The sequence below is a fragment of the Paramormyrops kingsleyae genome, chromosome 13 (assembly GCF_048594095.1).
Source record: "Paramormyrops kingsleyae isolate MSU_618 chromosome 13, PKINGS_0.4, whole genome shotgun sequence".
NCBI lineage: Eukaryota > Metazoa > Chordata > Actinopteri > Osteoglossiformes > Mormyridae > Paramormyrops > Paramormyrops kingsleyae.
Genome location: NC_132809.1, coordinates 10847363 through 10908403, shown reverse-complemented (window position 1 = coordinate 10908403; position 61041 = coordinate 10847363). Strand labels below are relative to the sequence as shown.

Genomic DNA, 61041 nt, shown 5'->3' with positions numbered 1-61041 from the left:
TTAATGTCGTGCTTTTTGCGCAGTTCCCATTTTACAGTCCCTTCCAGGAATTAATATGGACACACTGCAGCAGATAGAAGGATGGGTAGTAAATTCACGGCATTAGCCCATCTAGATTTACTGTTTGCACCCAGACCAGCATTTTCAGGTCCGATTCAATAAACGGCCTGCCTTAATTACAGCAGGCGTTGTGTTGTTCATCCTCAGTCTTGCTGTCCTCCAGCCCTGTCAACAGCGGGATTGGTCTAAGTCTACTATAACCCCCCCCCCCCCCCCACCCCACTGTGTGCCATCAGTCTCCTGTGGATCCCTGCCGCATCAGATCCAGCAAAGCAGGTTCCAGTGCTGCAAGCAACCCACCGTTTTGTCAACCTCCCTGTCCTTCTAGCCATAATAGCTCCAAGGTTAAGAAATATACATATCAGCATTTATACGGGAAGACTGTAGTAGCCAAGCATGTCGCATTTCCTGAAAATCCAAATTAGCCCAGGGTGGTTGAGCCAGGGTGACATCTCCCCTGCACGGCCCACTGGGAAACAAATAGGATCAGCAGCGGGCAGTGGGAGGGAGGGCTGGGATTCACGGAATACTGGGTGTCTGGCTTGGCATCATCATAGTCTGTAGACGGCAGAACATGTCGCTTCGTCTTGCCCGTCTTTCCCCCCAGCTGACGGTGATGATGGGCCACGTGCCCATCGTCCGGGGGGCTGGCCCCAGATCAAGTAGAAACTCTCCGTAGGTGTGCGACGTTCCCACAAAGATGGGTAACCCGCAAATCCCATCTAATCCTAGTGTGTGTACAGTGTGCATTTTTACTCTTTTGGTGGAAGATCTGACTTTTTGGTGCATGGAATTATAGAGCCTTGTGGCATTTTACAAAGGACTGAGACCAAGCAGGAAGCGCTTTGCTGATTTGCCAATGAACATGAATAATGTGAGCATTCCCGTAATGAACTGGAAGCCGCTGCCTCTTTAAGAACGCGTCAAGAATCAGTCGGTTTTCATAAGTCCTGTAAATAAAAATCAACTTTCTTTCAGTGGAAGCTCCTGAGTGCAGCTGAACCTTCTGATTCATTCCGGAAGTTTTAACCGAGGAACGTGCATCACTAGGTGAGCAATAAAAGTGCAGATTACAGAAGAATGACCCAAACATTTCCCGTGTTTAAACCACAGCCACACAGGAATTTTGTGTCCCAGCAATTGCCCATAAGGTCCCAGCTGCACCGCTCTGATTTAAAACTTTCTCACTTTGAAAATGCATCTGTGAGCTTCACTTGCAGGAAAAAACTGCCTGCACAGGTGTATTAGCTCACATTCAGAGTGTGCGGGTGCAATTCAAGGTCTCCCTCTTCACATGCCCTCTCTGATAGTTATTGCTCCTTCTTCTATATCTTATCGCTATCAGCAGCAACTGTGTGTGTCTCATTGCAGATGAAATGTAACTCACGGCTAAGCTGCCTGTTCCCTAGTGTACTGAATGTACTGAATTTTTTTGTGTGATTCTCTAAACATTTCCAAAACACCCTCTACAACTATAGAAATGTTTGCAGCCATGTGAACATTTCTGCATTATCTCAAAGTGAAGTGTGGTATGGAAAGTTTTCCTAAGTAGGACTGACTATACTTAAAGAAATATTTCTCAGATGATTGAGCATGAAATAAAATATATGATAATATTCATATAGGCTTGCTGGATTGCTGTAACATATAGTTATATATAACAGCAATAACCTGTGACCTTTTCTTATTTGAGTGCTTGTTTCTGTAGATATATATCTATCTTTGGATATATATATATATGCATATATTCTGCATAAAAACACATGGGGCCAGTTGGTGAGACTGATGCATGTCATGCATTTCCTGTGTCGTGCGATCGGTAGACACGGACTGCATGTCAAGATGAACTCAACATGGCACAAGCCTTTGGATGCTGAAGTCTTTGTCGTCATGGTGACAGAACCATCGCTGAGGTTCAGGTAGCTCCCATCTGAAAACCGGGGCAATAGTATGACAGGTTGCACAAATTCGCCGGGGGTTTTATTATTCATGGGTATATAAATATTTATGATGTTTAGGCAACGGTACATTTATCTTACAGTAGGGAGGACAGAATTGACTCGATCCACCATTTTTGGTGAATTGGGTCTGAGAAACAGGCAGAGTCTCTGCTTTGGTCATCCCAGCCTCTTTCTCTGCTCCCTGGCTGCCTCTCTCTCTCTCTCTTCTCTTTCTCTGTGCTAGGAGGAGCAGTGGGTGCTCGGCTGCCATTCCTCCGCACATGTTTTGAAGGCTGGGACTTATTGTCATGGACATCAGTCAGCCTAAGGGTGACCAACAGATTTTTCCATGCGTCCCTTACACTGACCGAGTTTTCCTCGGTTCATGCCGGTACCTAAGAGGCAGGGAGGATAAACATTAGGGCAAAGAAATCAACTTTAGAGGTCTGCAAGAAAAAAAACTCCCCTGAAAAAGACAGTTCCTTGTCTTTTTACTTTGACCACAAATTGCTGGACGTTTTCCTTTCTAAAAGATATGATAAAAGTACGAATAAACCAATTAATTAAGGCAGCACTAATATGGAAGAGTGTGAAAATCTTAAACTTCAAAATTTTGCTTCCAGAGGGCTTTGCACCTCCTGTTCCTGCTCTGTTTGAGTCAAATATGTAGGCTTTGTTAAAATGGAAACTTACCAGATTTGCTCTTGTCAGCGTCCTTGTTTAACTGTCTCTGTCCAAGGCCCAGGGCTTCCGGGTTCAGCTCAGACTTTTGTGGATTTTATGTGCTAGACACCCCCGGTTCACTGAAGGACAGACACTTTCTGTTTACCGTTTGTCTTTCTTGTTTCACCTCATCCTGCTGCTAACTCCTCCTTCTCCCAACACCCTTCCACTCTTTCTCGTGAACTCTTTGTCTCTCTCCTTCCCTCCTGGTTTATGTAAAGTACATTTTGTTTCATTATATTCTCAAGAGGTTCAGAAAAGAAGCTTATTCCTCGGACTTCCTGTGCTGTGCTTGGTCCGATAGGAGCCTGAATCTGGGGGAAAATCATTCCAGCTCACTTGGAACAATGGGAAAAAAGACTTACTTCATTTGCATGTTTTTCTCGCTGCCCATTCTGTTGTCCACCCACAATCTCGCTTTCCCTCATAATTACTATTTTAAATGTCTTCTGTAATCCTCAAAGGCTGTGAATTAAACCGCTAGTTGTCTGATGGCTCCAAATCTCACGTACGTGGCCTGGCATTCAAATTTCCTTTTGTTTTTTTATGTGATGGCATGCCTGTGTTTATTTCCATATAAAACGTTTTTGGCACTGATCTGTAGCTCCCATTAATGCTTCAATGAAAATCTAAACATCAGCCCCTTTTGCCGGTGGCAAGATCTTCAGATCATGTCAGCCACTTGACATAATTTTTATGAGGTTGATGGCTGAGAGAAATAATATGTTTTTAATTATTTTTAAAGCAGAAACAGCATCACTATGCAAAGAACCATGTTGTTTTTTTTTTTGGTTTGTTTTTCTTAAATTTGAATATATGACATTTGCCTTGCCGGAACTTGTTAATCTCTGTTCAAGTGGTGGGAAGAAATGTGTGGTAATTTGTTCCAGTTTTCCCAACTGCGATCTGTCATTTTAACGCCAGGAGACTGGAAGATACATTAATAATTGAACGCTTTCCCCTGCAGCTGCAGCAGCATTGTTACGAGTAATTAGCTATGTGTTTTCTTCAGGGTAAACATTTTAATAAAGCAGTAATGGGTACACACCAAGCAAGGTGTGCAGTTCATACAGATGTATGGCTCTTCTCAGTAGTAATAGGGTAGGTACACTAGGGTAGGTGCACTGGTTTTTAAAGATATTTCTCAACAGCCCTGTTCAGACATGTTCTGTCACACTGAACTTCTCTTGACATTACCCAGAGGGGCTGTATGTGTGAAGGAACAATGTTCAAAACAGTCGTACCGGACATTAAACAGACATTACTCTATTAGCTCCCTGGTACAGTCAACAGTAACGTTTGGACCATTTCCAATTGACCATCATGTGTGAATGGAGTGGGAGATTTTCCGGAAAATTTGTGAGTGGACATGTCGATGACGTTTCTATCAAGCGACTGGTGCGAAAATGGAAGAAAGCAAACACCCAAAAAATTCTGTCAGTAAGGGCCGACGCTGAAATTATCTGACAGATTCAAGGAACAGCAAGAATCTAAGCTGTTTATAATCAGATTACAAACCGGTGTAATCCAAACTGAGGGGCAGGTGAACAGCAAACACCTTCCATGTGCTGTAAACAAAACACTGCAATTTCCATGGCATGCTTTTGTGTCATGCCCTGTCTCCTGCATGCTCTACAAAGGACCACCCCTTGTCTAAACCAACTGTAGTATTTTTAGTAGGGTGTGAAAATGTCTGACCATTGTCTACTACATGTGTGAAAGGGCAACTGGAGCTGGAGTCTGGAGCTGATTCTGTTGACAATGTCTGGAGTTCATTTGACAAATGACTTATGATTACCTGCAAAAATGTATTATTTATTTAACGGAAAATCTCCTGGAATCCTAGTATAAACCTAGTCTACAATCAGGACAATGGCTGACAATTTGAACTCCTGCAAGTAACCATGGGAACTATACTTAGCAATGACTTTTTGCTTGAGAGCCCAGTGGAGGAGCTATGGAGGAGAGCAAGCCCATTGCCCTATCTTGAATGCATGTGTCACCAAAATTATGACTGACTCTAACGTAGACTATCATCATTCCAGCCCTACATTTAACAGTTGGATCCTTTAAGCTTAACAGATGTCCCACATAAACGTGTGTTAACTTGATTTTGGCAAAGAATGAAATGATAAAGCTGTAGTAGCAGAGCAGATTGAGGTTTGTGAAATATGGTCTGTTGATCTGTGTACACTGACATTGTGTGAAACACAGAAGGCCCCACAATAACTCGGACAAACATGGAGATAACTCTGGAAGAAAAGCTGGATTTCGGTTCAGATGTGCTCATGTTCTCCTGTCATTCAGTTACTACACATTTCCAGTTTATTGTATAGAGACATATAAGAAGCAGTTATTTCAAAGAGGACAACTTAGGCAAGAGTAGTTTGGCTTGGGGGGTGAGAAGGATGTATGACGTTAAACTGCATCCGGTCCGCTAACTTGCAGGGGAAAATTTGGGGGTTGGTGGTGGGATTGGCACTGCAGCTACTATAAAAACTTCACACAGCTCCGACAAAGCAGACAGGACTCCTTTTTGCTCTCCACAGCAGAGGCTCTGCTACAGCTGCCCACAGGAAGGCTGCACACAGCATGAAGGGGAAGGGGGAAAGTCCTCAGGAGCCTCATCCCTGGAAGAGTCTAAAATGTTGGCGAGCCAATGGGGTCAGACCCATTGCGGATCAGAACTGGTGTGGTGCTGAGGCGCCGCCTGCTGCACAGCAGCACTCGGGTACTAATTTGAGGCGGTCCATCCAGGTAGGCTCACGGAACGTCTTGTCTCTTTAGCATGATGACCATCTTCCTCTGCTGTCAGGGGGGCTTCGTAAACTCTATATTTCAGTGATGGCACTCATTGAGGTACACAGACCAGAGAATGGCCAGATCTCCGTAGGTTGGTACAGTACACCTAGTATTGGTCTGGTTGCCCTGATGGCCGCCATACTCAGGAAGTAGCTGTTGCTGCGGTGGATCGGCTCCTCCAGATGGTGTCCAAGGTGACTCCTTTCAACAAGTGTATTATGAGACTCAGACTAAGGCACTCTTTGGGTATTTTGTCTGTTGTCTCGGTTTATGCTCCAACCGCAGTGAGTGATGTCTCAATGAAGGAGATATTTAATTCGCAGCTTCGCTCGATGGTGTAGAGCTAAGGTGACACTCCTCTGGTGATTTCAGTGTGACCACTGGCTGGCTATGAGTACTGTGTTGGTCCCCATGGGTCTTGCATCCATGGTGAAAGTGGTTCCAAGTTCCTTGACTTTGCATAATGTCGGGGACTGCAGGTCACTGGATCCTGGTTCCAGCGCCCTGAGCCACGTTGTTGGACTTGGTACTCCAATACTGGTGGTGTAGTGAAGGAGATAAATCACTTCCTTGTGGGCAGATGCTGGAGACTCCTACAGAACTGCAGGGTCAACAGAAATGCCCAATTTTTGAATTCTGACCACAGACTACTCTGAAGATTCAGCTTAGGTACAGTATGCTAGCACCTACTAGGAGAATGAGGCTGGATCCAGCCATACTCCAAGATCAGGCTGCTAAAGAGTTTGCATGCAGACAGTGTAACGAATTTGCAGACTTTGGTGCAACTGCTGATTCTAATGTGATGTGGGAGACCTTCTGTGACAAGTCCCAGAAGGTTGCTGAGGGTTCTGTTGGTGTTGCTGATGTTCCCAGTAAGACGTGTTTCATCTCGCAGGATGCCCTGGATATTATCAAGCGGAGTCATAGTGCATGGCTTGATGGCAACTCCAGTCTGTACCAGGAACTGAGGAGGATGGCTGCGAGGACCCTGAGGGCAGATAAGGAGGTGTTTGTTAGAGGAATCAGTGCGCAAGTGACACACCATCTATGGTCTAGCAACACACATCCTGCATATAGAGGAATCAAAGCATTTCATACATCTGAATCAGTTCCTCAGAGAGTTACAGTCAGGGCATGAGACTGAATGGTCCTTATGGATGACACTGGAGTTGTGACCTGCTGGGCCAGCTACTGTACTTTGAGCAGCTGTTTGAAGGCAATCCTCCAGCTAGGACATTGGAGATCTCTGGGTCTGTGTTCTTCCCAGTTGATTCTGGGGTTCGTCAGGGGCGTGTTCTTGCTCCTACTCTGTCCAATGCTCGCATGGACTGGGTGTTAGGCAGGGTTGTAGGGTCCAGTGGCTGTGGGGCATCTCTTGGTTAAGAAAGATTCACTGATCTTTACTTTGCCAACAATGCTGTGATCTGATCAGGGCTCTCGAGAGGCAGAGCGAAGAGTCTGAGTGTCTGGACCTGCAAGTTTCCTTGATAAAAACCAAGATTCAGGTCTTTAATGACCTCTGTCTTCCTGTTTCACACAGGCTTCAGAGAAGGCTGCATAGATTTATGCTACTAGGCTCTCTGTTGGACAAATATGCCCTTTAAGGGAGTCTAGGCATGACAATCTGGAGTTTTCTTATGGAAAATTAGGTGATTTCAAGGTTATTAATGGTTACCAAAATGTCTCATATAGCCAGATGCTTCTGGAATATATAGTGAATGCAAACATGTTATCAGTTACATGGCTGAAATTGATAATTGCTGGAAACTCAATTTGCAAATGGAAATGGAATTGAAAAGAGTGTACCTAATATGTTTTCATGATATAATCAGTCTTGCTTTCTGCTGTATTCTTAAGTTATACATTGCTTGTCATCTGGTAATAGTGATAGATATAACAGACTGGTATATGTGAGAGCTGATAGCAGCTAGCTATTAAACATTTTCCATGTGCTGGCCATTTTTTTCCCAGAACGCTCCTGTTCGATTTTCATTGTTACAAGCATTTTTGCGGTAGCTATGCGGTGGTTTAACACCGTCAGTGAGAGTCAGTTCTGTCCCAAAACAGATATTATAGAGATCTGTTAATGCACAAGCCAGCAGGAACACGGATTCTAATTTGAAACATGCAATTTACTGCCTGTCAGTTTATGTGGGAACTGTAATCGCTTTCCAGTTCTGACCCTGCCATATCTTCTTCTGAAAGAAACAGACAGTTGCGACCCCCCCCCCCCCCCCCCATAATGAATAAACAGTGCTTTCATACCTGACGACTCTACACATGTGGAAGTGTCTGTTTAACACAATGCTAACGCTACTGATCAGGTTCCCCCTGGGCTTTTGGGACCATATGTGTTAAACAAACATGCCTGTTCCCGCATTCTAAACACAACTGATGACATCACACAATAATTAATCAACCCCCCCCCCACCATCAAGGGGAGCTCCGGGTACAAGAGTGCTAAGTTTAAATTGCCTTTTTACAGCTTGTACTTTGGGAGGCCCCTTGGATTTGTGTGTGACTTATATTCCGGGAATTCCCTCTCCTAAGTGCATGCTGTAACAAGAGACAAGACAGGATTAGAAACAAAAACACAGCAGAATAGAACCACAGACAGACAATGCTTTATATCATGTGCTGGAACATATAACATCTGTGAAGGGATGTTTATTATATGCAGTCAATAAATATGTTTGATGAAATTTCCAAATGACAATGCAGTATCGTTTCCCCTTCTTGCTGTTGAATGTGGCTGTTCAATAGTGCACATGGAACAGAAGATATTGAACTTTATTTAAAATAAAGGATGTCATGTGACAGTAGTGCCACTCCCCTAAGGTTGTGGTTTACTTCCTAGACTTTCTGTGTTCTCCCCATGTTTGCACGGCTTTCCTGTTTGCTGTTTCTTCCCTTGGCCCACATTCATGCAAATTGGGGTGAATGTGTGTAAAAATGTTTACTACCGTGGTCCCAGGTTGGTAACCAAAAACGCAACCATCTGTTTTGTATAATGCTAATAAATATGCATGAGTGTATGATTGTGGGAGGTTTTAATTGGCCTCTGTATAAATGTCATTCATTAATCGTACATGTTTTTATGTTTCTTTTTCTTTGGTTTGGTTTGTTGAATTGTTTGCTTGTATGAATATTTGTTTTGTAATTTTCTCTGTCCTTTTTACCCACTGAAATAAAAATGTCATTTGTTTAATCCCAGTAGGAGAAACCCTCCTTTAAGGATTGTTTGTTTTGCTTAGAGGGGATTGGACTACTATGTTTTGTAAATAAAAACTGTTGGACAAAATCTATTTCTAGCGTAATTATGTCACCAGTTTTGTTTCTTTGATCATTGGTCATTGACAGCACTGGGAAAATCACTTTCTTGTAAATATACAATTCTGTTAAGTCAGTCCCCCTGTTTTCATTTTAAGGGACACAAATACACGTTAAAGAATAGGATTTACTTTCCTTATTAGTAAAAACACACAGCTAAATCTCTTAAGTGTTAAGTTAATTTGGCAACAGTTTTAAATCAGTCAACAGCTCAATTAGCCCTTAGTGGGACAAAATCCAGCACGTTGAGTGAGTCCCCAAGGACGGGGTTCAATATGCCATCAGTATGAATTGAGAACCTTTTAAAGTCGTCATCTGTCAGGCCCTCACATGCACTAAATATCACACTGCCTCCTGTGTTGGATTTTGCTCATGCTTATTACACTGAATCATTGTGATTAAATGAAAAAATTAATCCTTTGTACACTCAGGTGGAAAATCCCAGATGAATAGACGGGGGGAAGTGTGTTTTCCAGCAATGGACAAAACAGTAATGAGAGGGTAGATAGTCATCTTTAACTGACAGCTGAGCTGAACCCTCCAATTGAGGTCTTGCCAAGCACCAGATGTAGCCGCTGGCGATGCTGTCGCTAAGGAGATGCTGGTATCTAGGCAGCAGTTGGCAAGCTTATCTCCAAATCCAATTCAAGTAGGTGAGTATACCATTGCTCATAGATTTGTCATACTGAAGAGGTGTGGGTGGGTGGGGGGTGAAGAGACATGAAGAATTGTTCAGCTGAGAAGATGTGAGGACCCCAAATCCGCTCCAGTGAAGGTTTTATAAACACCAGGTTTGGCTACCCAGGGCTGGTACCGGGGACCACCCTGACAGTTTTAGCAGGTTAGGGTTTACCTGCTAGAGGCAGGACCAAGGCCACTCGCATGCTCTGTTTCGCACAATGGCCTCATCGTCATCCCAAGGTGCAAAGCGCAAAGCTAACTGACAGATAGCACAGCTTGCCAGACTTAATGGGCCCCTGCTGGTCCTCACTGCTCAGAGAAACTCTATATTACCCCTGCAGTGTTTCATAGGTCTTAATTATAATCCTGTCCATTAAGTGACCCTCCCCTTAATCTACAGTTATAAATGTGTTGTCATTTGTTATTGAGCCAAGGGTTATTTTCATTGCCACTTGGTGGGAAATGGTTAGCTGCAGTAACATTTAATTATGATTTTTTTTTTTTGTTTGTTTGAGTTGGTGGGTTGGTATCCCACTTAGGCTACTCATCTCCTGCCATAATCCATCACAGCTCAAAAGACTGTTATATAATCCAGTAATGAACATTTAAAAGGTCCTAAAACTGTCGTTTTGAATCGTGTGGATCACGTAGAGCAGCAGGGCTGCCCAAATCTTCTCCAGGAGGGCCAGAATCCAACATAGTTTGCCGATTTCCCTGCTCAAGCACATCTTAATCAGCTAATTACCAGGTTTAATAGGTGTGTCTGAGCAAAGAAATCTGCAGACTATGTTGCAAACTGGCCCTCCAGGACCATAAGCAGGAAGCCAGGACGTGGAGTAATCAGATGATGCTGGCTCAGAGCTACCAGGATTAGCAGGGACACAAACCACCCTAACAACGACCTCCTTACTAGACTGAGGTCCTGGTGCGCTTCTCTAATCTCTCAGCGAGAGCTGAGAGGCTCAGAAGGAGCTTCTATCCTCAAGCCATCAGATTACTTACTGCTTAATCGACAGTTATAATTTAACACTCGCTCCTTACTCATGCACCACACACTTTATTTAACTATGTTGCACATCTCTTGTCTTATTGTTCAAGGTATCTTTCTGTTGCTTATTTATTACATATTTATTGTATTGTTACTTTTATCTCTTTATTGCTTTTGCGATCTTTTATTTTATAAAACTGACCACCTTGCATTTCACTGTAGGTTACAGTCTGACTGTTTATCTTGCACGTGACAAATAAAACTCTTGAGTATATGAAGCTCACACTGAAGCCAAGGTGTTATATACTGTACACTATAACCCATACAATGCATCTTCAGTGATCTTCGCTCATGGGAGTTTTACCTACACAAAAAAGTTCTGAGGGCAGAAGGAAAAATGATTGGTTCAGAGAGATAACCAAACTCATTGTAGAGGAGGTGGATCCAAGCAACCAATGGAGGCAGGGCCAGCCAATCAGATGTCTTGGTCCCACCTCCTCTTGTTGCTTGGACTCCCTCCCTCTACAATCTGATTGGTTATCTCTCTAAACCAAACTTTTTTCCTTCTGTTCTCAGAACATTTATTTGTCCAAGTAAAACTTCCATGAGCATGATCTTCAATATGTCATTTTAACTTTTCTTAATGTTTCCATAGTTTTAGTCGTTCTTTTCTTTGTTCTAGTCGTTGTGAGGCCTTCCGTGTTTCATGCGATGCCAATGTACACAGATCAATATGCCGTATTTCAGGAACACTGAAGACAAAGAAAAGACCATCTGCTTTGCTACTATGGTTTATCCATGAATCCATAGATAAATACTTCTTACATGTGCAGTGTATGACATAAGTTAAAGCACAGAGTATAAATACAAATGTAGGCAAAAATGATATATTGCACTGTCTTTAAATAAGTCTTTAGCCAGGTGGCGTGCCAAAGGGGGGAGAGGGGGTTGTGAAATAGGCATAAAGCTTATTCTGGTGTGAATAATAGAGCTGGCCAATGAGTGCGTTCCAGAATACTGCCCCCCCGAGGTCTCTCTGACAGCATATTGCCCCCCCCCCCAGCCTCTGCTCCAGACACACAGTCAAGCACCCCCCTTCCCACAGTCCCTCTGCTCCTCTAGGGGGAGTGGGTAACATAGATTGACCCATGGCCAGCTGGTGAACCGTGTGCAGTTTGATTGGTCCCTGGCTCTGTGCCAGTGGGTTGCACACTGCCATGAAACAATATATAGATGTGAGACAGCTTGCCAGTTCGTCCCTGGCATTGGGTTTGTGGGTTGTGTACGGTTGGCCAATTGCATGCTGGCTTATGATGTGAACATTGAACACTGCTGAATTATTAAATTTTATTTAATTTATTTATTTTTACTCAAGGCATGGAAATCCATTCTGTAGGATAATTTTTCTTCCAGAAGGAGATTCAGGGGGGGAAAGAATGTAGATTTCCACTCATACTGATTAGTGGTATGGTGGCTTCACCGTGGGATATCCTCTGTTCCTTTCTCTGGGTTTCTGATGCCGCTTGTTATGTTGATAGTTGTGCTCAAGCTTCCCAGAGGTACCAACGTCACTCCCAGAGGGCCTGCAAGTGCCCGAATGCCTCAGATAAATACTGCACAGGCTCCAGATGAGGCTGTAAAAGTCAAGGTGCTCCCAGAATAAACAATTTCATCCGCACTAAAAAAAAATGAAACAAACAAAGTAACTGTTTAGGGCCGCATGTGCTCTCCCTTGTCCCATCCGGCTCCCAACTTGTTGAGTGTAACAAGCGGCATAGCTGGTTGCTAGGCTGCAGTGGAAAACAAACGGTGCAGGGCGAAAGCGTGAAGCTGTTCTACGAGGGACTGCTTTTTAAAATTAATGGCCACTTAGTCTGCCAACAAAGTGTATTTATATCATTTTCTGTTTCTCAAGCAATGAGTTCTCCGATGGTGTGTGACGTGGACTGAGAGACAAAAAAGGGGGCAGAAAAGCACGCAGGGTTAACCCAGCGACACGTGAGAGTGGTAATTCATTTTTGTTCCCCAACCGATTCTGTTGAATCCGGTGTGAACTGTTAAGTTGTGCTAAGGACCCGTGTCACTCGCTGCTCATTCCTATACGCTTCCCTCCATGGGGGTGACCGACCCCCGCGCCGTGAGCAGGGCCTTATGACTGCTGACAGATTAAGGCTGCCAAGGGGAGGTGTCTCTGTAGGGTGATACGAGGCTGGGGCACAAAGGAATGTGGGGGGGGGGGGGGGGGGGGGGGCACAGTTACACTGTTACCCTGATCATGCTGTACAAGCTGTAAGGCTTAAGACCTGCAACAATAAGATGCAGCATTTGCCTTTACTTCTGCATTTATTTGGTAGAACGCTTTTATCCAGAGCAACATATGATATAGGAAGCAGGATCAGCCAGTGTCCCTGGAGCAATAAGGATTAGGAGCTTGACTTAGGGGCCCAAAAGTGAAATCACTCTGCCTGCCATGAGCACGCTAAGCGCAGAGCCTCGCACCATCCCCCCCCCCATTTAAGTGACGAGGAAGAGGAAAACAATTTTGATTTTCAGGTAAAACAGGCTAGTGGGCTTGACATTGAACTGGGTCTGAACCTCCACCACCAATTACAAATTCAGATATTTATTTCACACGTCACCATTCCACTGCGGCACAATTATTTACTGTTAATTATTCTATGTAGTTGCTTTGTTTTAGGGCATAAAGAGTCACAGTCGCAGAGCACTCAACTGGTTGGTTGAAACAAAATCTTGGTCTGAATTTGTACTCTCTGGATCTGAAATTTCCACCTCGGTTAGGAATACTCTGGTATATGCTTTCTTAGAATCAAAGTATTCATGTGCTAATCTACAGATCTCTGGAGGAACTTGGTCAGTTTAAAGGTGTAAAAAAGTTTATGGCCTTCATTGGGTTTGTATAGTTAATAGCACTTTGGGAAGCCCTTGATTCCGACAATGTCAGCAGTGACCTAATCACCATTGTTCACTTTGAAAGGGAAGTATTCTGGTTGCCCAGCTCCCCAGCCCTGACTACACAAGTCACACATAGGCTGTGTCCGAATTCAGAGGCTGTGTCCTTCAAAGAGCATGGTCTAAGAAGGCGGAGCCTTTGTGGGCATCGTTCTTCGAAGGCCAAATGGAAAGCATTGTCAAAGGGGACAGTCTGGTCACCGCAAGCTGTCCCCTTTCTTACCCTTGAGTGACAAAGTGCTACTCCTATCATCTAACCAAAACACACCCATTTTACTTCAATTAATCTTGGGATACATTGAGCTGCAAAGGATTGATCGGGTTGGATGCTTCCCGACTCCAAAAGGAGGACACTTCGAAATGGGACAGCCTTGTCTCGCCTCTGTGATCACATTCAGTCTTTCATTGCAGCTTTGGAAGGATACAGCCCTTGAATTCAGACACAGCCATATACACACAGAGAGGTAAGGGCCACCTGCTGATTATAGTGCGTTGCCACACCCACCGCACAACAAACTACCTCAGAGATGAGAACCTGAGTGCAGCCATGCAGTGGGTGATACCTCAGCACCACACTAGCCCAAATGGAATAGTGTGAGTTTTTTCAGGTGGCTGGAGTGTCAATCCTGCCACCAACCCTCAAATTTTTCTGTAAGTTAGAGGACTTCCTTATAGGGCTGGATGTAGATTAACATCATACCCACGATGAAGCGATTGCAGGTTAATTAAGGGTCTTGCTCAAGGGGCCAATAGAGTAGGATCAATCATGGCATTCACAGGATTCAAACCAGCAACCTTCTGATTGCTAACACAGCAGCCTAGCCCTCAGAGCCACTCTGCTTGTATATGCTTAGCTTGTTCTTAAATCATGGAAGCACCTGCATCTGACTGGCATGAGTGTCTTGCTTAGGGTTGCAAAAATGTTCCCATTAATTCCTATATGGAATGGAAAGTTTCTGGAAAGTTTCTGGAAAGTTTTCGGAAAGTTTGCGTCCCTAGTCTAGCTAGACTCATAAACACATTTTAACCAATCAGTTGTGCTTTGAACTACAGGTAAAACTGATGCCATTTGTTTGAAGACTGGACTATGCCTTTATTTGTACATTTACTAATTTTAGCAAGCATGCTAGTGACATGTACTAAAAATAATTCAATGGGTCCCTTAGCATGGAATAAGCTACACATAAAGTCCCAAATAAATGCCTTTGTAGAAAGATGAAGCTATCCTTAGGGAATGCCCTACAGCACCTCACCCCCTACCCGTTTTATTCAATCTGGCTCTACAGCAAATAATTAGAGATGGGCATCCTTTTTTCAAAATTCTCCTGGGAGAGATCAGTTTGTATGTCTGCGGGAATGTAAACACAGCTTAGGCAATTAATCTGAATGTCCTTTGGTGATTTCTCGGTTGGGCAAGACTGTCCAAGCAGAACAGATTCCTAGTCAATGCCAAGCTTAGGCTGTGTGTGTTTTATGCCACCAAGACTCTTTGTCGGTTTTACTACAAGAGGCAATTACTCTTTTAAGTAATTAGAGTAGCTGCCGTTACCGTACATCAGATTGCAGTGCACGCAATATTAACCACATTCCTCACTATGATTCAACTACTGTCGACAATCCGTTTGATGATGCTCTTTTTTTGGGCGGTGGGAGGAAGGAAAACTGCGTTAAGCTTAAGGTATCACGTGTCCCGGAGGACGTTCAGTGTCACGACTTCTAGAGACAGGCAGTCACCACTTCTCTTATCGGTGTCCATCTGTGGTCTGGAGGAAGCGTTGTGGAAAGAAAACACTTCAGAGCCATTGCCTGTTGCCCCCGGAGCATAGAAATCTCGCGTAAAGTGATTAAGCACGAAATTTGGCAGTTTGTGTCGACTCATTTAATACGATCAAATGATTAGGAGAGACTAAAAATGGTGTGATGTGTATACATCATCAGAGAGACGTATTAAGTAGTGATTACCCCACATGGGTAAAAGAAAGGGGTTAATAGTAGGCGGAGACGAAAGTTGAATGCCCGCCCCCAGTGGCTGAGCGCTGACTGTCCGTAGCGAGCGCGCAATGAGTTGGGATGAAAACTGTTTGCATACCGATCGCACCCAAAAGACGGCATGAGCAGGCTGGGGGGTTGGTGTTCAAGGGCTTGGGAATTTGTTAGTTGAGAGCTTGTTGTTCCCGTTGGACATTATTTTCACTCGTTCAGCTGTCTTTTTTTGCCAACCCATCTGTGTTTGTAACCGATTTAAGCACCGAAGAATCCGCGATTAAGTCACTTTGTGGAGTACATCGCTGCCCTGGGCACGATTTTCCGGGATACACTTATAGGTAAAACTTGATTACCGATTACTTTGTGCGGTGTTGTGCTTTCTTTCAACTGATTTGTTTAAAACATGTTAATATCTGCAATCCGACTTCTCTAGACTGCGACAGTGTGTTAAACAGGATCGCACAAAGGTATAATTACACCATAGATGGAGTGTTTGTTCCCCACGCCTTTTACTGAAAGCATTATATCTATACGGAGCACACTGACAGTTCATTTTCTGATGAATGACTTCGCTGTTCGCATACTTGCCATTTTAACTTTATATAGTCTAAAGAATTGGTCTTATGATTCAATTGTATATGGTGGTACATAATAACATTCAACGTTACATTTGAGCAGTATTTTAATTATAACAGTTTCCGTTCATAACATATGATTTTTGTTTTTATCATTTTAGTCATTCATACTCTGCGCTTTTAGTCCGTGCTCCTTACTTTATGACACTTTTCTTGTTTTTTAATATCTCGCATAAAAATGATCACTATTAAATATGTATTATTACCGCCCTGTCCTTTATGTATATTTTCACACAAGGACTCAAACTAGGCTGTCTGAGTTTTTCGGTAGTACTGCAGTTTTGTGGAATAATGATGAATCGATCATTTATACCTTGTAACCTGTGCAAAAAATCTGTTACAAATTCGACTCAGCCCTATGTCGTAGAAATAAATAGGCAGACTGAGCCATCCCAAATCAAGATTTTATTCCTATATTAAGAGTAATGAATGTGGTACCCATAATTGCCTGATAGGTATGACATTACAAAATAATATATAACTATATAAAACGTAATGCTTCATCTTGAACACTAAAAAAACATAATCTTAATAAACAATGATCATTAAATAAGTGATCATGATTTCTGTTTGGAAGCTAAGTGGACAATTTGTCTGTCTTTTTCTTGCCTATTTTGTCCGAGATCTTGCGTCATAACCCAGGAGTAGAAACGTAAAAGTCTTCGTTTTACTGAACTTGCTATTACGATTTTCAGCTCTTATATTAATGGTTTGTTATGGATTTTATTGAAACGCCCCGGTTATTTGATTTCGCTTCATAACCGTAGAATAATATTTCGCTTGTTTGTTTATGTCACCAGGTTCGTCTCGAAACAGCGGTGAAAAGGTGTCAGCGGCAGGACACTAGAGTGACAGATCGGATAAAAAGGTATAAAGCTCCGGGTCCTATTTAGATCTGCCAAAACTCTGGTGCTACCTGTGCGTTTTTCATCTTTATTTCCTTTTTTGGATCGTTGTCCGGAGTTGTTCTTTTGAACGACTGGGAAATGGTTTTTATCTAATCAATCTTAAAGCAAAGATGTTTGTCAATAGAACGTTTTATTATGTACTTATATGTAGTTTTGCCCATTCTTGATAAAAATCCCACCTGGCTTCTGTTTTGAATTATTGTCTGGGTAAGATTATAAACAGCGCATTCCAATGGAGGTTTCTCACTAAACAGTTTATGTAAAATTATCAGAAGTTCACGCCGAGTCGTGATCTTTGACATCAGATAAAGGCTGCAGACTCCCGCACTTGTTCGACAGGCTTGTGTTCGCAGCCAAGTCGGGTTTCAATTAACTAGCCACTTGTGCGTGAAAATACGGGCTCAGGGGGAGTCATTAAATACGAGGCAAGGTGCTATGGTCGGTGCTGCCACATGCGGAGGTGTCAGACGCCTTCACAGCCTTGCTCAGACGAACTCAGGGTTGCAACAATCAATTAGCATTTGGGGTAGGAACACTGTCTCAAGTGGCTGAATTAGCGGCCGTAATGCTTCATTTTTATGGTGGCCTGTGCAATGAGTTGAAGTTTGAAAACATGAAGCTGGCGGTACTTTTGGTTCGCGCATTTGTATACAATTGGAAGGAGTTCCAGAAACATGTTCCCTTGGTCAGCAAATGGGTTGTTTAAATGGTGTCTTCTCATTTATTTTCAGGTTGCTTGATTTTTTTATATATATTTTTGCAAACCTTTTCCCTAGGAGCTGTTTCTACGGCCGGAAAGCACACATATTAAGGAGTCTGTCTTTGTTTTGTGTTGGCGGTTAGCCTTTGCCCTGATCGTGTATTGAAAATGACGGAAGACTTGCCATCTGTGAATGGCTAAACCGGGTCAGACTTTACCTTCCTCTGTTTAGTAAATGTATTGGCTGCAGGATGGTTTGCATTGCTGTGATGGATCTGTTTGGTCTGCTTGCAAAAATAAAGCGACTTCCAGAACAGAACAGATTATTCAGATTAATCTGAGTGGAGGGGAAGGATACGGTGAAGCCAGACTCTCCGTCATCTTACAGCCTGATATTGAAACGTCTACGCTAAAAAAACTACGTTCCCAGCATGCAAAAAAGACTATTTAGAGTACATCGGCTGTTCGCCCGCTTTCGAGCTGCACTTAACCTTGCTGATACTTGACCTTGGCAAGCAAGCACTCGAATAAGGAAGGCACTCAGTTTAATTTAAATAGAGACTCAGGGTGACCCCCCCCCCGCCATGTGGTTTTCCCAGGTTTGCTAACTTGCCGCCATCAAATGAAATTTCTGAGTGCTGCCACACTTCTGGTAAGGTTCTGTCTAAAAAATGATGTCGACCTGTGCTTGGGGCTTGTGTCCTATTTGTCTTGTTGCCTCAACGGTCCTTGAGTTCTGAGGTTAAACTTTTGTCACCCCAATCACACTTTATTCAGCTCAGCACAGTGACCTACCAGTGGGGATTTCTCTCCTCTCAGGGGGGGTTATACGACCATAAAAGTACAGCGACATTGTTACTCCCTCAACATTTTTCCGGCTCTTTGTAAAAACTGAATTTTGTGTTCAAGGTTCAAGGCCAGTCACAAACCCTCAACATCACTCACACACTCCACCCCCCCCATGGCCAGGCAAGTAGAGTCACCATTATTAAAACCCTGGGGCACGTGAAATTAATTCAGAATCAGAGTCTGTCCCTGGGCTTTCAGCACTGATGCCCCCACAGAGTGACGGGCCATGTCTCCCCGTGATGCTAATATCCAATGATATGTCGACAGATGAGGTCGGTCGGTTTGGCCTTCTGTGAGTCTCCCTCCTGTGATGGTGGCCCCGGTGAGCTCAGCTGATTCGCTGTGCCTACGTCTCCATTCCCGTGGGCTGTCCCTGCACCATCAGCCGTTGATGAGTTTAACGAGATGGGAGAAAACGAGAGGGGGGGTCATCGCTCAGCCCGACGTGTTCCCTGTCCACGCCCCGGCTGCCGGCCCATAGAGATCCACAAACTAAATGGAATATCTTTTGGCTTTATGAGAAAATTGCTTTTTTCGATTTCTTGAGGATTCTCCTTTTAATGTGTATGAGTTGAGTTTGTTTTGCCAGTAATGAGCACATGTAATGAGCACATTTTCTTCTTTTGTTTCCTTGCCACCTAGTGAAAATGGAAAACGTTGGATTGGAGCAATTAAATATGGATAAAACATCTATTTCTTGCGAGCCCCTGTAATTGCAGGGATTCCTCCCGTGACCGTCTGTGTCACCGACGCTGGTATTTTTTCTGCGTGACTGATAAGTTCTCCCTCTGCTCCATATAACAAAATATTACAAAAATAAATGTTCTCATTTGTCCCGTCATACTTCCCCAGATAGTCCTGATCCAGTTCCCAATCTGGCATTCTCAGAAGAGCACAGTGCTTTGTAATCTGCATGCCTATTATCTCTCTCCGTCTTGTCTCTCAAGGCTGAAGATGATGCTGGTTTAAGAATTGCCACTTGATCAGTTGAATGACGCCTGTTTTGCTTGCTCGGTGGCTGAGATGAGCAGCTGCACCCCTGATTTGATGTGTAGGACATATCGGTAATGGCTCATAATAACACTGACCTAATAACACTACTTCAGTGTAGTCAGTGTGGCGCTGGGAAGCTCAGCAATGCACGTTGGCCAGGAAAGACTGTAGCTAGAGAATGTCTCTGTCCTTTATCACAAGGAAACAGACCTATTGTTGCATGCAGCCTAATAGTCCTTCAGCTCATTTTAGGTTTTGGCAGTGTGTCCCGGCAATATATCAGAGACCCGGCAAAGCAAAGGGTATACGTTTGCTAGGCTCGTCCATAAAGATCACATGTACCCTTTAATAATGACAGGGGGGCGGTGGGCTTTCTCTGGAGACCTGCGTCGGCTGTCTTTTGGCATTTACCGACCCCTACCTTCCCAGCTGGTTCGTATCTTGTTTGGTTATTACGACAGCTGCAAAGGAGCAGCCGACAATAAGGAAAAGCGAGCACTGGGTAAATCCCACACCTTACTGGGAATGTTTATCTAGCTCCATCCAGACCCTGAAATCTACTTGGAAGAAGCTAGCTGGTGCAGAGAGTGGCGTGATTCAGTGTGGGGGGGGGGGGTTGGGGGATCTCTGTGAGGCTTCATTACCTGTGCATATTCAGATGGGGCCTGAATCCTCACTACAAGATTAAGCAGATTACCCACGTTTACTGTGTGAGTGCGGGTGAAGACAGCCCCCCCTCCCTTGCTGATGCACAAAAGAGTTCATCCAAATCCAGACCATGGCTGGACTCCCCACACCTGGATTAACCTGTGCTCCTCAGCAGTGATCTTCAGCTCTAGACCTGGAACCTAGCTGTGCACCATGCTATTATCCTGACTGATACTTTAAGAAATATGGGCACTCAGTTCTGAAAAAAAAGTGTTTTTTTATTAAATATATTTTTTGTTGTAAAATGAAATGAAGCTATATTTGACAGTTTACCCTTTGTACAAGTGCAGGTATATTGGAATGTGGTACACACATCAAGATATATAGAGAGCATATAATCAGCCATCCATTCCACATTTTTTTGAGGGTGGGGTGTTAAATGCATTGCCCAAGGGCTCAGTGGAAATGTGGCTTCTCTGCCAGACATGGGGTTTGACCCAGCAACCTTCTGGTCGCAGGTACAGAGACCTGACGCTCTGAGCCAAACTGAAATTTGAAACTCATGTTAGTACAAATGGCCTTTATGTTTAAGACGCTTCCAAACATTCTTTGAAGTCAGAGCCTTAATCTGCTGTCCAAACCCAGTCCTGGGATAGACTCCAACAGGCTTACATATTGACCATGTACTGGATAAGCAGTTAGAGAAGATGGATGGGTGTCGGTCAGTAAGGTTTCCAAGTTGCTTCGAATGCGCCTTTGCTACTGTGGTTTTGGGAGCAGCAACATAGCTTGGTTTCCCATAATTCCTACAGTCTCCATGTCGCCGTGGAACTACGGCCGTGTGACTCACTTATTAGCATAGAGTTTAGTTAGCATTGTATTTCAGTACATAAAATACATTCAAGAGCCAAGGTGCCCTTTGGATAATGTCATTTTTTTTTACTGTGCTATTGTTTTAAAGTCTGACGTAATTCTGTAAAATGAGGTTATGATCTGGCTTGGCTCAGACACTTACACTGGACAGGAAAAAGATAAATGTGAAGCATAAATATTTTCTGTAATAGATTTAACGCTGACTTAATCTTGCTCAAAAAATTGCACTGCATCGTAACTTTTTTTTGTAATACGGCGCCGCCTTCTTATATATTCATGTTGTTATCTGTGTGCTCTGTGCAGCCAATTTAAAAGTCAATTTAAGGCTCAGTGCCCCACAGTCCTTCCTTATCTGTGTTTTTCTTGATATATATGGTTCCTTTCAGATGGAGGATTCAGACTTAACTATATAGTGGACGCTGATTTCATCAATATCATGTAATTGAATGGCGGAGTTTTGCCCATAGCTGAAACTCAAAATGGCGGCCGGGTCAGCTTTGTGATTGAAGTGAACGCCCCTTCGGCTGCGTGCAGCGGCTCCTGAAAAGATGCACTGTGTGTCTCTCGTGCGTCCCCTTAAGGGCCGACCTCGTGCTCCTCATGTGGAAGCGGCCGTATCTAGACGGCCCGCCCGGTGCCTGCCGTTTGCCGGGACGTAGCCGTGGCCAGATGGGCCCGACTGTTTCCCCCATGCCCCGTGATTTGGGACCTGCCCTTCCTGTCACACGGCGACCTTCAGACCGCGGCCCTCTGCTTGCCCGCTTCTCAGGAGCTGTTTTCTTGAAATCGGGCGCAGCTGGACTCTGGTCACCTACTTTTTTTTTTATCTCCTGAAGCTGTCTCATGCACAGCCATCCCTGGGGATCAGGTGGCTTGTCTGCAATATGCTCTTATTCGGGAGAGGAGCTGTAACGCAGACGTACTGGGAGGACCTGGCATCAGCCTTATATGGGGTGTCTTTGTTGTTGTCTGGCTGTTTCGCACCGGCCTGCTCCAGTGAGCAGGAAAAGTGCTCGATTCAGTGCCTACTGTTCATTTTAGCCTTTGTCTAGCTTACACCTCCCTCACGCTTGGCTGCAGACCTTGTCGTTGACTGATGATAGCTATCATTTGCGCCGGCTTGCCAATTTACCCTCCTTTGCATCAACTGCTACTCACAGATACGCTGGGACGACCCTGGCTTGTGTGTGTGTGATGCAATCAAGCTCGCTTGCGCACATGGAGGGGATTAAATATGTCAGAGAGCCAAACAAGCGTATGGAGAGCCGGGGACCGAATGAATCTGCCGCGTCGATGTTGCCGATCGCCCGACGTGACGCCTCTCAGTGGATGCGCCATCTTCATGGTGGACTGCTGAACTCCTTCTGATGCACCTAAGAAGAAAGCCAAGACAATTAGTCAGCCGTCAATCGAAACAATCAAAACACATGTTCAGCTTCTGATCCGGCCTGTTGCCTGGTAATCAAAGGCCGTCTTTGGTTTATCATTTTAAACTGCGGTCAGAAAATTACGGTACATTTATGCAAGTAAAATTATATTCAGGTAGGGAGGAAAATGGCGGCCTTTCTTTTTTCTTTTAAAATAGGATTTTAATTATGGAGCATCTGAAAGAAGTCACATGCGAACTAAGGATAGTTGTTTCCCATATTTAAGTATTGAATCTTGTCTCCATTTGCTACCATTCAGCCGCAAGTCAATGCAGTCTAGAAACAAAAATCCATTTTCCCCCTCAATAAACCGTGGCAGTGATTTACAGTTGCAGCTGAGCAGTTAGATATTCAGCCGTTTAACCATTTTCAGCCGCGACAATCGCAGTGCTGGCTCACAACGGGTTTCCTTGTTCCTTGCTCTGGCGGTAATAGGGAAGGATCCATAAACTGCAGCGGTAAACAGGAATTTACCGGGCTCGAGATTTTTTTTGAACAGGATGGAGTGTAGCTGCATCTCCCCAGTAGATAATGATCATTATTTTTCAGTTTGCAAACTGGAGCAAACATTTAAAATAACATGGAAATGGTACAATTAATATAATACAGGCCATGTGTTGTATCTTATAGATATATGTGTGTGTGTGTGTGTGTGTGTTTGTATTATACATAAATATTGTGAAAGCATCAAACAGCACTGTAACACTCATGGCTCCTCAGTGTTCCATTACCTTATGAAAGGCTTGTCTTTGCCCTTTAAATAATACTTAAAAATTCTCTTCAGGCCTGATTTTGGCTTCAGCCAGGCCAGCCCGGCTTCTGTGGGGCCGCCCTCGTGGTATTAATCGAGTGGCACGCTCTCCCCTGGGTGCCTCTCATCAGCCGCCCATTAGAGACGTCGGCCCCCTGCCTCGCTCTGCAGCCTCAGGCGGGGGCCAGGGGACTGATCAGCGTCTTATTAGGAATCCCCTCTCATACAGGCTTTACCTGGGGGCCAATTTAATGATCCCCCCCCCTCTTTGTAACCACTTGTGCAGTGTGGAGATGGTCCTGGCCACTTTGCTAAAGCCCCAATGCCCAGACTGGAGGATCCAGACCCCTAATGGGGATCGTAACACCCTGGAAGATGCTCTGGTTAATTAAGCCTGAGTCTGGCTGGTGTGAACACAGGACTCTGACGGGGGTGTTTGCCGGGGTGTGGGGTTGTTTAAGTGGAAGGGCGCCCCCTCATGGCAGGGGACCAGCTGGCTGCCCATCTGGTTCGTTGTCAATCACCCGACACGAGCCTGATCAGCACTCCCAGGAGCTCCGGTGACAAAACCATTCAGCCGGAACTTTCCGTTCATGGATCACTTCAGCTGTTAAACCCTTGTACCCTTCTGCTTTCTGTAAACCGTGAACCTTGGCCATCTTGTCTTGCTTAACCATATTATCAACAGTGACACATACTGCACAGTAATACATCTGACATGCTATTTACACATCACCCCTACTGTGCATCTGTCATCTAATAACCTTAAAAACCTGAGTGAATCAGAGCAGCATTAACAAACAGGTGCCTGGGCAGTTGGTATGCGATGGTTGTGATGCTGTTCTTGCATTTTGCCCTTGATTCCTTTTTTGTAAATAGGCTGCTTTCTCCATTTTACCTTTCAGGATGTCCGCAGAGGATGTGTTGTCAGACTACTATATTAACTTGGAATGTAATAGAGATTAATTCCTCTTTTCCTTTTTTTTAACTCCTTAAAAGGAGAAGCGATGGCAAGTGCACAGAGTGCCTCTTGATCTAAAACTCTTTTCTAAAACTGTACATTTTTAACCGGCTGCTGCTTTAAAAGTGGATATAGTTTGGCGGTGAGTTTGTGGATCGCTGCACTAAAGCTCCCTCACTGTCAGTGGAAGTCCCAAGCGTTTCCTCTGACTCTTCTGCTCGGCTGACCGGGAAACACGACAGAGATGGACCCGCTGAAGTTCCGGATGCAGCCAAGTGATCCCTGACACGTACGAGTGAAGGCCACCGTCTCCCTCCAGCCTCAGGTGGCCCTCAGCTAAGCCGTGACCTTTCTAAGGAACCTCCTGCCCCGTCCAGCCATACCAGCAAGGGTCAGTCACAATTAGCACGGCCATTTAGACCCGCAGAAAGCTTGGGACCAGGCTTTCCGCATAGCTGGGCATATCATACCTGCCAGTTGGGTCCCAGATGGAGCCTAGCTGTGCCGTCTGTGGTTTGGAAAACTTCATGGGTGACACACTGGAATGCAGATGATCGGATTAAAGAATGACAGCAGAAGTCCTACAGGATTTAGAGAGACGATTTATAATTAGCGGTAGAACCGCCATGTGTGCCTAATGACCCAAACTTTTGCTTGTAATAAACAATTAAAGACTGAGTTTGGGAAAAAACCAGCTTGCACTTTGACTGTCAAGCCATTGTGTCCTGTTTGATTTAATTGATGGGATCTACAAGCTAGGATCATTATTATGACAGCCTTGCCACCTGATGCCCATGGTGTGCAGAGGATGACCACGGAAAGCTGATCCAAATGAGGAAAATCAATCTTAATAGACCTCATTAATCTAGAGTGCGCCTCTCTCTTCAGGTCAAGGTGCATTGCTGTAGCATGTCGTTTTATTACTCAGTCGTTAGTAGTCGAAATGGGTCAATTTGACCATAAAATGTAATCTTGTCTTCAGAAATGCTATCATCAAATGCCATCAAATGGGTCCAGGTTGATGGTTTGCTTGAAGGCAACGTCACGCAGAAATGGAATCGGTTTCGCTTCACCTGAGGCCGTGTGTCATTTTTGTGCCACGCGCAATAGAAGCATTGTGTGTCTCAGGACTTCAAGGACAGATGCTTGAACGAACACGGTGTTTAGTGGAAGAATAACTAAATGAGATTAATGTCAGCCCCCTCCCCCTTTTTATGTGATGACGTTGAAATGGATAGCATTGGATGAGATCCCAGAGTAAGCAGAACCGCAGGTTTGGACCAATCACGTGTGTTTGTTTGTGATACAGATAGGTTTAAGCCTGAGGAGGCAACGAACAAGCCCTCCAGTGATATTCCTGGTGGAGCAGCCTCTGGATGTTGTCTTATTTAAAGCAGGAGACAGAGGAATCCCTGTTGACCCAAACTGCATGGATGAAGCACACAAGAACATTTGAATAATGCTCCTCAGTCTCCCAGTGTTTGCTTCTTACATCAAGTAGACCTTATCTGTCAACCACACATGATTTATCTTCCTGTAAGGAACTTGGTCTCTGTGGGACGACCACATTTCCCAAGCTTTTAGCTTTTCTGCTATGGGAAGTGTTCCAGGCGAATGGAGGATGGGAATGTAAACATATATAAATGCACGTGCATTAACTAGCGCATGCAAACATGCAGTGAAAGTCATTATCTTTAGAAAAGGGTTTCGGTTATCAACGGCAACAGTAATGGCTAGGGAGGGACGATCGCGGTCGTGCGAAAGATCAATGGTGTGAAAGGGATTAGGCCGTGTGGTAGCCTGGGAACTCTGATTTCAATTAAATAAAAAGCAGATGGGCTCGCTAGAAGCGATCGAGAAGCCCCCACCCCCCCCCCCCCACTGCATGCATGTACACATGCAAAAGCTGCTGTCTTCACCTCTGGTCCCGTCACCGCCCCGGTGCTTTATCAGCTCAAGCCCCCCCGCCGCACGGGCCCCGTTTTGCCACGAGGCCTTGAATAAGCACTGCGGTTTCTATGGCAGCCACGGGCCTGACCCCAGCGTGCACAATGGGGGATGCCACAAAGTGCAGCCTCGGAGATGATCCCCCAAAAAGAAACGGCAACTAAAAGGCTCAATTTGTCTGAATTCACAGACCCTTAGTTTGTTTCAAATAGCTCTTCTGCTCCTATATTCCCGGTGCTTCTTTGTCATTTGAAACCTTTGGCTGCGGCTGACTGTCCTTCACCAGTATTTTGAGGAAAATTTTTATTTTCCTGTTCTTGTTGGTTGGGTTCCTCTGAGTGAATTAGGGCCTTATAAATCCTTCCGTATTCCCGATCTCTGAATAGAGCATAGCTCTGCGTATCGCTGGAATGACACCAGATGAATTACAGTGATCCCTCCCGTTGCTTTGTGTACTTAATCAATCAGCCAAGCTTCGACTACAGCATCGTAGCAGAGCCCCTAAATCAGCTTTAACGATGATCCGCGCAAATCTCAAACACCCATGAAACCCACGTAAATCAGAACGGGGAGAAATCTGGATATTTCTGCCTCCAGAGGTCTCAGAGTTAGTTATCCGGAAATAGTGCCAGATGGTGAGAGTCGCTGCTGTGTATGAAATTAGTTACATTAGAATGAGCCCAGGGAGAGTCACGCATCCATTGTGTGGTCCTGCTTGGGCACATGAGAGCAGTAGATTGGACCACTCAATTACTCGGGTACTGATCTTCCATACCCCCTCGAAACATTAAATTCACAAGCTCTGTGCATCTGCAAAACTTGTCCATTACACCATATTTCCTCATTAAGGTGCAGTTAATTAGCAACTGTGCTTTGACTAACAAATAAGCAATTATCAGTTGAGAACATTTAATACAGCATTTTATGTTAAAATATTCCAGCATCCGAAAGGAAATTTTTGGTAATTGTGTGTTTCTTTTCTCTGCACTTAGAGGGTGTGCATGGATTTATTGAGTTAAACAAAGAGGAAACTGCCCTTAGTGTCAACTGAGGTTGTCTCAAACTAAGCAGAGCATGTTGGACCACATTGGAAAGTTCCGTCTGTATCTCTATGCTCCGGGGAGGCGTACTCATGTGGGGGGGGGGGGGGGGGTGTAAGATTTCAGCCCAAGCAGGATGGGTGGTGGTCAGAGCATTTGAGCATCTTAAACGTGCCAGGCCCATTAATGGGAGTCTCGCTTTCCTTGGGGTGATGGTCTTTGACCCCGCGCATACGAAGGTGGAATTCCAAGAGTGAAAGCCATTAACCCGTTTGTTTATCTTCGCAAGGAGCGTGAGTTAATATCTCCAGTCAGTTCCAACCACAAGCTTGTAGTGAAAACTATTGACTTGTATTTCCTCAGGGACCCCAGTCTGGATGTCTTCCAGTATGGCTCGCTTTACATCTTTCCATTCCCACTCACTTTTCCCAATAATTTACTGGGATGTAACCAGGGGAACTCTCTTTCCCACAACTTGAGGCCCTCAGTGATACACCCTCAAAGCGAAAGTACTTTAAAGTAGCCTGTTAACCCTCAGTCCTGCCGCCTCCCCCCCCTCCCCAGACCCATAATCAATCCCCGTAGACCATTCGGGGTCTGTGAAGCACTGGTCAGCGAAGGGTACTTGTTTGTTAAGTCCCTCCTTCATGTGTTGCTGTGTTCCGGTTGGAGGAATTGAGCGGTTAGGGCTGTTTATAGGTGCGTCTTGCACTTTGCCCTAAATTGAATCAGATCCCATTGAGGAAAAACTACAATGCCTTAAAAATTCAGCAGCTGAGTTATTCAGTCACACGAGGAACCCTGCCCACATCACCCCTGTACTCCAAAAAATACACTGACTTCCCGTAACTGCCTGCATTCAATATAAACTCGCATATAAAGCATTCAGTGGGCTTCCCCTTTCATACCTTTCAGAGCTTCTTCATGCTTATACTCCTGTGTGTTTACTTAGAACCTCCGCCATCAGTCTACTTTCCATTCTCCGCGCACAAATGTCTTCTGTGAGAGATAGATCATTTACTGCCAAAACCTGCACACTCCAGAACGCTCTACCTCAGCAGCTTTGTGACTGTACAAGCCAGTCTTCTTTCAAGGCCAAGTTGAAAACATGCCTCATATACATTTACTTATTTACCAAATGCCTTGAATCCAAAGCCGTGTACAGTTGAGAAAGCAGGGTCAGTCGGTCCTTTAATCAACTGCATTTAAGGATTTTGCTCAAGAGCCCATTAGTGACACCGCTGTGCCAGCTGTGTGATTTGAACCAACAACCTATCGATCATGAGTCCTGACCTGCTGAGCTACCACACATACGTAAGATTTCATCGTACATGCTTCCTTTCTCACACCTTTTATGATTCCTATGCTTTACCTGAACCTGCCTGTACAAGTATTGCCTACCTTTGTCAGGAAGCTCTTCCTGTTTTTAAGTGATTTTTAATTCCTAGGTTGTGATTTTTTTCATTCTTTGCATAATTATGTGTATTACCTGCTTATTATTCTTGAATACCTTTCACCATAAACACCCATCCTCTCTTTTCTTCCTCACACTTGGGCTTCTGACAGTTAAGGTGCCCTGTCCCCAGTGACCTGGCTTATTCTTCCACTTGACAGAGTAAGAAGTTTTGAGTAAACAAAACTAGGAAGATAGCAGAAAGGGTACAAAGGCAATGAAAGAACTGTTGTTTTATCTACCGATGTGTAAGAGCGTGGGTTAGTGTTAAAATATGTTATTCCATTTGCAAATTACACTTTTGGTGCCACACAGAAGTCCAAAGGCTGATTCTTGGTATTCTTAGCAACTAATTTTTGGCGCATTTTAGGGTATTAATGGAAATTCAGAATACAATGCAAAGATTTTACTCAAACAGGTTTCCCTTCTAAGAAGCATTGCCAAAACGAAAATGTAAGGCAAAGCAAACTGCGAGTGCATGACTGCCCTGTGGTGATTGCTGCTTTTCACCACGTTAGGGACAGGAGTGCCAGTTCAGCGTTATTTCCTAAAGCAGAGCCATACGCTCCCAAATGCTGGCCAGCGGGATCATATCACACTGGGCCAGACCCAATCCCGCGTGGTGACAAATCAAACAGAACCACAAACTGTAGTTTGCAGATGAAGATGTGGTTGGGTGAAGATGGGTGATGTGAGGTGGGGATCTGGGGGGGTGACGTTAATCCTTAGGGCAGGTATGGTGTTTTATGAGATGGTCCCTCTGCTGAAATGGTGGAAAAATAAGCCGGGCGTCTCCAGGCTCTCGTAATCCGGCGGAGGGGTTCGACCTTTGACCCTGCCGGCCACCTGACCTTCGGAATGGTGCAGCTGCCGAACGCTGTTGAGGCTTGGAAGAAGGTTGTGGCATTTTCCGTCGCTGGCTGTGTTGGTTTGGGATGGAAAACATGCATTTCATTATCATGTTCTGGCATTATCTCCCCTCCGGCCTCCTTGTGGCGTAAAGACCTTGGGCTGCCGCGTTTCCTCGGCACCCTCCGCCCTCACATTCTGGGCTACGTGGCCTGAAGTGTGTAGATAAAGTGTTTTTCTTCCCCTGTTTTTCCGCCTTTCCCCTTCACGGGGGCTTGAAAAACGCTTGTTCAGCTGAAGTCTGCTGCAGAGCGCTCGGGTGCGTGGTGGTGGTGAGTGGGAGGGGGGGTAGTGCTTTGGAGGGAGGGGTGTAGGAAGGAAGGTATGCCGGGGCAACCATGGACAATGAGAACCAGACGCCGAACCCCCCTCTGTCGGGGAGGGAGAGGGGTGAGCAAGCCAGCCCATGCTGATAAAGAGCGGCTCGCTCTCTTTTGGCTGGGAACAGCGCGTTCTTTAGACGGGGTGAGGTGTGCCTCTGTAATACCTGCACAGGGCATTTATGGTTAGAAAGAGGAGAAGAGTTGCCACCCATCCCCTATATTACAAGAAGGTCCCAAATTGGAAAATAAAACGCTGTTTTCCATTTTGAACCAATACGAGATGTGATTTCTCCCATATTTTTGTACACATTGTTTCATAGATACTGCCAAGTCAGGTGAAATGCAATTTATTTCAGACCAGTGAGTCGATCCCCCCCATCTTCCCTTGTCTCGGCAAAACAGAGCACCCCCCCCCCCCCCCCCCCCGCAGCCAAGGGCACAGTGGCTTGGTCATTTAAAGGCTCCCATTTCTTGGAAGCATTTCCTTAAAAGGGGGCCGACCCGACCGTCGGCTCCCAGCTGTCATAGCGACAGCAGAGTGCACATGGCTGCAGTGCAGTAGGGCTCCGCGGCTGCAGTGCAGTAGGGCTTCGCGGCTGCAGTGCAGTAGGGCTCCGTGGCTGCACTGCCTGCTTCGCCCTCAGGTGGTCACTGCAGCCTCTGTAGGCGTCACTGAACAGGCAGGCGGAGGGACGAGGCCTCCAAGGACGTCAGACGTGTCCACTTTCCCCCTCTCTGGCCTGATTAGAGTGAAGGAGAATCTGCCGATCTCTCTCCCTCGCTCTGCGGGAAGGAAGAGAGACAAAACAACACCGTGGTCACGCTCAATGGCATCGTGACAATGGATTTACACAGATTACCTGCCCGGGGGGGGGGCTCTGGCGCCTCCCAGTGTTGGCATAACACCACCGTAGCAGCGTTAGTATTCTCTTACCGCCCCCCCACCCCGAAATCGAGGCCAGATGTGAGCTTACCACGTACTCCAGAGGCACGTGTGACCGCGACGGCCCTGACCACCGGCACGTGATCCAGGAGGCCCCCGTTCAGGCCTGGGCAGGCTGTGGGCCACGTGCGGGACTGTGTCAAACGTGCATGGCGGCTGCAGCCAGTGAATGTTCGCAAATATGATGTAGCATCCATGGCTCAGCGGAACAATAACAAACACAAGCCCGAGCTAATGATGATCCATCCGCTTCATCTGCCAATCAGAACGCAGCGTGGTAGCCCGACTCTCGCTGTTCATTTCTGTACTTTCCAGCTTCAAAACAACAGATCTGGGTGAGAGATCTCCGGGGTAAACTGCGCCGCATCACACTTTGATCTCCATGAGCAAAGCAGGAACGCAACGGCTTTGAAACGTTTCACAAAAGAAATGAAAGCCAATTAGGCAAATAAGGGTTAAACAGATCTTCAGAATGAAAACGGGTACGTATGAACGATGTTCACAGAGCAGGAGGGCTGCAGAGGTGGAGGTAAGCTGCAGCTGTGAGATGAAAGAGGGGGATGGAAAGAAGGTGGGCCAGCCCACGCAAACACGCCCGGTTCCTCACAGGCAGATCGGACGGCCTGTCGGGGTCCTTCCACTGGGACCCATACGTCTATGGTTCACGTCCTCTCGCATACACTGGGCCCCATTTGAAGAAGTGTTGACTTGTGTGTAATGCAAGGATATTTGAACATTTCATTATTGGTGCTTCGTTGGGGGCGGATGTAGTAAATATGTAACCTCCCCAGTTGCTACCACGCATCAAAAATTAAAAACAAAATATGGGGCGTTTAATTCTGCAAACCCAAGCTGTCCAAACTGTCAACCAGTCGCTCATGACTTGTCTCCAACTTGATTGTGATATTAATCGGAAATTATACCCCCACCCCCCGGTTGGCAAACTACTACCCCTTTGCCACCCCCAGTAAACTCACAAAATACAAGGTGCTGCATTAGTAAATTAGAGTAAATATATTTTTATCCATAGTCCAGACCAGTTTTCCAGTTTATGTTATACAGGTCATCCTCCCTCCCTGTTTGGGTCCCTTGAGGTGACGGACAGCAGGGTATGTACGAGAGTCCCTGACGTGTCTCTACAGGAGACGGAAGGCTGATGAATCACTGTGCTGGAAGTAGGGCAAGAGCAGCACACAGGTGACATCAGTGTCGCGGGCTTGAGGAAGGATGCTTTTGAACTGCCTTGTTTTCCCCACTGGCATCAGCTCAGTTTTCCAAAGCCTCTTACATCAAGCCGGTCAGCCCAGGAGCAGAAAGACCCACATACCGACAAACAGGCAGCCCCTAATAAATCACATTTCCACAGGGGTATAATCTGTGTCAGCTCAAGGTGACGGACCCAGATACCTGCAAACAGTTGGGCCATTATAATCAACCCCCTACACCTGCCATCAGCCAGCCCAAATAATCAGCCTGCTTTTCCACAAATACAAACCCCGCTGTCTTTGCAGTCTGAATCCGAAGGTAGCTGGCGGATCGGAGGACATTTCAGAGCACTACCCGTCGTACTCAGAAACACCGAAAGGAAAGCGAAAGGGCGAGGATAGCAAGGGGGTCCGGGAAGCAGGATCTGCCTGGTGCGTGGCTCCCTCATCCTTCTGACAGTAGCAGGGCAGAAGCCCATTCAGCAGCGTGCCGACGTGTTTGGGGTTTAGATGAGCAGTGGAGGAGACGCATTGTGTTTGTGTGGAAGCCCAGATCACCAGGTCCGAAGGGGAGGTTTCAAAGCACTTAGCTGCAGGCTATATCTACCTGTCTCTTACCTCCCACCCATAGACCAGCACCCAAGAATAAAGCAAACCGTAGTCTTTGTTGCTATAATCCCCAATCAGTAGCATCTTACATCAGGGGCAGGCAGCCCTGATCCTGCAGTGCCGGTATCCAGCATGTTTTCTATCCTACCTGATGGGTTACCGTCTGTCTGAGATCAGATGTGGTTCCTCAGAGACCAGGTAGGATGGAAAACTTGCTGGATACCGGCACTCCAGGATCAGGGCTGCCGGCCCCTGATGTAAGATGCTACTGATTACTGGTTTGTGATTATAGCAACAAAGACTATTGTTTGATTCAGTCTCGGGTGCTGGGAGGTAAGCGTTAGGTGCAGTCTTCGCCTTCACTCTGAGCAGTGTGTGATGCATCCTAACCCTGTCAGAGGGAAACCATGCTTCTGGCCTGCTGTTGCAGTAACCCTCCTTGAACAGCCGTTAGACTAATTGTGTCCCAAGGGCCTTGGCTTTTTCTTTGCTTTCTCTGCTTGGCTTTTTCTACTGGCCTGTCTTTAATTGCCCAACTTCAAAGCCTGGTTTACATGCCTCCTGTATGCATGTGAACGTGTGAAAGTAAGTGTATATATGTGTGTGGTGGCTGGGAGAGGGCTGTTCTTGGCCTGAGGGGACCGTGGGACCTGCAAACAGGATAAAAAGGAGGAGAGGAGCTCTGAGGACTTTTTATAATCATCAAACAATTACAGGCTGATGTGGCATCTGACTGCGTGGTTCTGGTGACAGTGGATACCCCTGGACACCTGCGATGACAGCTATTCATTAGGGTCAAACTTGGATGTGGTGGGGGGGCGGGAGGGGGCTTCAGAGCTTCAGCAGATACAGGGGGACACCCCTCCAGGCTGCTTGCTCATCATTGTCAAGGCCAATGACATCACTTTGGCCAAAAAACAAAACAGTGTAGCCCTATTGTTGAAAAACAGAATAAGTGTTGACTTTTTCTTTGGCGGAGCGGTTAGAGTGTCTAAAACTAAGGGGCTCAGAACTGTATGCTGGTATGCAAAGTCTGTCCCGAGCAGCTTAGTGCACATGGTCGGGGTACAACCTGCACAGTGAAGTAGATGTTTTAAATAACGCAGATGTACAGCACTGTGCAAAAGTCTAAAGCGGAAAAAAAAGATCCTTAAATGATCTTCATGTGGTGTGAAACTTTGATATTTTCTGTCAAAGCGTGTCAGCTTTGCAATTTCAACACCCCTCCTGAAGTCCAGCATTTGTAGCAACCATCCAGAGGTGGATAGTTCAGGTCCAGAAAGTAAAAATCCAGACCGAGATTTTGTTTCAACCAACCAGAGTGACTGTGACCTGCCAATACACCCATGTATCTGTTGACCTGACCAGACCCCACTTTTTTTGGCTAATCAAAACCTCAGTGAGTTATTTAACTAATTAGGTTAATTAATTAATTGAGCTGGTGGTGAAATTAAACAAATCCTTGGCTCGAGTGCCCCTGAGGAGAGGTTTGGGAACTGAAGCAGTGTTCTACTAGCCGTCCCGTAAGATACTAGTAACTTTTTGGAGAACAGTAGTAATACTGTTAGTTTTATTGTGTTTCTTTTAATTTGCATACTGTTAATTTGCATATATTTTTCTAAGCAAATATTTACTTACTACCCAGATAAATAGCTTTAAACTTTTCCCTTAACTGCCTTAGACTTTTGCTGTAGATTTCTGTGTCCTGCTTAACTGTACCTGGCTGTACCAATCCACAGCGGGGGTGATGTAAGTGCCGTTTATGTCCTTGCAGATGGGGGACAAACGAGCTCCCGGTTAAGGTGACAGACTTGTTCTCGGCCGCAGCCACCTTCTCCTCTGGCCACTTTGGTGTCACCGGGTTCCCTAATTGTCGTTTGGAGCCGTGAGTGACGATGACGCGAGGGCCCCAGAAAGGCAGCCGCACTTTCCTTCTCCACCTTTCTCGGTGATGTCAGCGGTATTTACGGGACCTGTCCTCACTGGGGGCGAGAGGCTGAGCGAGACCAGGGTCACACAGCCTAAGTTTTATCGCTCATTCCTGATTTTACGAACTGCGCCAGAGCGGAGCAGAAACGTTGCTCGTTCCTGTCCTGCCGTGACAGAATGCAGGATTGCGTTAGTGAGTTAGGCAGGGTTGTAGCGGTTGCAGGCTATGACGGTGTGCAGGCAGACTGGGCACTATACCCGCTGTGCCGGGGGGGCCAGTATATGGTTCCTATCAGGCCTTTCATTTGACACACATGGGGGGAAAACGTAAACAGTTTGGAAAATGCTCCCCTCCCCACGTCCATGATATCCATGACGTGAACATCAGGGAACTTGGCAAATACCACTGATATCTACTGACACATAGGGCTGGTCAATCCTCAACAGCCCCATGGGAAGCTTCAGTCGCCCTGTTGCCTGAGGGTGCTGCATCTGGCAGAGAAGCTCACTGCGGTTCCATGTCATGTGACACTGATATTTTTGCCCAAAAAAGGAATTTTGGGCTGAAATCTGTTTTCCTCAGCATAGGAAGTCATAAAATGCTGGGCTTCTGAAGTTGCTGTAGTTGGTGTCTTTTCAACAAAATCCAAAATGCAGTGTAATTATTATTTTTGGCATTAGTGAAAACATTATGTACCAATAAACAGCAACATGCTAGACCTTTTTATATTACATACACCTTTTTCTCTGAATAGTCTTAAATATGCGATTTGTTTAACAAGATGAAAAGAAACCACTCATGCTGTAATTATTTTTTTTTCTTTGAAGAGACCTGACCTTCTCTAGCACAGGTTTGCTGGATGTAGAACATCCTTTTGTGTTACCTCCTTAATTTTCTGTAGAGTCCCCCGTACACTCCGCCACCACCCAAAGAGATTTTATTGCTGTTCCATTTTCCCTTGTGCCCGTCTCCATGGAAACCGAACAATGTTGTCGACCTCACCAACATGCCACACATTAACACCCCTCTCTTAACATGAGTCCTTGGAGCGCAGACCAAGTAAATCCTTGTGCAGCGAGATAAAAGGTTGCATTGAATCATAGGCTAAGTATTAGGATTCACAAATTCCTGTGTCAAAGGTCAGCCGCCTTACAACCTCCCTTATGTGGTGACAGCCAGACAGAAAAAGATGAAAGAATCCGAATGTTTTTTTGATAATTAGTAGGAATCTAAGATAAAATGCAGTTTGTATTTTTGTGTTTAAACCATTAAAGTAAACCTTGCATAGATGAAAAGAACATAAACATCAATTATGCATGTTTCTGTTACAGTCTCAGACCAAATACTCCCTTATTGGAAATAGTTATACGAACAAAGCAAATCTGCATCCCTGTTGCCCTTCAGCATGCCAGTTTTGGGTTGTGTTTATGCTTAAAAAAAATTGAGGAGGATAACAGGAAGGCGAACGACCAGAGCCAGGTTGGAGCGGCTGTTTAAGGCCACTATGAAATTCTCTAATTAAAGTCTGGCGATGGCCGTGATGGTCTCTCTCTGTGTGCCACTCGTGGTCCGACCTGGGGCCCGTGCCGACTCCGCTGATTCTGAACGGAGCTCTGTGTGATTCTGGCATCTGCATGAGGACTGAACCCTCTGGGGTGGCCTCCGAACGATTATACCAGGATTAAAACTGCCTAGAGGTCACATGGAAATATACCGCTGTAGCGCAAGTTTTCCACCGGGCCAACGGTGCCTTTGCCTTGCTTAGTATCCATGTGCATCACAGATGATCCAAAAATTGAGACTGTGAAGTACGTTTCCTCATGGGAGATTTTTTTTATTGGAAATGGTAACACATAGAAATATTTTAATTGGGCCTGTTTTCCATACCAGTATAGTTTTAGCACTTGTGAAAACAATTTACAATATGGCAACACTATCTGTAGCTTAAAAGCATTTAGGCTTGTTAGTCTTCCAAAGTTGGAGATCCACGATGGCAGTTAGTATCTGCTACAGGTAATTAGCTGGGAAAGCTGCTTCGGATGAATTATTCATGAATACCAGTGCTAATAAAGGTTAACACCACAAAGAATAACAATGGAAGTACTTGGGCATGTTGCAATAAAGGTTAATTACCTATGTGGGAAAGAAAATAGATCTTTATTTCTAGAGGCAACCATAAATATTTTACCTTCTTTTACCGTAGCTCTGGTTTTGTTTAATTAAAGTGTGGCCACTCTTATTTTGACACTGTTAATTTTTCCCTCAAGCTGTGAAGTGAAATATTCACATGGGGAAAACGCTGGTGTAATTTCAGGTTAGCTCACTGTGGGGAGGACCTTATAAATAATGAACCATAAGGCGCGTCCTGTACGTGTGCAGAGTCCATTTCCTCTGGATGGTGTGATTTTATTGGGAAATTGGTGTTTGTTTATAATGTGTTTCAATGACAATAATTAAAAAGTGACGAATGAGTAATTTGCATTCATTTATTTTTTGGTTTTGTCTACAGCTAATGAAAAGGGCTGAGAGGCAGAAGACCAGAAGAGTCTACCATCTTGGCCTCCAACCGAACGAAGAGACATTTGCAGGTATATATGGTATGGCAATTTTTCTTAATTTTAATTCATCCATCAACTGTTGACCTTCTGACTGCTTAGCATGACATCAGACATGAAGCCAGATTGCTATTGGTGTTCCTCAGCAGCTGTGATCTTAAATTGATCTTAAATTGCCGCAGTCTTCTTGAGTCATATTATCATTGATTTGCCTCCCCACCTTTCAGCCAATGATTATTGTAATTTTGCTGTTTGGTGCCCATTCGGTGATTTATAATCGCGTCTGAAGCATTTCATCAGCTGATCGATGTGTTTCAGTTTGGTGGTTGTAAAACTTAATAGGTAAAGCAGCAGAAATAAAATTCAATACGAGCAGAGGGCTCTCCACGTCCCACTGACGGGTTCTCCGCACTATCGTGCATCTCTCACCTGTAGGGATATCGATAGCCTAAGCTAGTCCTCTTTGCTTTGTTGGTATCTTTCAGTCTCACGCTGGCTTTTGTCATGTTAACATTCTACGCACACGACCGACAGACGAGCATGACATTGGTCAGGAGTGAATCTTAAACAGAGATGTCAGTCTGGCAGGAACTGAGTTCTACCTCTCGGAGGTTCCGTGGCCCACATCAACCATACAAATGAAGGAATGTGTCATTTGAGACAAGTTTTTTGAGACAAAAACTGAATTTAAAAATCAGGGGAAAATGAGAGTAACCTGCTTTTCAATCTAAAGCAGACCCTAGTCAGTGCTGGATAGTTCAGGTCTAGAAAGTAAAAGTCCAGACATATATTTTGTTTCAACCAACCAGTTGAGTTCTCTGTGACTGTGGCTCTTTATGCTCAACTGTTTGGGTGAAACAAAATCTTGGTCTGGATTTTTAGTTTCTGGATCTGGACTATCCACCTCTGCCTCTAGTCTGTCAAGTAGGTGTTGACTCCCAGTCCGCTAATTTGGACAGTCATGGTTTTGGGTTCAGTGCTGCTGCCCTTGTTTTCAGGTGAGGAAGAGCCTATTAGTTCTATCAGAGCCATATGTCTGTCTTATTCTGAGTTATTCTGAGTCTTGTTGCCATAACCCCTTTTGTCAGACACCATTGGAAGCAGACGTATCTCCACTGAATTATTGTTCATAACTCAGTAAAACCTTCCCTTAGTATTTGCCCAGTTTTTAAGGTATACATTTTCTTTTAGGGTATAACTGCAAACCCATTACAGTGTCTGGCTTTGGAATTACGTGATATATTCACTTAAGCCTTTTAACTTTGGGCCAAAACTTTATTTTTTTCCCCCTTTTAAAGAAGCCTGGAACTAGTCATTTCTGGAAGCGTCTCACAAATCAAATCCAAAAGGACGTTGACGTCTCGCTTCTGTTATGTCTCTTATCATACCAGCCACATTGTTTCTGTCCACATTTTGTTCCTCAACTCAGTCAATTCACTTTGCTAACAGCATCCATATTCCCAGTAATCATAATGAAAAGTGTTTAATGCGCGAGTTCTTTGCAAAAGTATTACAAAGCTACTGTCATGGCCTTTTGTCAGAGGGAGTAGTGAGCGATTATCGTTGGGGGTTTGAGATAAAACCAACTGGCAACATTAATATTGCTTCTTCCATCTTTATGGTTTCAATGGGTTGGAATTTGGCTTGATGTCACATTTCTAGAAGGGGGGGATGGAATGGCACGTTGGTTTAGGCCTGTGATTATGCATTAATTCCCCCTCCCCCCCCCCGCAAACAATGTCCTTCAGTGGAGTGGCAGGTGTTTTCTCCACAGAGGAGCATGCTTCTGTGATGGGCCTCCTTGGGGACCCCCCATCATCACTCCTTGGAGTCACCAGTTGGATTTCAGCTGGATCTGCACTGGTGTCGAAAGGGTCTCTCCCCAGTGCGGGTGGGGGTTGGTTTATAAAGCCTCTACACCCAATAGACACCCACGATATTGACCGTTGACCTTAGTCTATGTTTGCTGTAGGAGAGTTGCTCATGTGCACCACTCACACACACTCACACACACTCACACACACACACACACACACTCTCAGATTTGTAGTTGTATCTTTGTGAGGACTCTCCATTCATTTCTGTGGGGAAAACTGTAATCCCAACATGACAACCTTAACCCCCACCCAGCCCTAACCTTAACCATAAGTAACCAAACAAAATCTGAGACTTTTGGCATTTTTAGTTTTTTGATTGCATTCACAGATCTTTGTGGGGACCTGAAAAATGGTCCCCACAACGTCAGAAAAATTGTTTTTTATTACATCGTGGGGGACATTTGGTCCCCACAATATAATATAGACGTAATACACACACACACACTTGGGCACATATTCACCCCCTCCCAGGGTCCCTCTTTCTTTATTTCTTTTATTTCTTTCTTCTCTTTCTCCAAGTGGTCTTGGTACGCGGCAGCTGAGCGGAGGTGACGCGGCTGTGGAGGGGCAGATGGCGTACTCACACAACGTGCCGTCTGAAAGCATGTGGGCGCCCTCGCCCCTTACTGCTCCGCCCCCCTGCCATCTGGGGTCCTGTTTGGGCTGCCCGGGCTTGTCGGCCTTCACAGACAGGGTCCTTTTCGCCTGCCTCTCTATAGCGCATCACAATGGCGCGCTGACAGGCTGGGAGGACAAAGTGGAGACGGGTCGCATAATTGCGTCTCTGTACACCACCGTGAAAGAGTCTTTTACTCCTGAGAAAACAGCATAAATAGCATCTTTATTTATGCTGTCAGCTTGTTGTTTTTAGTGCAGTTTGTATTTCTGAGTGAGGTGCTGGAGGGATTTGATACATTTTGTAAGAATAAATAGAGGATCTGTCATCCTGTGATCATTTTTTCCCTCCCTTTTCTTGTATTTCCGCAAACAGAATTAATGCAAAAGTGGCTTTTGTTTTATCAGCCGTCCATTGAAGCTGTTGTCTCTGCTTTACAAGACCCACAAACGTCTATCACTTCAGTAGCGTGATCTTGTATAACACATTCATTTGTGGAATTATTCATTAAACTTAGGATTAATTGGTCTCATTTCACATTTTCACCAATTGTAGTTGCCCTTGAAGACCCTTATTTAGCTTAAAGAAATGGTAATTAAATGCCTGTCCAGGAGACATGAAAAAAATACGCGCAGGGGCTTGGTCTGTGCCATGTGTATAATGATTTGACAGCATCCCAAAGAAAACAAGTTAGTGAACCACTGCTCAGCCAGATGGGCAGTATGACATGTCCATGTGTGAATCACTGATTGATCAAAACAAATGGCCTCAGATTTCCCCCCCCATCTGTGAAGTATGCCCCCTCTGCCCCCACCACCACCCTAGACCCCTACGGATGGCGACCCGGCAGAAGAAGGCTGTTCGCATCCAATGTTGCCAAGGAAACCGCAACTTTTTGGTACACGCCAGCACAAAAATGATGGCGGCATGTTGGCACGGCGCTGTGCAATTTCCAATCCATTTCAGTCCCCCCATTTCACCGAAGCACTTCAGGATCCATGCCCTTCGTTCAGCGTGTTCTTAAGATGGAAAAGCATCGTGCCCATGTTCTGTGTTTTCTTAAAGGGAGGGGAGCAGGAGGAATGTTCCTCCCGGGCGAGCGGATAGCCCCCCGCTCTGGAAGGGCCCTGATCGTTTTAGCATTCCGGGGCGAGGCGGCGTGTCACATTAGGACTAAATGTGACGCAGCAGTGGTGGGCACATAATTTCCCATAATTTACTGGAGTATCTTTTACCAGTTGCTACAGGGCCCATCTTTAACAAACCCGGTCTGCTTCCCAGAAACCTACAGACTGGAGCAAAGCGTCCTTCTCTACTTAATGGAATCTGTATATAGGACTTTTTATTTTTAATTGTGGTGCCTTTGACTGTGCTTATCTTTCTTTTTCGCCATTTTTGGAATGCCACGGGGTAGATTTGGTGCTCAGTGTGGTGTAGAGAGAGAGAAAAAGAGAGAGAGAGGATGAGGGCCATGTCAGAGCAACTGTTCCTTTTTTACGACCAGAAATATATTTTGAGAAGTCAATTATCAAGTCGTTTGGAGTGGAATTCAGCTCTGGTGTTAAAATCTGGTGTTAAAATCTGGTGTGTGACCGGGCAAACAAATTGGTGGCAGAGTAGAACCTCCCCAAGAGCAATATGGACATTAATAAAGACATGGAGGGTCTGAAGCGGAGAAGGGAAGACCGTGGCGCATCCAAACACAACGAAGGGAGAGGGCTGGATGAAATAAAACAGCGTGAAGTATGAAGTATGTGAGACTGAAGATAGATGCCTGAATCAGTCTGCCGTGATATCACAGCTATGGGAGTGGAGTGAGAGATCTGCTAATCCCTCAGCTCCTTGAGCACTGGGCTCGTGTCAATCATTCTGCCTGGCCGTGGAGCAGGAGCAGGAGCTTAATCATACCATTTAATGGAACCAATTGCAGCGGTTGCTCTCCAGAATGTGGCCACACTTGATTAGGTGGAGGTTAACCACTTGGAGATGGTGAGGCAGGGTGGGGGGAGGTGTTGGGCACCAGTATAAGCAATTTAATGCAGGTAAGACACCCAACGTTAGCCACCGTCACCCGGTCACTCCCCAGAGAACAACAGCACTTACCTCCAAATCAGGCCCCTCGACAAATTACTACTCTTCTGCTAGTTTAGGCCTCGGGAGAGGTGTAACCCGTTTGTAAGGGTTATGGGGGGGGGGGGGGGTAATGCGCTGGAGGGAGGAAGGGGAAATGCTGTGGCCAATCAGCCGGCAATTGACCAGCAGTCCCAGCTACACATCGATCTGTTCACGCAGTGGCAGTTTGTGTCTCCGCTTGGAAGACTAAGGTGCTGACAGAATTAGCTACAGCAGAGTCCTGCTTGTACTACAATGCCAGGCCATTGTGTGTGTGTGTGTGTGTGTGGATTATGTTTATATTACATTGTGGGGACCAAATGTTCCCCACAAAGTGATAAAAACCTGTTATTTTGACTTTTTTTGACCGTGTTTTCACCATTTCTGAGGTCCCCACGGAGATCTGTGAATGCAATCAAAAAACTAAAAATGCCAAGAGTATCATATTTTGTTTGGTTACTTATGGTTAAGGTTTTCCCCATAAAAATTAATGGAGAGTCCCCACAAAGATATAATTACAAACCTGTGTGTATGTGTGTGTGTGTGTGAGTGAGCGAGCGAGCATGTGTGTCTGGCTCATGCCCAGTCTCACTGGGTAATTTGATTTAATTAAATTCATGGAATATTTATTTTGTCTTAATAGACTCTCTGAAGGTGGTGTTACTCCTAATAAATTCATAAAATGAAATGTTTCTACAGCCTTTTAATATATATTCCTTACAGACACGACAGATTAGCAATGTACACATTTTCACTGACAGCTTGGGTGTGTAGCAGGAGGCTTGGGAGAGAGTAACATATTCAGGAGATGCTGAAGCTGGATGCTGGCCAGCAGCTTTCTTCCCTGAGAAAATCTTTCAGCGGCTGCTTGACGGGACACGCACTTAAAATGGACAAGGTTCAACAAAGAAGTGGGCTCAGTATTAAAGGTACAAAGGCTGCAGCAGTCGATGATGCAGTGCTGAATTTTGATATCATGGGAAGCGCTGGGTAAATGGCTTTTCCTGTGGAGAAACCACCTGCTTGCAGATTCTCAAATGTACCTTGATTTCTGTCCAGCCAATGCGAAATCCTTTGGAGGAAGTCTTCAGTTCCTTCCTCTCGGTAATGTTTTTGGCTGCACAAAGTAAAGCCTTTCCTCTTAAGGCTTTTTTAAAAAAGATAAAATGGTAACACTGGTTGTGAGGTATGAACAAAAGAATTGAATTACAAAAGGTCTGTTTTGACATATTTCTTTTATCTCTCCTTGGTAGTGGGAGCTTCTGAAGTCATTTTGCAGCATCACATATGTCACAGAGATGAGAAACTTGTAGGTGATTTACTTTTTCCAAAAGCCACATAGCTAATTTGATGTCAATACCAGGTGTATGAATATCAGGCTGTAAAAGGGCGTTGGACGAAATCCAGAGTCGTGCACTGCAAAGTAAGCACTCATACACAGGAGAATCTGAAATTAAAACTATCGCTCAGCCTGTAACTCAAGGAAGAGAGATGAGACTTTGCAATAATGTGAGAGTCCCAAGGGTTTAAGCATCCTTATCAGTAATGGGGTACAGGTGTACCCAATCAGGAACTAGCGCAGACCATTTAGCATTCAGGGAAGGGGATTGCCAACTGTGCTACGTGGATGGAACAGAGGAGTGTGAGGGTGTGTGTGAAACACCCCTGTGTGAAAAATTGGTATATCTGATACCTTTTTTTTTTCTCTGGTGTGTCAGATCAAAGTGTTTCACAGTTAAGAAATTTATGATGAACTCTTGGTGGATGAGTGACCTGAATATCTAGATTTTTTGGGGTGTGAAATGAACTTTCTGGTGCAGCATCTATTGGATGTTTTGGTGGATGTTTCTGTTTTTGGCTGGTCCACTTTTTAGGAGAGTGGTATGTCCAGACTCTCACTTGTTGTCCAGGAAAAAAAAAAAAAAAACCTCTTGGCTGCATTCTGAGTTTGCAGGAAGAGGCCACCTCCTGTTCTTTAAGCATTTAAGGGGCTGCCAGTTATGTCTTCTGCAACTGTATCATAAAATGCAGCTGTATAAATCAGTCACAGTGAAAGAATGAAAAAGTAAAGGATGACTATTCTGCACGGGGGCCAACCAATTCAGAGAGTGACAGTGTAATTAACACCTCCTTTTGTACTTGTGTGCTTCCGTACAGTTTTATGGAGTCTCTGCAGACCCATCTGATCTGTGGCTCTGACTAATGGCAACAAAAGGCTTCTATGCCAGAGCTCTCTTAATGCACATAATGTAGTTTACGGCTGGTTACCCGCGAGTTGACTCCACAGTTTAGTAGAGGGTGGCCTGATTTAACAGCCCAGCTTCTGATATCTCCAGCCGGCGGGGAGTATGTGGCAAGTTTATCACCATAAATGAATCACATTCAGATTGTTATACTGAAGCAGTATCCCATCCTTCTGCTGGGTAATTTTCTTCTGTAAATCGGACCGTTGTTCCTATTTGCGTCAGCTGTCCTATCAGATGCCGCAGGTCATTCAGCTTTAAGGTCTAGTTAATTCCCTCCGTCCCATTTTTAATACTCTGCGTAGCCAGAGGACAGCATCTGAGCTCCAGAATGTAGCCCAGATCGACTAAATAAGACATTCGCAGCAGATGTGTGCTTTTGTTAAAGGTCAGCTCAATTAAGGTGCATGGAGGATGTTGTAATCGAATTTGTATGAACACGTGCGGCTTTCGCTTGCTTCTCAATAGACACAAGGCCCTTCCATGTGATCTTGGGGCTGGCATCAGCGTTCTGCTGCCACCCCGCCATAGAGGACGTCTTGGGTCGGGCATGATGGACACGCAGCTGATGGCCTTGCCTCTCATCCCAGGGGTCTCACTGCCGTCTCTGATGAGCTGTACAGCCCTACTGGAGGAGTCCGTATATCTGATTAGCATTCATTCCACTTCAAAGGCACTGGGTTCGCTGCCTCTGATTGGGGGGTTCATTAGTGTCTAACGTGGACCTCAGGAGGAAGCTGCTGTCCACCAGAATATTTATTCTCCCCAGGTACGCTCCACGGTTTCCGAGGGAACCGTCCGCTAACCCAGAAAAAATAGCAATAAAATAATAAAAAAAAGAATTTTAATGAAATGGCAAAATGTAAGGAAAAACAGCTCTACTCAAGACACCCGTGCACATGATTAGCGTCAGCTGGCTGCGATAATGGAAACATCAAAGGAAGAAAGTGTGGATCTGTAGCGCTCATAGGTGGGGCTCGGCCGTGCGAGGAACCGATTCGACTGTGTATACCTGCAACTGGACCACTGACAGATTGTAGCTTCTGGGTTATGGGGCTTCAGAGATCCTTTGACAAATGTTTCGGAGACGGAGTTTTATATTTCAGAATATTTCTGGGTGGTTGAAGGGTGTCGGCCCCTCAAGGGTTCTTGCGCAAGGTGAGTCTGCTGACGAACCCTGTCACTATAAGTTGGTGCAATTGGGAATGCTGGGCCTTCGCTGGGAGATATGGGAGATTTCTCATCAGCAAAAAAAAGAACAGTGCCGCCTGTCTTTCTCTGCATAATCACATCAAAGGTGATTACTTTAACCACATGAAGAGGACTTAGTTCCATGAATTGAACAATGGAAACCAAATACGGGCAGTTGCATGATGGGCAGCGATGCTAAAGTAAACAGCGTTCTTTATAAAAAATGAGTCTCGGGGCGAGAGTTACGGTAATGAGGGGTGGGGGGGTGGGTGGTGGCAGCGACGAGGGTCTCCAGGTGTCCAGCAGAGCGGGAGGGTCTCAGTCAGCCGTCTTAGTGGCTTCGTCTCAGTGTCAGTTAATTTGCAGCCATGTGACAGCTGGTGGCCCCTGTAAGCCTTCACTGGATCACTTCAGAGATATTCCAGCTGAACTGACTTGTAATGTTGTCTGTGGAGCATGTTATGCATGCTTAAGTGTAAGAATTGCCACGGACTGATGTTCTGATTGATAAAACGTGCATATATCTATATATATTGTAGAAATACACACACGCAAACACACAATGCATACACATATATAGAGTAGTGTACAATAGTATCAGGTGGTCAAAATTAAATGATATTCATGTTGGTGTAAGTATATGATATTACATCTGTAAAAGTGTGTTAGTGTAGCCATTTCAAAACCTTTCTTACACTCACCCCAGTATTTGCACCAACTGTCCAATACCCCGCTGCATTTTTCCATTTGACCACTACCCCACCGTGTTTGGCTAATCAATACCTCACTGAGTCATTTAACTAATGAAATTAATTGGGCTTGTGGTGAAATTTAACAAATACATGTAACGGCTAAGGAGAGGTTTGGGAACCAGAGCGGTGTTCATCTAGCCGTCCAACAAGATATCAGTGACTTTTTGGAGAACAGAAGAAATTAATTTTTTATTGTGTTACTATAAATGTGACTGCCTAAGACTTCACACAGTACTGTATATACTGTGCAGATAGACACTATATGTAACCATTATGTGAGAACAAAGCATGGCTTTGCATTAATGAATTGTTCTATCTTCCTTTGTGTATTTGTATTGTTTAATTAATGATAGCAAAGGTGGGTGTATTGTCCTGCCAGTGTTTATTTTAATTGTATGGGATATGTCTTTTAAGTAATAATTAACATACAGATATGCAATATATGAATTTTAAGTATTTAATTGTGCAATATTTAACTTTTTAAATTAATTTCCCTTGTATGGTATATTCGTATTTTAGTTTCTTTTTGGGATTTGCCTTTTCATTTAGGGGAAGACGAGCCCTTCGCTTTTCACAAGGGCACGCCGCTAGATGGAAAGCTGTGCCATGACTCATTCGCTTTGACTCACTCACTTTGACTCACTCGCTTTGACTCACTCACTTTGACTCACTCGCTTTGACTCACTCACTTTGACTCACTCGCTTTGACTCACTCGCCTTTGACCTTGACCAGTTCCGTAATGCTGTCCTGTTTGTTCCTCGGCCCTCACACCACACCCCAGTCGGCAAAGCGGACGCACTGGCCCCTTACCCTGCTCTTTGACGGGGATGTAGGGTGGGGCGAGTCGCTCTTCGGCTTCCCGCCTTTGTTTCTGAGTGCATGGCGTTATCATCTACCGCTTCTGTAGCTCTGGAATGTAGGTGATGGCGTGCCTCCTTGATTTACTGCGGCTGTGAAACACATCGTTTGCTCCGCTGCCTTTTATATGGCCAAAGAGAATGACTGGAAGTGCAGCTTCGGCAGTTAATGCTAGAAATGCCAGTCGATATTACGGCTGATGTTCATGGCCAGGCTATTGGTTAAATTTAACACAGCAAGGCGAGCCATTATAAACATAAGTTCTTATTTTATTGGGAAAAGCTTTTATCCAAAGCAGCTTACGTAGTGTACAATTTATTCTGCCTTTTATGGAATAATACTTTCACTGCAGTCCCGTTCAAACAGCTTGTAGGAGTTTTTCTTACACAAAAATGTTCTGAGGGCAGAACGAAAAATGATTGGTTCAGAGAGATAACCAATCAGATTGTAAAGGAGGTGGGTTCAAGCAACTAGAGGAGGCAGGACTTGGTTGGTCCTGCCACTTCAAGTTGTTTGAACCCACCTCCTCTGCAATGAAATTGGTTATCTCTCTGAACTAATATTTTTTACATTCTGCCCTCAGAACATTTTTGTGTAAGTAAAACTCCCATGAGCATTGTAACAGTTCATTGATAGAATTGCAAGACACTCACTGGTCTTGCAGGCCTATGCCTATAATTTCTATGCTGTCCAAATCGAAAACAACCTATTTGTAAATGTATCACTATTGTCATGTCTAAATAGAAGGTCATTGCATTGTCTTGTGGTTTATTGTCTATTCATCACCTCGCGCTGCATTAGTGAACAAAGATGGAAAGGTGTCGGCGGTGGTGAACGTTGCGAGTGCGTTGTACTGTCATTGTGTGCCAGTGGTACCAGGTTTGTATAGTAATGGGCTGAAATTGGCTCTAGCCAGTGTTCCCTGCTGACTTGGCAGTATTTTGCCCTCTCATCAGTGAGAGTGACAGACACGTTTCCATGACTTCACCCCTCCCCAGCAAACCAGCGGCTGCTACATTGGGGAGCTGGGTCGCTGACAAGGGACCCCTGTCACAATAATCTTTTCAGACAGCAGGAATAGAAAATCGCCGTTGTCCTGCACATAAAACAGCCTAGAGGTTATGTGGAAGGGATGCGAGATACTTGAGATGTTATACAGAAGATTGGATTTGTGGAAGCTTACTACTGGTGTGTAGAAGCCTATTAGAATACCTCATGTTTCTCGATGCAAAAAAGCCACAGGCCCGATTCCTCTGTCTGCGCTGTATGCAACAACAATCACTTCTGTTGTCATTGGGACTCCCTGCCAGCCTTTGAGTCCGTCTATATTCATTTGTATTATAGTTGTTTGTTGCCGCTGCTGCTGCATTTTCAGCGCTTGTCATGTCGTGTCGGCGTGGAGGCTCTGAACATTGAAAAGGAGAGAGAGCAACAAAGGATTGCAGGAAGACACAATGCGTGTGAACAGCCTAAGTCAGATGGCGCTTAAGGACAGCCCGAGGGAAATGTTTGCTGATGTGCGGAAGTACGTTTAGGAAGTGCGCGTTGATGATGATGGCTCGATCAACTCCCCTTCACCCATCAGTACACGGTTCGGTGCTGCTCTGCAGTGTAGGCGCCGGAGGTGACGCGTCCCCTGATGACGGCCATCGGACTCCTTTGTTCCGTGGAAGCCCTGGGAAACCCCGCTTTTATGCTCCATGCTTGTTCTTGAGCCTTGGTGGTCCCAGGACAGTTTGATTTATGGCGCCCCGGCGCAAGCAATTGGATATTTTATTGCGCGTCGGTTCCGGGCTGCACAGGCGCCTCCAGCTCGCAGGTTCTCATAACCTTAGTATGCGGCGATTACATGCTAGGAATTTTCGAACATCTTGCCCCCAAAGAACAGAAAAAAATACCGTTAATGACTTTCGAATGGAAAATTTTGATTCGAAAATAGATGTTCTTGGCTTGGGTGGGGGGCTTGGAAAGAAATTATAAATTCAAAGGTTCAGACAGGGACTTTCACAGTCCCAGAACGTCCCCCGAAGCTGAAATTGGTCTTGCTATCTGCTAAGAACAATAATTCATGTGGAGCACAAGAGATAAATAGACCCCCATTGACACCAAGTCTGTAAGTTCTAAATGTATGCTAATCTGCAAGTAAAGACGGCTAAGCACTTGTCTTTCACTGGAACATTATTAATTGAAACTTGGATAGCGCTTAGGCTGATCTCTGGTAAGTGACAAATACTTTACCGCATTATTGTGATTTTTTATGCATTTATAATTGGGGCATGAGGTTCTATCTAGGCAAAGCAATATATGATGATAGATATCAAGCACACAGCGTGTAAGAAGAGCTAATAAATGGAATTGTGCAAAGAATAACCTTAGCTGTGTTTCGGAGCCCGAGTCCCACCCATCAGGGGCTTGTGGGTTTAAAAAATGTGTTAGAATGATCTTGCTCGGCTCTGTTGCAGCCCATGATAAACCCAGTGAATGTGAGCCCAGCATGAGGGGACCTTTCCTGTGGCTGTGCCTCAGAACCCCTGAGTGACCCCCGACAGTCTTTTTTTTTTCCTCCCTCAACGGTCAAGGTTTACAGTGGATTATGGGATTACGTTCTGAGCAGGTGCTCGGGAAACTGGGAAGGCCATTCCGGTTAGTTTGATTGTGTTCAGCTGTGTGGATGTTGCCCAAAACTGGCCACAGCTGTTATGTGGTGGGGGAGGGGGGGACGGGGACAGTTTAGGTTTTACTGTGCAGGTTTTGGACAATGTGAAGTCCATGAAGTAATTGGACCCATGCGTGACTGATGACACGGCAGGGCCACGCACTCTTCAAAGCGAAATCCACTGGGAAGGACCATGTTTGCGGTGTGGTTCTAGCAGGGAGGACTCAACCCGCTGCACCAGTAACTCCCAGCGCTAACGAATGGCTGCTTCTTCATTAAACTAAATGCTCCCTAATGGGTTGCAATTACCCAGAGTGCACTGTCGGAGAGAGTGATTGTGCCCCTTTTCACATGGGGCCACTAGCATCTACTGCATTAGGCGGACAAACTGGTGTGCATGGGATGCACAATAGTCTGCATCACCCCAGGACCTGTAATGTGCACGGCAACTGCTAGCTCGATAATCCCCCCCACTGGTTACTTTTCCCCTTGATGTTTGCGTGCAGAGCAGTATTATTGTAGATTTGATTTTTTAATGCAATTTTTTAAAATATTATTTTCAATTTTCATTTGAAATCCAGTTTAGTTTTTGTTAGTTTTCAGTGTGATTTTCTATATTTATATATTTTGTTTATTTCTGTTTAGTGTTTTGTATATTGTAGTAAGATTTAGTGGTTTTATTTCTAGTAGAGCTCTTCTATGTGTCTGATCTTCAGAGAACCTTACATGAATACACTGTCCACATTGTGGTATCTCCTCAAAATGGGCAGAACATGTTCTAGGTATTATTAGTGGTTTTTAAAGGTAAACAAATAACTACTTTAGTACTAAAAACAATAATGCACAGATTTTGAGTTTTTTTTTAAATTCTGTTTAAGTTTGTTTTGGCAGCAGTATTTAAAGTTTTCATTCAGTTGTCTTTTTTTCATTGTATTTTCATATATTTTCATATTTTAGTTTCTTTTTCTCATTTTACGTTTTGGTTATCATTGACAGTGACCCTGGTGCAGGGAAAGGCGGAGTCCGCTGCGGGACCCGGGCTGTGGGCAGCGCACGTCTGGCACATGGATGCTGCGTTCTGCGGGTTTTTCCTTCTCTGGCGGGCAAAATGGACAGAGAGGACAGTCCCCCCCCCCCCCCCAATGGCACTGCATGCAGGCACAGTGTCTGCTGCTGACATAAAGCACATGGGCTGTCATTGGCCACTGGTCTGCTCTACACAGCCCAGTTTTTCGGCCTAGTCAAGCAATTTATTAATTAGGCTTATTTAACAAATTCAGATATTAATGTAATGCAGGGCATGATTTAAATGTTACAGCATATATTAGCTGAAATTTGGATGTCCTTTTTAATAATGTTAAACTAAACTGTTTTATATATATGCTAATAAAATACATTCTCGTGGCCTATATTTTTGTAATTAGTAGTGTTTAAATTTATCAGTCCTTTGGCTGATTGTTCAAACACTATTAACAAGTAATCAGGGATTAATTTAAATAATGAACGCCATTTTATTCATTTAAAGGGCCACGCACGCAGTTAGAAACAGTGAGTCATTTTATGTCATTATAAATATTCTTAACAATTTCGTTTAACAGGAGTGGAAAATGGGGCTTTGGGTAATGCATTCGGCTAAACGCGATTTTAATCGTGCAATTCATTCAATCAACAGCTCAATGAAGCGTAATTAATAAGGAGCTCAGCTGGAATAAAAAATCAGCGTACAGTGTGGGTCACTGGCACTGGCACTGAGAAGCACTCTGGATGCGTTTATGTGGTGAGCTTAGATCTTTGAGGATTTGAATGGGACAAATGCATTGTGCCCAGACAGATGGCTCTCCACTGTACTCTGGCCATGCAAACGAGCCTGTCTATAATCAGCGAATGACACTAGCTGAATATTACACCTCATTACATTTCACAAATGGTTAGAGGCCCCTGCCTTAGTAGAAAGTGTTGCCAAGCACTGTAGCAACTGGCTTCTGATTGGTTTGTTTTCATTCCTAATTGTATTGGGGTTCTGTGGTTGTTTTTTGTTGTTGTTTTTGTTACTTGTTTTAACCGCGCTTAATTTTCTCCTGTCAAATAGTCAGAAACGCATTTAGCCAGCAAGCAAACATCACCTTACAGTATTTTACAGAGAAGCTCCTTCGAACACGGCAACAGATTCGACAGACCATTTTAGATTTTAATTTCAAAATGCGTTCATCTCAAAGTCGCAGTCTCTTTTGTCACTCAGTAATTACTTTGACAGGACTGGAGTCCCCAGCTCCCCTTTCTCATTTCAGTCCTTCACTTCTCCCCAAAACAGAATGAGTGATTGTCTTCCATGCTTCTGCATTGCTAATCAATGGGGACTGCGATTGTGTGTGTCTTTGTGTACATATGGAAGTCTACATAAGTGTAAATGAGAATGCATATTAGTAAGTGTTTGTATATGAATACCCGCTTATATTTTGTATTTGAACGTTCCTGTGGACATGTGTCTGCGCGTCAGTTTACATACATGTGTGAGTGTGTCAGTGTGTCACGCTGTTTGTGTCGCCCCCCAGGGGCTGGGAGAGGCTTCCGCGCACGGCACAGCCATGGAGGGCGACTGCCTGAGCTGTATCAAGTACCTCATGTTTGTCTTCAATTTCTTCATCTTCGTAAGTATTCCGCCAAGATTCATCCTTCATCTCTTCTCTCCGTCGCACAAACAGTGACAAAATACTAATTTCACGAAGGCTCACAGCTCTGGTAGCCTGATGTAACTTTTATGGGTACCTGTCCAATCCTGACGCATGCTGACCCTGTGACCACTGGGGGCCTCCTCACAGATTCTGAAAGCTTGTGCAGATGTTGCCTTCACTTACCGTCACTTTTCAGGGAAGAGGAGTGGAGTGCAAGGAGAGACAAACTGAAAGGAGATGATCATTGAAAGGGGGAAACAAGGGAAAAGTGTTCTATGAAGGTTTTGATAACACAGGACTGTTATAACACTTCAATAACCATAAAAATCACTTTATAAGAGGGGTTGGCATGGTGGCTAAGTGGGGGGGGTATTGTTGCAGCATACCTCCAGGGCTATAGTTCGGAATATCACCTCTATTCTGTGTGTAGCATTTGCACATTCTTCCTGTTTTTTTCCCTCCTGTAGTCCAAGCCATGCAGTTCAGCTAACTGGTGTTCCTAAATTGCCCACAGTGTATGATTATGTTAGTGTATATGTGCCCTGCAATGGACAGGTATCCCATCCTGGGTGAACCCCAGCCTTGTGCCCTACACTTCCTGGGATAGGCTGCTGGCCCCCATGTGACCCTGACCAGTCTACATAGTTAAAAGATGAATGGATGCATATGAAAGCGCCCAAGTCATCTACCTAACTCCACCCATAGCAGGAAGATGGGATCTGTACCCTTCCCCTTTCTTGGCTGCATTCTGGGTTTTCCTGTTTCCTGATGTTGATGGTGATTGCAGACACCATTTTAAGAGGGACTGATTTGAATGAAATGCTGCCTTATCAACAGGAGAAGTAGAAACGGTAGAAACAGGGACATATTTCGGTCTTGGCATCCATCCTTTGATTAGATTGCACTCCTGTTGGAAGTTTAGGGGAATGTGGTTTGTGAAGGTTGGTAGTCGCTGAATTCAGTGCGGCGCAGCACTCAGCTTCCAATTTCAGGCTCATCTTCACAGGAGATCCGTTTAGGAGACAATGGAGCAGGTCTGATGCCATTTAACTGGTTGACTGACTCACCTACAAACACAGAAACAACAGAATCCTTTGCGATGCTGCAGTCTGTGCCTGAACCACTGCAATCTTACGGGCTTTGCAGGACATTTCTGGTGTTTCTTCGCTCTTTTATTTTGGAATGTTCCGGCAAATTGTTCCCACGAGTTCTCCTTGGACACCTGTTCTGCGGGGTGATTTCCTCGGCATATGCTGGCTTACAAGGAACCGAACTCGCGAGCCATTATCTGCCCGAAAGGGGGCCACCCCCACCGTCGACTGATAGATTCCTAATGCGACCTTTAGAAGCTGCAGTGTGCACTTTACACAAACCTGAGCGAGAGAAAGGGCCAGAGCGAGAGACGTCCTCAAACCTCTTAACATCCTCCCATGATGTGTCTTTACCTTTTCAATCACAGCCCCCCTCCCCCCCGTTCAGTTGCCTGCCACACGCGTTAAAAGCCCACAGAGGGCATTAGAATACGAGCGTAAATTTGTTCCCTCTGAAAGGTAGAGGACGGGGAAGAATAGCCATTTTACTCCCCATCAGGGCCTGTGTTGCTGTCTGCAGCATCCTGAAATAAGTGGTCTGATGATGTTGGGTTATGCTTTTCAGTGGCCGGGACAGCTGTAAACACGGTGCTTATTTATTACCTCTTATGTGAATGACAGTAATAACGTAAAGAGATGAAAATCTGTGTAGGTGGAACACCTGCAATTTGAACCATGCATCCTCCCTCATTTAGTGGTATGGAAACAGGAGACGTGTTCCAGCTCCCGGCACATGCTGCGTCGGTGCTAATTCCCTCCCTCCATCCATCCCACAGCTCGGCGGTTCCTTCTTGCTGGGGGTGGGCATCTGGGTGCTGGTGGATCCTACCGGCTTCCGGGAGATTGTGGCGGCCAACCCGCTGCTCTTCACGGGCGTCTACATCATCCTGGCTATGGGCGGTATGCTGTTTCTCCTGGGCTTCCTGGGATGCTGCGGGGCCATCCGTGAGAACAAGTGCCTGCTGCTCTTTGTAAGTCTGGGTGTCAGGTGGGGGGGGGGGGGGGGGGGGCTGGGAGCTCCAGGATGGGCCCAATCAAAATCAGTCTTGTTCCATGTTGCCTGCATTTAACTGCAGAACACCTTTGCCCGGTCCTAGTGGGAGGGGTCGTGCTCAGAAAACCTACTGAATCTTTAATCAGAATCCATCTCCCTCTTCCTCAGTTCTTCCTCCTCATCCTCATAATATTCCTGGCAGAGTTGGCGGCAGCCATCTTGGCCTTCATATTCCGTGAGCACGTAAGTGATGTTGCCGCTGGTGTTCCCGGGGGGAGGGGTAAAGGCCCAGCCCAGCCTAGCTCGCCTAACACCCCCCTCTCCGCCGTGCCCCCACACAGCTGACCAGGGAATACTTCACAAAGGAGCTGAAGAAGCACTACCAGGGCCACAACAACAGTGACGTCTTCACCTCCACTTGGAACGCCATCATGACCACCGTAAGTCCACTGGTGGCTCGTGTAGAGCATTTGCCTGACTGTCTGACAGAATTGAAATTGAAATCATTATAGTAATATTATGTGTTATTAAGTTGACTTTGCGTAATGCATACAAAATAAAAATGACGATATTATTCCCGTATTCTTACATTTTTCATGCTTATTCAGCTGGTTGCTTCAGCTTAACTGTCTTGTTCATGCCAAACGTGTTTGTACACCACAAGTTTTTGCCACTTCTCCATTTATTTCATAAAGTGCAGATTATTTATTCTTGAACTGGAAAGTTGAATGAACATCTGTAAATGAAAATATAAATCAAATAAAACAAGTTTCCTTTATAACATGGAATATCTAACAGTACATATCCTATTAACTGCTTGTGTGGAGATGGTGTAGGGAAATTCTAGGCCGTCCTTTAACTTTAAATGCACTAGTTACCGGTTTCATCCCATGAAACAGCATTATTTGATATCCCTTGTAGAAAGAATGCATCGAATTTGCTCTGCTGTTATAACTGCTAGAGGAGGTTACTTTGATGAATCAAAGATGACATTTTCTTGCTAATAAAGGTACTCAAATGGTAAACATACTATAAAATTTGTTAGCAATGAATATTGAGTATATTTGTAATAAATGTTAAGTGAGTAACATGCAAATGTAGAAATCTGTGTGCACAAACTTGTGACTGATAGTGCATACTGTTGGAAACAGGGCATAAGAATTGTTAAGTTGTGCCCCGCTCCAATATCAAAGGAAGTTCGGGAACAGAAGTGGAGACAGGTTTAGCGTTGCCGGAATTAAGTCCAAAATGGGCAACAGGATGTAGAAGGGTCTCGTCACTGTGCTGGACCAGACCCCAGAACTCATTCTTATATAACGGGAATTGGGAATATCAGCGTCAGCTGAATGGATGGACTTGTCACCTGACTCTACCCTGCTGCCGGATGTCTGCGGCCAAAGCAAATAGCCACAAAAAAAAATCAGCACCCCCAAGCTGTTTATCCATGTCAGCACAGACGTACGTTTAATGTTTACAGTAATATCTTTAGCTGACGATTCATCCATAGCCCTGTACACAGAAACGGAGCAGTAAGTGTACACGACTAAAAACCAAGTAATTAGCATAGGCACAGAATCTGCGCGTGAAAGGAATTTTTGCGCAACTTCACATCCAAAAACTCAAGCTAAAAATGAACAAACGTGTTATATAAATAAGTAAACAAAGTATTCCTATTCAGGAACAGGCATGTAATTTAATAGCAGCCAATTACCAGCAGCATAGATGTCTAGCGCAATAATTCTGACAGACAAAGTTAACACTAATTCTCCTCTGCCTGCAGTTTGAGTGCTGTGGGGTAAACAGCCCTGAAGATTTTCAGGATAGCCTCTTTGGACTGGTGCCCGAGGCCTGTTGCCTGAGGAACAGTAACCTTGGAGATGGAGGCTACATCAACAAGGATGGTTGCCTCTCGGGCAGTATGACATACCGAAACAACAAGGTGGGTGGCCCCTGGGCTCCACTGGGCATGGTCAGTGTGGTCAAGGAATGGATGGAGCTCCTCAGTAGAGCCTGAGTCAGTACTGCCAAACTTAGCCCTACAGGTTTCCACTTTGAGAATCAGTAATCTGATTATCTGATGCCAAAAGTTTGAAAACAGTATGAATCTGTATGAAATCCTTAGTCAGTAGTACCTGGTTTGCAGATTTTAAGCCGGTTAAAATTTCAGCATGGCTGGTTTTGTTGGTGGACAAACAGCACTTAATCCCTTATTGTGATTGGGGTATGTTTGTTGTGTCGTTGTCAAATACACACACGTTCCCTGATTTTCATTTGTAGTGTGTATATAGTGCCGCCTGCTCATACAGGAGGTGGCGGTAGCCTGTGTTTCGGGTCACCCTTCCCTCCCCAGTCTGCATTGAAATCTACGAGGACAAATTAACCGAAACTAAGCCATCGCTGGGGCTTCTAAAACCACTGGAGACGACAGTGTCGCCTCTTCATATTCAGTGGTACCCGAGCATGTAAAAGTTGCAGCTCTTTTAATTAGACTTCAAGAATTCATGATTTAATGTAACCAGAGAGTAGCTAACAAGGTATTTATTGGCTTTAGAGAATGCTTGAGAAATGGATCTGAACTTTAACATTTCAAATGATGTATCACACCGTCGCTAAGTTTGTTTCCTAGTCCATTTCAGCTGAATGTTTTATGACTTAAACTTGATGCACAACTGACTTTGTTCCCCACCTTAAAGGTTTACCATATTCCCTCTTGGAGAATAAGCGAGCTCCTAGCGAGCATTAGCTAATGGCTGGGGCCACTTTTCATTGCATTATAAACTGCTATTTCTTTTCATACTAATTTTGTGGAGTAAATGAAAACCACTTTCATTTGGCCGGGATTATAATGAAGAGCCCATTAAGTGGCCCGCAAGTGAAATGTAGCGTACGTTTGGTCATGCGGCTGGTCTGTTATACACAGCTGTAAGTGGGACTTGGGAGTGGTGGATTGGGTGAAACCGTATGAAGCACTTTGCTTCTTGAAGGGCTGATTGATGCTCTTACAATTCCTATGTGTGTGAAGGGGACCAGGTCTCCTCAATGTGAGGAATGGTACAGCGTGTCTCTTCCACCAAGGCCTATGTAATAGGCCACCCTTCATGTGTAAATTATTTTCCCTCAGTTAAATTGCAGCTGTAAGGGATGTCGCATTATGCAATTTAAATTCCAGTTTTGATGTTACACTTACAGCCGTCGACCGTCCATGAAAAGTATAGAGGAGACTATTATGGTAGTTCTCCCATTTACTGATTAATGAAATTATGGTGCAATGTCAGTCACCTGGGAACCCAGGGATGTTTGTGGTTTGTGCTTATTGTCTGGAGGTGCTGGTCTGGACTGGGATGCAGTGTGCTTTAACAAGTGCAATTAAAAGGCGTAGTCAGAACTGAAAGCGTAGTCGGAATTAAACAGCGTAATCGGAACAAAAGCAGATAGTCGCAGGGAACAATGCGAGGCTGAGGGCTGTTCTTCTCATTCACACACCGGGGATTTCAGGAAACGGCCGCGAGGCTGTCAAGGCCTCCCATCGATCCGAGCCGCCCTTTGTTTGAGCAGTTTTCTACGCGCTCATTGTCTCCCTGCCTAACATGGTGGGCACCGTGCTGCTCTCCCTGTCGATTCCAACGTCTCGCTCTAAATGAACGCGAATGCATCTTTGTTTTCCCACAGGGCTGTTACTCGGCAGTGGTGGACTACTTCGAGACGTACATCTACTTGGCGGGAGCGTTAGCCATTGTTGTGCTGACTATCGAAGTACGTTCCTCCGTTTTCAAGAGCTTCTTTCATTCTTTCACTGCTGCCGTAGAGAAACGAGCTATTTACTGCCCATCAATGCCAAAATCTGAGGCCTTTTTGTGAACACGTAGACAGTCAATTGAATATGATTATATGAAAAACATAAATGCATTATTTTTAAAGTCACCCATCTCAAAAAACAGCTAGCTTCATTCTCATGATCAATTGTAGTCTAGAGACACCTTGTGGACATCTATGGTATTGAACAGTAGAAATCTATGTTTCAAGCTTAGGTACTGCAAAACATTGGCTAATTGGTTAATAAATACATGTAAATATTCCTTGTGCTGTATTTAATTAACCCAATTTTCTCTGTTTTGCACAGCTTTTTGCCATGGTTTTTGCCATGTGTTTGTTCAGAGGAATCCAATAGATTCAGCATGCTGCATGTCAGGACTTTATAAAAGGGAAACTGCGCAATGGAAAGAAAACGAACACTTGTACATTACAAAGAAGATGTCCTTCTTTGGCTCTTTGTATACAATTGGGAGAATCGACTACAATCAGACAACTCGTACTCTCAGCTGAACCTTTGGGGTACCGGGCATGTTTTTAAAAAAAGAGAAAAAGAAATAAAGGAGAAAAAAAAACAAAGAAAAAAGCAACAGCAACAAAAACGAGTGGAAGGCTGACTGATGCTGCTGCGATTCCCAAGCGCAGGATGAGGAGGGCGCTGCACTGACATTTGGATGAAGAATATTTATAGTGAGGGAAGTCAGTCTAGCTATATAGAAGTATGTGTTTTAAGTATACCGTGGCTGTAGCCTAAACACCCCCCCCCCCCCCCCCCCCCGCACACTCCATGCACACTCTGCCAGAGCCACACCTGTTTAATGTTGTTTATCGTCCCATTCTGAATTACTCCACCGTGTGGCCTGTACCCCCCTATCTCTCTGCACACTAAGGCTTGCAAATAATTTTGTTGTGCATTTTTTATTGTATGGTGTTGTTAATTGCAATAGTACTTCTGTGTGATTTTAGCTTAAATGTATCTGTATGCATTTGTATTTGAATCTATGACTGATAAAAAAATATTAAAAATGATTCTGTAACCTGCCTGTCAATTGACTGTTCATGCCAAGATGTTACAAGGAATGTATATAAGAGCAGGAAACCCTGATCATTGATCTACCCGTTTTCAATCCACTTACCCAGGTGAGGGTTATGATTGAAACCACGATGACGTCTTAATGATATGTGTAAACCCTGGTGTTCTCGTCAATGAAGGTATGTAAATGTATTAGTAAAATTGTAGCATATTTCATTAACATCTATTCATTGTTTTGACTAATTTTGTGGTTATATGCCTTGCATACATTAGCCAGGGTTGACAACATGAAAAATGTTCATAATTTTGCTGTATTATCCAGTATACTCACTGGGAACAAGCAGTAAACAAGCCCATTATGAACAGAAATGGGGTACAAAAAATAATTGAAATGCATGATGCATCCAAGGGGCCCTTATTTTATACCCACTGACGATATTGAGCTTTTTAAATTCCTGTCAAGTATGGCACCTGCGCCAGCAGATGGCGGAGAGACGGATGCGTAAAATATCGCTACAGTAAGTGACTGAATATTATTTGTCAACCAAAGCCAACCAGCTGACAACAAAAGGAGGACAGAAGGTCTCCAAGACGCGAGGCGAGATCAATGTCAGCGGACTGCTTGTTGACAGGAGAACTCACTGACGGGATGAGCGACTCCCGCTCATCGCCTGATGCTCGTTTACATAATGTTCCTGTCAACATGTGCGGATTACCTGATAATTCAATCACTGTGCTGGCAGGTGCCATGTGCTTTAAACAGCTGTGTATTTCACAGAGATCTGGAGCCAGACACCTGTGTCAGCATGTATCCACTGCAAACTGACGTTTACAAAACATGCAGGGCACATCTTAGTATCACACACTCCTTCAGAAGGTACTCGATAAAGGAAACTGTCAACCATGTCCTCTGTTTCTCTCCTGTGATAAAAGAAACGCCATGGTTTAATGTCTTTCTTACTGTGTTCCTGTTATCAGTCTGTTGAGTCCGGGTAACACTTTAGATCCCTAATTCATAAATCACAGGGGCCATGAAAATGCTGTTGTTTGTTGTCTGGTGTTTTGCTGATATGGCTGCTGGGATTGAAGCACAGAAGTGGTTGTAAAACAAGACAGTGGTTGTGTTGGTGCTAAATAAAAAAGCACATTAAACTGGATGCGGTATATCACTGTTAATTGCTTTCTGTGTACTCCAGCTACATTCAGTGTCACTGAACTTTGTATATGAGTTCACTCTATTCCACATTGTGAGAACATTACCTTCATATACAGTGACACTTTTTTCATATTAATAACCCTTTATAAAAAACATTCAAGGAAGCTACTGCAAGTCTTTATCAGTAGGCCTATGGTAGAGCCCACTATATATATATATATATATATATATATATATATATATATATATATATATATAGTGCTCTAAATTAGTCTCCATGAACTGCATACTTAAATCGTGATATCGGAATCATGACTAGTTTGCAAAAATTCTTTAAATGATCTCGCCCTGTTTCACGTCAGAGAAATATTACTGTGTAACACAAAGATGTGAAATAGGGTTAGTGCTTTACGTATAGTGTACATCCAGGGGCGATGGATGGGGAACGAGGGACCCCCCCGCCCCCCTCACTATCATTCATTCCTGCTTCGTATTCAGATGATTAAATCGCGTCCCCTCCAGGGGCGATTCTAGCTATTAAAAATATCCCGGGTTAAGTCGACTTTACCTGGGGCTTAACCTTTTTTCTTTGAAGGAAGATTGGCATAGGGGCTAAAATACTCGGAGCTGTAACTCCTAGTGATCGGACCTAAGGACGCCCACGGTCCCCTCCACCATCAAACTCCATCCTGCGTCGGTGGTTACACCTGAAACCAGAGCACGACACGGTAAGTTCTAACGATTCTGTGTCTCTCATAATAATGACTAAGATAGACACATGATTCTGGGGGTCGAAGAAATCTGATTCGAACGGTTAATTAGTGGCAACATGAAAGCGGC

The 61041-nt window shown here is 44.7% G+C and overlaps 1 protein-coding gene across 6 annotated transcripts; it reads left to right on the top strand.

Moving 5' to 3' along the window:
* Nucleotides 1-15545: 15545 nt before the first annotated feature.
* LOC111859457 (tetraspanin-18B) lies at nt 15546-59049 on the top strand. 6 transcript variants are annotated; one of them, XM_023842129.2, is made up of 11 exons: nt 15546-15818; nt 16916-16983; nt 37094-37181; nt 50442-51222; nt 51998-52093; nt 53985-54179; nt 54371-54445; nt 54544-54642; nt 55983-56141; nt 57872-57955; nt 58323-59049. In XM_023842129.2, exons 5-11 carry the CDS (start codon nt 52031-52033, stop codon nt 58368-58370), a joined length of 723 nt encoding a protein of 240 aa, XP_023697897.1. In that variant the 5' UTR covers nt 15546-15818; nt 16916-16983; nt 37094-37181; nt 50442-51222; nt 51998-52030; the 3' UTR covers nt 58371-59049. The 6 variants fall into 6 exon arrangements, with proteins under 6 accessions (XP_023697897.1, XP_023697898.1, XP_023697896.1 ...); XM_023842130.2 differs by lacking the exon at nt 50442-51222 and having other exon boundaries at nt 37094-37172; XM_023842128.2 differs by lacking the exon at nt 50442-51222 and having other exon boundaries at nt 15547-15818.
* The last annotated feature ends 1992 nt before the right edge of the window (nt 59050-61041 follow it).

Excerpts from the sequence above, each read along its gene's own strand:
- LOC111859457 (XM_023842128.2), top strand. Across the intron at positions 54,180-54,370 it reads ACAAGTGCCTGCTGCTCTTT|TTCTTCCTCCTCATCCTCAT; the intron begins GTAAGTCTGGGT and ends CCTCTTCCTCAG. Across the intron at positions 56,142-57,871 it reads TGACATACCGAAACAACAAG|GGCTGTTACTCGGCAGTGGT; the intron begins GTGGGTGGCCCC and ends GTTTTCCCACAG.